This window comes from Phoca vitulina, unplaced genomic scaffold (assembly GCF_004348235.1).
Source record: "Phoca vitulina isolate PV1807 unplaced genomic scaffold, GSC_HSeal_1.0 scaffold17, whole genome shotgun sequence".
Taxonomy (NCBI): Eukaryota; Metazoa; Chordata; class Mammalia; order Carnivora; family Phocidae; genus Phoca; species Phoca vitulina.
This window is the reverse complement of record NW_022589720.1, coordinates 4462693-4534781: the sequence shown is the minus strand read 5'-3', so window position 1 is coordinate 4534781 and position 72089 is coordinate 4462693.

Sequence of the window (72089 nt, the reverse complement as noted above, 5' to 3'; positions counted from 1 at the left end):
GATTGGGCCCTGCATTGGGCTCCACGCTCAGCATGGAGTCCGCTTGGGACTCTCTCTCTCTCTCTGCCCCAGCCCACCCTCTACCCTCCATATCTATCAATCAATCAATGAATAAAATTTTTTAAAAAATGTCTCCAGTTATTGTCCCCTGTGGTAAAATCATGTCCAGTTGTCAAACAACACTTTAATTATATGTGTGGGTTAATGTTGGTGGTGGGATGAAGCCATAGAATACCCCTCTTCCTGCAAATGCCCCCTGTTTCCATGGGTCCAGCACTCCTGTCAATGGGATTTTAAAGGCAGCACTTAGATTTATTTTTGGTGATTTGAAAATATTTAACAGATTATTATGATTCCTTTATCAGAGCATTTTGGTTTTCTAAACTTTTTAGTTATTGCCCAAGCAAATTTCTTAGCCCAACTTGGGTCTGAGATGGTTGCCATGAGTGTGCTCACTGTATGGGTGGACAAACCAAGTCCTGCAAGGGTGGCGAGGTGCTCTTAGGCACTGGGGTGGCCACGGCGTTAGAAGGGCATGCAACCGTTCTGAAACCTAGTTTCCCAAAACCATTAGACTTGTTTGCTACTTTATTTCTTTAACATCTGCGTTATTTCATTAGAATCACCCGCCAGCGATTTAATTATTATTCCCTTGTTGCTTCTACAGATTGGTTACCTAATTAGTAGCCATGCTGAGGGAACACTGACCCTGACATGGGTGGACTGAATCCAGGCCGTGCTGCGGGTTTGGACAGAGTGTTTCTATCCCTGAACTGGTTCAACACTCCTGACTCTCACGATCAGCTTTTGCAGAGATGAGCCATTATCTTCAGGAGGGCTGCAGGTGCGGATGAGGTGGAGGTGGACCAGGCTGGGAGATGAGACTGTTAACAGAAGATCCCCTCAGAGATGTTATTGGTTTGCATAGATTCACAGCCAGCAGGGAACTAGGAAGTCTGGGGCCACCCGTGGGTCTCCTTTGGCAAAGTAATGATGTCCCTGCTCAGCCTGTGGTTTTATCTGCATCTGCTCGATGGCACGCGTGGGCATTGCAGGTACCAGGGCAGAAAGCAGTAACCCAGGCTGAGAAGCTAAGAGAACACACCCTAGAAGAGAGGGTGATGCCTGGACGTGAGAGCCACGAGGTTTGGGTGACAGCAAAGGGGCAGGGAGTGATTTGGAAACAGGATAATGGGATGGGTGACAGCGCACTAACATACACACAGAGCCCACACTCAGGAGTCTACAGAGGCAGGGTTCTGACCGCCCTGGTGTGGCTGCCACTAAAAAGCCCCCTCCCTCCTCCTGCACTGTGGGGATGCTGCCTCTGAGGGCACAATGGCCACGTGACGTGGCAGGCATGGAGGGCAGTAGCTCTTCCCACCTCCAGGAACAAAGGAGGCCACGGTGCCCATGATTTCCCAGGGATTGATAGCATGTGATATAGTTCATAAACACAGCGGTTCCCACTTGCCCTTAGGTTATGCTGCAATGTCCTTGCCCCAAATGGGCCAGACTGGGAAGCACAGCATGTCCCCTGGAGCATTTCCTCCAGAGGCCACCGTAACAAATAACCACGTAGGTGGTGACTTCAAGCAACAGATCTGTATTCTCTCACAGCTCTGGAGGTCCGTAGTACAAAACGCATGGGGCCCAGTCCCTTTTGCCCTACAACTGAGGCCCGAAGACAGGAGGGGGGATGAAGACGGATATGAACTGGTCTCGTGTGGAAGGCTCCGTGCTCTCTGTTGGTGGGCTTTCTGGTGTATGGAGGGGAGACGGGAGAATGGCTCACAGCAGTGCAGGGTTCAGTGAGGGGATGGCTGGCAATCCCAGCGCTGGCTCCTGGACTTGCACCTGCAAGGGCCCAGCCATTCCTCCAGCTCTTGAGTTTGACTTCCCATGACAGTTACTGAGTGTGTGTCCTGCAGAGAGTGTCCAGAGTGTCGTCTCTGCATGGTTACCCCTGGGTACTCTCAGGCCAGCTCTTCGGGGTCGGCTTCTCTAACTGCAATCCTCCTACATCCATTGCCCCACTTGACAGATGACAAAGTGGAGGTCCAGGGAGCTCAGGAAGTTTGCTCTGGGTCAGTTGCAGAGCCAATAAGTAGGTGAGCCAGGCTCCAACCCCAGGCGGCCAGCCCTTGAGCCCACACTCCTACCCTCTCCTCCCAAGACTGCAGGGGGATTAGGACAGAGCCTCATGCTTGCCTCTGCTGAATGAGTGTGCATCCATGTGTGTGTCTGTGAGTGTGTGCATCTGCGAGTGAGTGTGTATCTGTGAAGTGTGTCTGTGTGTGAGTGTGTCTGAGTGAGTGTGCATCTATGTGTGCACCTGTGAGTGTGTGTCTGTGAGTGGGTGTGAGTCTGTGACTGCGTGCGTTTGGGAGTGAGTGTGCATCAGTGAAATGTGTCTGTGAGTGGGTGTAAGTCTGTGAGTGTGTGCATCTGTGAGTACGTATCTGTGAAGTGTGTCTGTGTGTGAGTGTGTCTGAGTGAGTGTGCATCTATGTGTGCACCTATGAGTGTGTGTCTGTGAGTGGGTGTGAGTCTGTGACTGCGTGCGTTTGTGAGTGAGTGTGCATCGGTGAGGGTGCATGTGTGTGTGAGTATGCATCCATGTGTGAGTGTGTCTGTATGAGTATCTGTGTGTGTCTGTGAGTGGGTGTGCATCTGTGAGTGGGTGTGTTTCTGTGAAGTGTGTCTGTGTGTGAGTGTGTCTGTGAGTGAGTTTGCATCTGTGTGTGTGTCTCTGAGTGTGTGTTCTGAGAGTCTCTCCACTCCTTCTAAATTCTCCATACCTTCAATAGTAGGCCATATTTCACATAAAGAGTACACAGTGAATGCTGAATCAAAATTAATTCATTATTGTATGAAGAGGCTAGTTCTATAATTTATCACAGCCATAGATTTTCTATATTTTAAGTGAAGATAATAGCATTTTCTGCTTTAAGTATGAGATGAGAAATATAAATCTTGGAGTGGGTGAAATGCACTTGCTGAAGATCCCAGACGGGATGGGGAAAACCACCACTTGCTGTCCCAGTGTTCCACAGAATAATTTTGGGTCTGGATGAAAGTCCAGGAAGAAGATAACTTTGAACCTTCATATCTGGGTTACCTCCTCACTTCTCCCAGTGGCTTCAGCTCCTAGGGTAGTGTGGCATCAGACCATGGAGATGTCAACTCAGATCAAGCATGGAGCTCATTAGTGGGGCCACCAGTTCCACTGCAAACCCCCTACCCTGCGTGCCCTTTTATACTAAGTGTCTACCTGCTGCCTCATGAGAGAAATCTCTCTCCACTCACCGCCAACCTTATTTTCCTAAATAGGTTTCTGTGAAAGAACTTTCTATGTGGTATTGTTCACAACATAAAGAGTGATAAATTGGACTACTGCTTTGTCCTGGGGATTAGCCTTTACATGTTAGCATTTGGAACATCAAGGGAGAGGCAAAACTCATGAAGACTTAAGAGAACACAGATCCTAAATGGACTGAGGCTTTAAATGACCATGCAGCAGGGAGGTCCTTGGATGGGGAGGTCCATGGTGTGGGGTGGTCCATCAGTGGGGTGGTCCATGGAGTGGGATCACGCATGTAGTAGGGAGATCCATCGGTGGGGAGGTCCAAGGGGTGGGGGTGGTCCATAGGGTAGGAAGATTCATGGGGTGGGAATGATCCATGGTTGGGGAGGTCCATTTGGTGGGGGCTGTTCATAGAGTGGGGAGGTCCATGGGGTGGGAGTAATCCATGGTTGGGCAGGTCCATATGGTAGGGTTGTCCATAGAGCAGGGCGGTCCATGTGGTGGGGAGGTTTATATGATAGAGTCCATATGGTGGAATGGTCCATGGATGGAGTGGTTTATGTGGTAGGAAGGTCATGAGATGGGGTGGTCCTTTGCTGACACTCTCTCTAATTCTTGGTATTTTCTAAAGCTCCAGGCAAGGAGCCATAGAGAAAGAAAGAAGGTTTTAGCAGGTGCCTGCTAACATGTAGAAGGTGGGAGGGCAGAGTTGTGCTGTTTCCATTATCCTGGTCACTAGGGGACATATTTATTGACAGAGAAAGATGGTCAAGGAAAATGTGAGCAACCTTCTTGCCCACTTTCAATCCAAAATATAATTAATTAGGATTTATGATAAATTAAAAACCATAATAATATTTAAGATTAAATATTAATTTTTGGAAATCTGGGGGGGAAATACATTTAGCCAAAAGACAAAAACAAAAAAGAAAACAAAGAACAAACAAAAATCCACTGGGGTGGGGAGATAATTACTGTTGACAGTCTGAAGTTTATTTTCCAGATTCTTTAAAATGTGATAAAAAATAGATCAAATTCCACTTGCTGCCTTATTATTATTGTTATTATTATTACTGTCAGCTTCGGAAAAGTATATATCATAAAATTACCAGTGTCGAGTGTACAATTTGGTGAGTTTTGACGAAAGTATACAATTGTTCAGCTATTGCCACAATCATGGTATGGAAAACATGTTCTCCCCCCGAAATGTTTCTCAGCGCCCCTTAGTGATCAATCAATCCCTCCCCAACCTCCAACACGTGGCAAACAGTGATCTGGTTTTTATCTCTGTGGTTTTGCTTTTTCTAGATTTTCAGGTAAATGGTATCTTCTAGTATGTAGCCTTTTGTGCCTGTCTTTTTTCACTTAGCATACTACTTTGGAGATTCAAACATGTTGTAGCGCATCAGTAATGTGTTCATTATTACTGAGGACTATATCATTGTATGGATGGTCCATATGTTTATCCATTCACCGGTTGATGGACATTTGGATTCTTTTAAGGTTTTGACTATAATGAATGAAACTAGTAGGAAGATATACAAAGTTTTATGCAGACCTGTGCTTTTATATCTCTTGGGGAACTACCTTGGAGTGGAATTTCTATGTCTTATGGTAAGTGTATATTTAACTTGGTAAGATACTTCCAGACTGTTCACAAAAATGGCTATGCCATTTTCCATCCATCAGCAGCAGAAGAGAGTTCCAAATGTTCCAAGTCCTTGACACCACTTGGTATTGTCAGTGTTTTAAATTTTAACCATTCTGTGGTTTAATATACATTTCCTTAATGAATCAAAACGATAGGAATCTTTTCATGTTTGTAGTTGCTATTTGTATATTCTTTGTCAAAATGTCCAAATCTTTTACCCAATTAAAAAAGTTAGATTTTCCCCCTAATTTTTTGAAATTATGTGTGTGTGTGTGTGTGTGAGAGAGAGAGAGAGAGAGAGAGATCTGCATAGAAATACTTCACTGAATATATAAATAAAAAACATATAAAATATATGTATATTTTAGAGAGTGAGAGCACAGTGCATGCAAGCAAGAGGGAGGGGGAGAGAGACAGGGAGAGAGAGAATCCCAAGCAGGCTCCACGCCCATCACAGAGCCCAACATGGGGCTTGATCTCATGACCCTGAGATCATGACCCAACCCAAAATCAAGTTGGATGCTTAACCAACTGAACCACCCAGGCACCCCTGAATATATATTTTTCAAACATGTTCTCCTAGTCTGTGTCTTACCGTTTTGTTTTCTTAATGGTGTTTTTTGAAGTGCAAAAGTTGTTAATTTTTATAAAGTCTAACATATATCATTTTCCTTTACAGTTTGTTCTGTATTCTATTTAAAATCCTTGCCTTGGGGTGCCTGGGTGGCTCAGTTGTTAAGCGTCTGCCTTCGGCTCAGGTCATGATCCCAGGGTCCTGGGATCGAGCCCAGCATCGGGCTTCCTGCTCAGTGGGAAGCCTGCTTCTCCCTCTCCCTCTCCCCCTGTTTGTGTTCCCTCTCTCACTGTGTCTCTCTCTGTCAAATTAATAAATAAAATCTTAAAAAAAATAAATAAAATAAATAAAATCCTTGCCTTTCCCAAAGGTATAAAGATTTTTTTCCTGTGTTTTCTTCTACAGATTTCATAATTGTAGCTGTTATAATTAGGCCTATTATCCTTTTGACTTCATTTTTTATGAGTTAAGGACCAGGTTTATTTATTTATTTTATATGAATGTCCAAGTCTCTTAGCACCATTCTTTGAAAAGATTATGTTCTCTCTCATGGAATTGCCCTAGTATGTTGTTGAAAATTAAGTGGTCATATGTATATGTTCTATTTCTCAAGTTTATCTTCTGTTTCATTGTTCTATATGTCTATATTTATGCCAGTAACTGTCTTGACTACTGTCATTTTATAGTAAGTGTTTAAATCAAGCACTGTGGGAAATTCAATTGTGTTTTTTTCAAATTTGTTTTAGATCTTCTGGGCTATTTGCTTTTCCATATCAATTTTACAGTCAGCTTGTCAACTCTACAAAGCACCATGTTGTTTTTTGATTGGAGTTACATCGGATCTGTAGATCAACTTCTGGATAATTGAGTTGGTAACATTTCGAGCCTTCTGATCCATGAACATGGTATATAGCTCTATTTATTGAGGGCTTCTTTATTTCTCTCAGTGGTATTTTGTACTTTTCAGTTTAAAGATTTTATAAATATTTTATAAGATTTATCCTTATGCATTGCATATTTTGATGATCTTGTAATTGATATTATTATATTAATTTTGATATCCAAGTTTTCAGGGCTAGTATACCACATTCAATTGACTTATAAAGTATTTTCATTTTATCCTACAACCTTATTTGGTAGGTTAATTAAAATTTTTTAAATATGAGATCATTTTACATTGTTGGGTAATGATTTTTTGGTTTGGATGATGATGGTTTATTTGATAGTGTCTTGTCTTTTTCTTTACTAAGAACATCTTTGTTTCAGGATGCTAAACCTCAGTGTTCCTGGGAAGGGGTAGTGAGTTCTCTCCCTTCTATGGACATAGAAGGAATGGGGTTAATTAACATTCTGCTAACAAGCTTCAATAACTATTATTCATATCAGAGCAGTTTCTTGAAAGAGAAGTCTCTCCTTGCTTCCTCTGTTCCACACCCAGTCAGCATGAGGGGACTAGAACAGGGAAGTGAGGGCAGGGAGGTGACAGGCAGGACTAGCAAACAGAAGGACCCAACTCACATTCTGAGTCCATCCTGATTCTCAACAGTAGGAAGTTTTGTGTACCACCTGAGGCATTGCATGTGTGGCAGATAGCACTGTCCCGCCCTAGGCATGCATGCGGCACCCACCCCTCCAGTCTCGATCCCAGGACTCCTCTGGGGAGTGTGATTTGGGGTTCCACACAGTTGAGACCTGACTGCTATGGCGTAGAGCCAGTCATGGGGAAGGAGCAAATACCATCAGCTCAACTGGAGCAAAGCCTGTGGAATCCCAAATAATGGGCTGAATATTCTGATGTTAATAAAGAAGGGATTTAGAAAAAGGAATTTAGAAGTCAAACTTTATCATTTTTCATCAAGCTGGTGAAAGGAAGCCTACTGTTGATGTTAATGGATGTCTTGGTCACTTGAAACATGCACGGTGCTTGTGCCTGGAGCAGAATGAGCCTCTGGTCTGGGGCGGAGCTCCACAGAGACGACACACAACAATATGGCGGAGTATGTGAGGAAAACATTCATTTTAATATTTGTTTATAGTATATGTACCACATTAATGCACTAGTGCCAACACAAACACAGCACACACACACGCATTAGTGATACACAAACATGTCTTATCCATGTGGACTGTGATCCAGAAGTTTCTAGACATGCAGTCTGGAGAAGCCTTCAATTACATCATTAGATCTGTTTTCTGATCCTGTGCTTACCAGTTTACTTGGGATTTTACACGTGCCTTAATAGTGGGAAGACAAGCTGTCAAAGCTGAGGACCAACTTTGGGCTATAGTGATCTTCCTGGGGGACCTGTCCCTGAGAGGCTGGCCTGAGAGAACGAGAACCCTAACCTTCACAGAAACTGGTTCTGTAGCTATCTTATCTTTACTCATTGCTCACTAAATGTCTTTCTTAACTTCCTTCCCACAAGCAGAAAATTGTTTGCAGTTAGTAATTCCATGCTCTCATGGAGCATTCAGGGACGTTTCTTTTTCAGAGAATCCAGGAAAAAATACTTCATTGGGTACAAACTAGCAATCCACACTATTGTGGTCACCTGCTGCTGTTTTGATCATCTTGCTGTGTAATAAACTTTTAGTGCAAACACTAAAACCACAGCTATTTGATTATCTCTTGTGGTTCTACACATTGACTAGGGGCTGGTTCTGCTGTTGGTCTCACTTTGGTCTTTCACGTAGTTGCAGTTTGGTAGTGGCCAGGGCTGGAGTCATAGGGAGGCTCACCTCTGATGCTGGGACTGGTGGGCCTCTCCAGCTCTCCATGCAGCGCCAGGGTCCCTGCATGCAGCCCAGGGTCCCTGCGTACAGCCCCAGGGTGCCAGCATGAGCCTCACGGTCCCTCTTTGCAGCCCCAGGGTCCCTCCATGAAGCCGCAAGGTGTCACTGTGTAGCCCAGGGTTCCTCCATGCACCCCAGGGCCCCTCTACAGTGCCAGCCAGCTAGTCAAACTTCCTATATGACTTTCAGAACTCCTAAGAGCAGAAAAGCAGAAGCTACCAGGCCTCCCTAAGATTTAGGCACAGATTTGTGACATCACTTCCCAAACATTATTTTGGATGAAATGAATTATAGGCCAGCCCAGATTCTTTGGGGGAAGACTACACAAGGGTGCGCACGTCGGGAAACTGGTTGATCTGGGTTCATCTTTGGAGATCAGTTACCACAACTTGTAATCACTTGGATTCAGGGAAAATAGTGATGAATTAAGCCTTTGTGGAAGCCCAGGGTACATTTTATAGGAGGTAAAATGACAGGTATATCCATGCTATATATAATCATTGAATGGATGGCCTCTAGATGTAGCAGGATTATTTGTAACTAAATACCACATCTTTACGATCAAAATGAAAAACCAGTAGGAGAACTGAGAATGTCTTGGAATGTCTGCTGTCACTTCCGGAAGCTTGTCTTTTAGGTTACAAATGGAAGCCAGATCTTGTGAGGATCATCTGTGGCTGAGTTAATCTTTTTCTCCCACTGATTTGTGAAGGCTTTGAAATGTGCCCAGAGTGGTTTATTGTTGTTTTGTTGTTGTCATGGATTCATCCCATTTTTGACTTAAGTCCGATTACCACCTATGAGCTTTTAAGTCTGTCTGTGGATTGCAGATAAAGTTGAGATAGGGAACCACCAAATTCCATCTTATTTGTGTACATTATAGTCATCTGTGAGTAGATCTGGAAAACTATATAGTATTCTTCTCAGGGACCAGGTCTATGGAGACAGTAACTGAGCATAGAAGTGCTGAGGAAGGTTCTAGAAGCCCCAACCGTCCCCTTCTCCTGTCTACCTGAAGTACATACCATTTAAAAAATATATATATATTTATTTATTTTTGAGAGACCGCGTGCACACAAGCGGGGGAAGGGGCAGAGGGAGAATATCCAAGCAGACTCCCACTGAGCACGGAGCCCGACACGGGGCTCCATCTCACATGCCATGAGATCAGGACCTGAGCTGAACCCAAGAGTCAGATGCTCCCAGGCTCCCCTGAAGTACACACCATTTATACACACGTATCGGTGTGGTCAACGCATACAAGGCTGGCAATTCATGCACCAAGAGCGACCAGACTTACTGCTTAAGGAAGAGTTGGCATATTGTAGTTCTTTTAAATTTCTGCTGAAATGCTAGCTGGAATTAGCTCACTAATAACAGTGGTAATACCTTTCAGAAAGTTCCACTTGAATGAAGATCTGAAGTAATTGTCCAGTGTGTTGCATTTGCTTGTGCACTTTTTGCAGCTAGGAGACATTTGCTGTGAGCTAGCAGAGGTCAGGCAGACACTGGGCTAGGTATAGAAGGGGCAGCAGTGAAGCCCAGGGTTCAGAGGGAAGGCGGTTGTTAGGCCAGGCCTGAAGGAGAGCACATCTGGGTAGGCAGACAGGGCGAGAAGTCTTCTGAGCAGTACAGGGGCCTACAAGGTGTTGCCTAATTAGAGCGGGAATCAGCAGACTTTTTCTGCAAAGGGCCAGACAGTGAACAGTTGAGGCTTTGCAGACCCCACGGTGTTGCAACTACTCACCCTTCAGTTCTGACTCCTTGAACCCTGGTCCCTTCCCGTCTCTGTGTACACCACAGCCTCCCCTTATTGACTCCCTTGCCCAGGGCGGCTGACATGCCCTTGGACTGGTTATTAACCACGCCAGCTGGGTGCCAGGGGCTTCAGCAACAGTGGCCCTTCCCCACTGTGTTATGAACTTACTGATAGTCTCAGGAGCCAGAAAGAACACTCATTATGTAAGATAATAATAATTACAAGCACTCATGCAGAGCTCATAAAGGCCAGGCATTCCTAACGGGCTTACAGACCCATGTGCATACAACAGCCATCCGTGAATTAGATATGGGCACTCTCCCCATCTCACCGATGGGAACACCAGGGCATGGAGAAGTCACTGGCTACACAGAGTGGATATGGTTATGGAACCCATTTTGCCAATGTGGATCCCCAGGTGTGGACAGGTGAGTGGCCCGCACAAGGCCACACTGGTGCAGAATGACCCTGGATCTCAAGGTCAGGGTTTGCTGTCTTCCTTTATCTCTCCACCGCTCTGGCCCAGCCAGCTATGGGCAGAGTAGCTGGGGAGGCAGGTCTCCCCCAACTCGGCAGGGCATGCCCCGAGGTCGCTGGAGAAGGAGAGGAGAATGCCTGTCTCTCTCAGGCATGCAGCTCAGGGGGAGTCTGTGCTAACATGACAGGGTCAAGCAATGCAATAACAACTCCAGATCAGCTGCCTGGACAGGTCACCCTCCTTTGTGGGGACAAGTGAAGGGGACAGAGATGAAGGGACTTGTGAGTTCTCTCCTCTGTGGATGTGGAGAAATGGGGCTAATTAATATCAATCATTGAGGCTTCCCACCAGAGCCCAGTTTCTTGAGAGATGTGTCTCCTTGCTTCACTCCACACCCAGACGGAAAGAGGAGGGTAGAACAGAGTCAACAGCACCAGCCGATGGAATATTATCTAATGCCACATCACTTCCTGTGATGGGACAACTGTACTGTCGTTGCCAGAAGATGCCAGAAGATGTGCTGAGTCCCAGGCACGGAGGACAGATGGTCATTAGGGAAGGGCAGTTCCAAATTTTAGCTTCCGTTTATGCTTTCTGAATTTTGAGCTTGGCTACGCAGAGAGTATCCAACTATTTTCTCCTTATTTTATTTTCTTATAGACACGGCAGCCCATATTAAGGCTATGTACGCTCTGTCTTCGTTTAAATAGAGTATTTCTATTTCTATAGATACCGGGTTTTGTTAAAGTTAGACATGCTCCTCACATCAAACCCTGTATAAACCGGGCATCGGGGAACAGGATCAAGGCAAACAGGCTGCAGAGGTCATAGGCTGATGGTGGAAGAGTGGAGTCCATGTGGAAATGGGCTATGTTTGGAATTCTGCTCTATATTCAAGAGGCATGCTTGTGATTTAAAAGTACTCGTTTTAATCCTTTTGTAACGTCGCTCCAAAAAATCATGAAATAGAAACATGTGGCATTTAAAATGCTGTGTGAGATGCATTTATTAGGGTTCTTTCTATACAGTTTCTGAGGATTCCAAAAACAAAGGTGACACCTCCCCTGAGGCGTTGGGTTGCACGTAGATCGTGAGGGACAGCCCTGGACCAGAGCCCCTGGAGCCCCCCTGCAGGATGGGCCTCATCCAGCTGCCCTGCCCGTCACGCCGGACCTGGTGTGGGGGGGGGGGGGGTTCCTTGGGTACCTGCTGATCTGGCCCGTCCGCATCTCATTTCGGAGGGGGTGAACGGAACCCTCGCCCCATGAAGGTTCCCCCAGCCCCTGGGCTTTCTCACAGCAGAACACCTTGTCCTGGGCGGGCTTCCCAGTGGCCTTGCAAGTTCTTGCTTGGATCTCCAAAGGATTATCCTTTCTTTTCTTCAGGAACAGACATTCATTTTGTGAACTCCCCTGTTAATTCTTGGATTGTGTCTGAGTTGGATTTTTATTCTCCCTTACCTTCATGTACTGAGTTGTCTTTTTTTGTCCTGTGTCCTTTCTGCAACCATATCATTTGTTGCCACGTCCACCATGGTACAGAGGCCGAGTGTAAGCGCCCCCCCCCCAGATGTCTCTTTTATGAAGAACGAGGAGCGCACAGGACAAGGGAAGTGTGTGCTGTGCGTGCGCGTGTGTGTGCAAGTAAGTCAGGTGACAGAAAACAGGAAAGGTGTGCAGAGTGTGAAGGACTTGGACAAGGAGAGATTTTATAATTTTGCAATAAATAAGATTTGTAGCTAAAAATAACATATGGTAAAATGTTAATATAAATGGTTATAAATGAAATAACATAATACATTAAAATAATATACTTTTTTATCTAGTGTGATTCTAACAGCAAAGGCTTTTGGTCATCTTGGTGTGAGCAAAGGGTCCAGTGTGTCCATGGCCCACAGGGTTCAGCCCAGTCTGTATAAGCAGGTCTCGTTGTCCACGGCAAGATCACCAGGGTAAGCATTTGGATTATTTTATTTATTTCTATTTGCTTGCTTTGTTTTTTTTCACATGTGACACAGAAATTCTAAGTGTTTTGAGTCTTGTGTCCTATGTGGGAATTAGCTGGAGAAAGCGCAAACCAATGAGGTTTACCCAGAAAAATGAGAAAAGGACCTGGAGATCCATAGATAGTCAGGGGAGCATGGTGGCAATTATGGGGTGCACACCAGGCCAGCTGAGAGTGTCTGAGATCAGATGGTGGTGGGTGACTCTGACAGAAATCCAGGGGAGACTGGGGCTATGGTCAGCTCCAGAGAAGTGGCTGTCAGATGATGGGCTGGGGACCCCCACCACTGGGTGAGCGGTGAGACACAGAGCCCCAGCTGCTGAAGAGGAAACTGGAGAATGCTCGTGGACAGAACTGGAAATTCAGTCTCACGGAGCAGACGGAAGCCTGGGAACCAGTCTGACTCGAGGAGATGCTTGAGACTTGGGGCAGGCAGGAGCCCGTTTTCCAAGGGGGGATGCGAGATCACACACAGAAATCAGCAGAGCAAGCCCTGCTGGAGCCTCTCCATGTCCTGGCCCCATCAGGGACGGAGCTGGGCGTGGCAGGACCTCTGGTCCTGGCTGGGGTGTCCAGGGCAGAAGCAGGAACAGTGTTGCTGCCCATTCTCATCAGGCACCTCTCAGAGAACCAAACTGAGCGTGCATGCGCTCCTACCACCAGCCTGGACAGCCTGCCTCGGTAGAGGAGGTCTGCTCCCCAGGACCCACACTGCCTGCTGCTAGAAAAGTGCGTTAGGGACCTCGTGGTGTATGCTGTCTCACACAGTCCACAACATACAACCCCATTATCATGTTAGTTGGCATGATAGTCCTGCGAGATCATGGGATAGAGCAAACACACGGGCAGTGTGGAGAAAGGTTAAGGGACTTTTTGTTCATTGCAAGCCAACCAGTGGCCTCACTCTTTGATCAATCCATGAGCACAAAGCTGTGAAGATCCACATGCTGCCTTCCAATGACCTCCAGCCCAGGTGGAGAGATGACCACAAAGCACAAGTTGGCAATGCCGTGTCAGACACGTTACGGTGAATGTTGGCACAGCGTCGACTCGATGCAAGCATGGCCCGCCAGCCACCTTGGGTGGGGAAGGGGGGCACACGGGGTGTGAGCTGAGGAAGGTTGGCAAAGGGCATCCACGTTTCTAGGGGCATCATAGTCATTCTGTGCCTACAGTGATGGCAGACCCATGTTGTAAGAAGTCCATGTGGTCCAGATCTAAAGGGCAGGAAGGCGTCTGTCCATGGGGGCCCGAGAAGCTTCTTCTTGGGCTTTTTCTTTCTATGAGTGAGCCATCCTTTCTGCTTTTCCCATGACATTCACAGTTGGTGGCTGATCTCCTCTGGACTCCTTCTAACCTCCAGTGTGAGTTGTTGACCTTCCTGGGAGGCTGGTATCTGTGTGAGCTTATCAAAACCAAACACCCAGCAAGGCTCTGAACCAATGCAAAGTTCTCAGAATCATTTAGTTCAAGATTTGTCCTAAAAGTCCTCTGACTTCCTGATTTCTTTAAAAGAAAAAAAAAAAATCCCTTCCATTGGTTGGATGGAATGCCCATGTGGTGTGTTGACCATAAAGACCTCCATAAGGTATCAGCTGTGGGTTCTGCATTTGAATGTAACACCGCCCCCCAGCCCCTGGCCCCCTGCCTGTGGAGGGCAGGTGGTGTTCATCACCTGCCTGACTGTCAGGGCTCAGGGCTCCCTGGAAGTGGAGGTTCTGTCCATGGTTCTGGAGCTGTGGGTCTAAGGAAGGGAACTCTGATGTTCTCACTGATATGACCAGATCTGTAAGGGACACATTCCACCCCCACCCCGCACCCGCCACAGCTTGTAGAAAGAACTTTATCTTGGAAGGGTAGACCTATTAGTTTCTTTGAAGAAAAATTGTACAGATTTTAAATTTCAATGTGATTTTTTAAAAGGATGTATTTTCCCCCAATTCTTTTGATGGCACACATCACATGATCGATTATTCCACAATACCACCAATCTTGAAGACACTTGGGGAGAAAACTACAAAAAAGAAAAGTCTCCCAGAATATGAGCAAAATGATTTGTCAGCAGAACTTGACAGTTACTTTGTGGCATCTTTTGTTCAACAACAGGATATTGTGCTTTAGAAATCAGTTATGCCCTGGCTGTGTTTTCAGCATATATTATAGTAAATCAATGAAACCTCACTAGGGAGTGTTTTAATTGAACTTGGAAGCAAAGAAAATATAAAGTTCGTAAGATAGAGTAGGCAGTGTGTATCTTTCAGGGCACCAGGTGCTACTTGCAAAGATTTCTCTGCCTGGAGCTAAAAAGCACGTATGCAAATGTGGGTAATTTATCTAAGAGAATAGTGGGGCTAGAACAAGGCTGTCCATTTTGATGTAGCATGTGGGTCTGGGAGAAGACTTTGTGAAATGAATGCTAACCCACTTGCTGCTCCAAATTAGCCTCCTGCCTCTGCTCCAGAAGCTTTTCAATGGGCCGTACACAATCATGCAATTACAGCGGCCTGTCTTAACACAACAGCGTCATTGCCGGCTTTGGACGATGGCTTTTAATAGGAGTGGTGCAAGGAGCTGTTTTCACTCTTTTTGCAGGGCGTTCTTTATTTTTCACGCGTGCCCATTTATGAACGTCTATCATGGGGTTTCAAGCCATTTACCACTTACGCACTTGCTAATTGTTCCTTGGTCTTCTGTGGTTTGTAGCTTCAGACATTTCACATCCATCTGTTCTAACTAAAATCTCTCCCATCCAATTGAAAACCCCTCTGAATTACTTCCTAACAGTTCCCCCTAATTGTCACCATTTAGAAACCTGGCTATCCATTTGAGGTATCTTTTTATCTTGGCTGTCTGTCGGAGATATCTTTTTTCTGACATTACAGAAACGAGTTTTGGTGCTAATCACTGGGGAGCCAGCGTACCTCAGGCTGCAAACCAGAGCCAATCTCTCTCTCTCTCTCTCTCTCTCTCCCCCTCCCTCTCCCTCTCTCTCCCCCTCCTTCCTTGCCTCTCATCCCTTCCTTCTTTCTCTCTTTCTTTCTTCAAATATTGACTGAGGGTCTTCTATATCTCAGAACCTATTCTAAGTGCTGGGACCTTGGCAATGAACAAAACAAGGTTTCCTCATGGAGCTTGCATTTGGAAGGAGGGAGAAGATCAATGAACAAATATATGTGTATATATAGCGCACCTAATATACATGTGCAGGTACACATAGTATAATAAACGGACCTATATGTGTAGACATGTTATATATCTTATATAACATTGTCTAACAGTCGATCCTTGAACAACACCGGTTTGAACTGTGCAGATCCAGGACCATGAGGAATTTTTCCAGTCAATGCAGGACAGTGCTGTAAGTGTATGCCTCTTCCTTATAATTTTCTTAATAATTTTCTTTTCTCTAGCTTACTTTATTGTAAGAATGCAATACTTTTTTACTGTATTCTTTTTACCTTTTTACTTGACAGTACTTACTTTTGGGAAGCCAGAATTGCATGTGGATTTTTGACTGTGTTGGGGGTGGGGTTCAGTGCCGCTGTCCCCCATGTTGTTCAGGGCTCAACTGTGTAGTGGAGTAAATGTACATGCATGTGTGGGTCACACAGACAAAGACCTGGATGCACACACAGGTGTAGTTTTAAGCAGACATCGATGGCATTGCATGTCCCGTGGGGCTGAGTGCTGTGATCCGAGCAAGGCCAGGTGAGAGGGGCAGGAAGAGTCTGTCCCGTTTTGTTGCCAATAAGCCTGAGGGCAGAGAAGGAGGAGCCCTGGGGATAGCTGTGGGAGGGGCATTCCTGGCAGTGGACAGGGCTGGAGACGGAGTGTGCTCACCATCTCCAAAGATGGAGGCTGGTGGGATAGTCTCTGTACATTGCTCTGTGATGCTGTTACTGTACAAAGAGCAAGTTTCTAGGAGGCTCAGTGGAGTGTTTTCTGTGGACCCAAACTGCAGGGAGCGAGCCTGCGGTTGGGATTTGGGTTCACAGGACGGTCTGCAAAGACAGACCAGCAGCGTCCCCCTCTGAGGCACACAGGGGAAGCCCTGGCGGGCCGGACACCTGCCCAGTAAATCCCTTAGGTCCCCGGCTGTCAAAAGCTCTGTGGGTATAGAGCTTACACATGCTTACCATCAGAGCAGTAGGGGAGACATGGCTCTGAGAAAAGTACACAAAGTGATAAACAGTTAAAGAAAAAAAAAACATCTGGCTGACAGTAGGAAGTACCATGTAATCCGCTTTTTATTTTATTTTGTGTTGTTTTTGAAAAATAAAATACCGGTTTTCAGTTTTTAAACCTATCTTGAATCTAACCGTTCTCTGAATACATCTCACCTCCCTGGACCATCTGGGGTGGAATCAGACCAGTTGTCGGGCCGTCCTAGATTCCAGCCATCCCACTCCCTGCTTCTCTGAGTCTGCAAAGTAAGCAGGGCAGCAGGAGAAACTCCTCCACACAGAACTGGTCCCTGGCAGAGGGGGCAGCCGGGAGAACGAGAGAGGTCTGTGGAAGAAGGACTGAGGATCTGGGCACGGTGGGCAGAGAGGAGTAGCTCTCCAAGAGGGCCCGATGCAGGGGTGTGCACCTGAGCCAGGAGGGGAGTGGGAGTGACTGGAAATGCAGGGACAGGTCTTGAGGTGATGGAGGATGACCTTGGCGGAGGAGATAAGGTGAGGGAAGGAGCAGGAATAGAGAAGCTGGTGGGAGCAGGTGAGAGAGGATGGTGCTCAGCGGGCAGGAGGTTTACTGCGGGGCATGCACAGTCTGCACGTGTGGAAATGGCTTTATTTCACAGATAAGGTGCCTGGGGCTCAGTGAGGTGTGGGCCCCTGTGAGGGCTGCATGGGCAGCGGATGCCACGCCCCGTTGTTGAGCCCGGACTCATGGCTTTGAAGCCCACGTCCCTCCCCTGGGAAGCCCTTCAGGCTTCTCTAGGAAAGCCTGGCCCCATACACCCCCAGGGCTGCACACTGAGCCACCTCTCTGCCCCGGGGGCTGCTCTGTCTGTCCCGCTCTGCTGTGCGCTGGCCCCATAGAGCCCGGCCGGGCCCGAACAGACTGATTCCTAATAAACACAGTAAGTTAACAACATATGTTAAAGTGCTTATAACCTAATTAAGCCGTTTCTATAATTATTAGGTCATTATTAAAGTAGGTAATAAGTTTTAATCAAGCTGTGAAAGCATTGTAACCCACTTAAGAGCAAGGCTTTTAAAAACAAGGCTTAAATTCAATGCTTTACATATGATTTGCTGTATTTCTCATCTCCCCACTGTCTCTGGCCTCTGTCTGATTCCTTCTGGACTTCTTGCGCTTCCCAGCAGCCCTTGTAACTCCCTTTGAGCTTCTTAGGATCCGACTCCAGGCGTGTGTGCCAAGGCAGCCCAGCTGCCCTGCCGTTCCACGCTCCGGGACCCTCCGCTGGGGCGTTTCCCGCCTCGAGGGGTCTTTTCAGACACATCCATGGGGTTCATTCCCTCGTCCCTTAGGATCTGCCCAAATTCAGGTTTTAGAGATGCCTCCCCAGGGACTGCATTTAAAAATGTCACCCTCACCACCATTCCCCATCTGCCTTTCTAGCTTCGTTTTCCTCCATAGCCATACTGCCATCAGATAAACCAAATGTTTTCCATAGTTAAAAAATAACCTATCGTCATTCACCTAATAAAATCAACACTTTTACAACAAACAGTTCAGTGCACTCATAATGCTCAACCACCACCTCTGTGTCGTTTCAAAGCATTCCCATCACTCCCAAGTAAGACCCCTTCCCTGTAAGCAGGTTTCCCCCATTTCCTCCTCCTCTCCTGCTCTTGGTAGGCTCCAGGGTACACTCTGTCTCTATGAGGTTCTTTATTCTGGGTATTTCCTAGACATGGGACAATCCGTACATGGCTTTTGATTCTGGTTTCTTTCACATTTTAATATAATGATTTTGAGTTTCATCCACGTTCTAACGTGACCAGGACTTTATTCCTTCTTAAAGCTGAATAGCATTCCATTGTGTGGTGAGCCCAAAATTTGTTTATTCATTCATACATTGTTGGACATTTGGGTTGTTTCCATGTTTTGGCTTTTGTGAAAAGTGCTGTTATAAGTGTGCGTGTACACCTGCTTGGGGTTTCGTTTCTCTGGGGTGTGCATGTAGGAGTGGAATTGAGAGCTTCTGTCCATCAGCTCTCCACTTCTCCGGCTACCCTTGTTCCTTCCTTCAAAAAAGCAAAATGGTGCTCTTGTTCCAGAGCTCTGGCAGCTGAATGGTGGCTCATCCTTTTGTATGAACTGTACTTGTCGGGGCCATGTTTCGCTTTCAGAGGATCCTGGCTGAACTTATGAAGATCACAGAGATCGATGCACTTAGTCATCCATCAAACTTTCTCCTGGGACCACTTAGAGAAGTCGTTGATGGATAGACTCAAGCTCATTACCAGTGAGGTCCTTTTAAAATGAGCGTCTCACTTCCAAGTACAGGAAAGAATATTCAAATGATGTTAAGAAATAGAAAATTACAAGATTAAAATAAGGACACATGCCTGCAAATTGCAACTCAGTTGATTTATTTTATCCTATGTTTCAGGGCCAAAACTAGATATTGGGACTTCTAGGCAAGATTTCTCCTTCAGCTGTTAATAGGGACAGACTTTTCAGAAATAGTGGCCATTGGGAATTATTAAGAAAAAGTTGACCAATTCCTGAGTGTTTTGGGGAACCAACGCTGGGAAGTTACTTTGGTCTTAATATCTCACATGGAGTGTATAGTGGTAACACGTGCCGGGTCATGCCCAGGGATCACCATCTTGGCTGCACATTGAGGTCACCTAGGAAGCTTCCACCCGGCTGAAACCTGTGCCCCACCCGCAGGTATTCTACCTGAATTCATCTAGGAGGGTGGCCGGGGCATCTGTGCTTTCGGAAGTCTCTCCTCTCCTCCCAGCCCCCCTCCGGTGCCTGAACTGGCCAGCTAGCATTCCTGTGGTGTCCATACACCCAGGGTTTATTTGATGGTAGCTTTGCAGCACGAAAGCCAAATTTTATATGAACACATCTGGTAGTCCCTAAAAACATGTTTCAAAGGCCTATATCATAAATGCATTTTCCATTTTGTTTGGGCTAATTGGAGCATCTAGAGCCTGGATATTCAGCATGTGGACCAAACCTAACCGCATCACCATCACCTGGGAGTTCATCAGAAATAAAAAATCCTTTGATCATTTCGAATTTTCTCCCTTTGTCTACTATTGTAAATAATTCTATTAAAATGTTTCCTCGTACCAAAAAAAAAAAAAAAAAGAGACAAAGAAAATAAAAAAGGAATGCAGAATCTGAAGAGAATGGTGAACCCAGTGGGGCTGGCGAGGCCCACACATAGGCAACCCTGAAAGCCTCATTTGCAGGACAGCATGGCACACAGTAGATGGGGTGTGTTCAGGGGAACACTGAGCGGGTTCTGGACTTGGACTTTGTTGCCGTGGTGCTTCCAAGAATGCTGCAGAATACAGCAAACAAAGGGAGAGCATTACTGGTGTTTCCAAACATGTTTCAAAGTACAAGACTGGCCAGCTCAAACCCAACGCTTGTTCACTGTGGAAGAACCAAGCAAAAAGCCCAGATTTGGTTGGAGTTCCTCCTGACCTGCTCACCACACACTGGGCCACTTCTCCTCCTGCCTATGTCCCTTATTCCCTTGGATGGTAGCTCAAGATAACTGACAAAGTTAAAGAAACATACCTTGAATGCATCACCTTCTGAACTAAGAATTGTTGCTGTCCCAAGCTGGGCTGCTTTTTATGGAATAACTCATGTCCGTGTTGGAGTCACTGCCTGATGTGTGGAGAAGGGCCTACAGCATGGCCCAAATGCAGAGTGGAAGGCTTGGCAGAGAGTCCATGTCAAGTAAATCTAAAACACTCACATTTTGACTTTTCTTCATGTGGGATGATGCCACTGAGCTGTTTACTCTCAAAAAACTCAGGGAATTTTCCTCCACAGTGGGCAGAGTTCGAGGTTGAGGTGTGTGTACGAATGTCATGAAGACCTGCAAAGCCCTGGGATGCCTCGTGGGATGCTGTCTCCTTTTCTTTTGTCGAAGAGGAGAAACAAAATGCGGGAGGGGACTCATTAACTTGATACATGTACCTCGATCACACATTTGATAACACGGCCAAAGGGATCTCGGTAGAAGCTGATGCTCCGGGTAATTGAAAGCTCCTCAGAAGGACCCACACCCACCTCAGCACACGGGAGTTAGAGAATTTACTGGGAAGATCTCTTCACATATACAGTTATTAAACACCAGAATAAATTCTTAATTAAGGTTTCGGGACATCTTTAAAAGGAGAATAGATTTTAATTTGCTTGGAACATTTTATTGGGATTCTTCCCAAAGGCAATTTCATAGCTAAGCTCTTTTACATAAGTGCATACTTAACGTATCCTTTAGATGCTGGAATTTTCTTTATGAAACTGAGCTAGCAGGAAGGCTGTAGATGAATACATGGGAAATATAAAGGCATGGCAGGTGGGACAGCTCAGTAGCCCTGGGGCTTCGGTTGGGAGTGCAGGGCTTGTGGGAAGACACATAAAGGAGAACGCTGATTCTCTCTGATATTCCCAACAGTGAGTCTGTTCCAAACCTTTCTTTTCTGTGGAAAGAGGAAGAAAAGAGGGAAGGAAAAGGTAAGAAGGGAGAGGAAATGAATGTTGAAAGAAGGAAGACAAGAAAGAAAGACAGACAAATGGAAAGATAGGAACTAATGTTCACTGAGCATTTACTCTCTAGCAAGCATGTTGGCATTTGCTGTCTCTCCGTATCTCTCAGGGGATATGTATTTGGGTCTTTATCCCCATCAATGAGAGAAGCAAATAGAGATTCGTGCTCAAGTGCACATGGTAGGTGGTAGTAGGGCCAGCCATTGAAGCTGATGAGTTGGACCTCAGAGTCCGCTTTCTCTCTGTGGCGCCACGTGGCCAGCTTCACTCTCACACCTGACTCTGCGTCCAAGGATGCATCTTCTCTCTACTTCACAACGACTTCCTGCAGCGCCCCGTCACCATCTCCTCCCTCTCTTCTGTCCCCACTGTCCAGACTGTCTCAGTCTCCAGAGACCAGCCCAGGGATCAGTGTATCAAAAAGTTTCCTCATCTTGCCTTTTCTTAATAAGCTGAGTATCTTCCTTCATTCAAACAGTATGGTCTGGAAAAGTTTGAGCAGCAAATATTATAAAATAAAGTCATTTGGATTTCAGCAAATGTTTTGTTTATTTTAGATCAGTAATATAAAAAAAATGTCTAGAGAAAATAGTAAAAGTATCGCTGCCTATGAAATGTCATTTTTTTTTCTTTTCTTGAGAAAAGATATTTTATTTTAATATCCCCGAAGCAGTTCCTGTTTTCAAAGACCCTTGAGAATTGTATCTATATACTGACTTCCAGAAAAGATAAATAAGTAGAGGCATCCATGCAAAATGCATTTTACTAAAGGCCAGTGGTTATATTAGAAACTACACACAATTATCTTTCTTTCATAGATAAGAAATACTATTTTGAATTGATCCTTAAAAAATCCCCAAAGTATTTGATCTCATAAAATCGTTGTACTCTTATAATTTATAAAGCAAGGGAAATTCTTGTAAACTCAGCATCTGGAGCAAGAATATTTTGCAATGCAAATTTTTGTACATTTTACATTTATGCCTGTGAATCAGTTCAACACACAGATCCCCATGCTATTTGCACATGCAAATCAGAGAGAGGAATGTTCCTACAGCGATCCTGTGTTTGGGGCCCCTGATCTCAGTGTAAGTTGCCTGCCTCTCTGTAGAGCAATCTGACTTGATAATGTAAGACAAAAATTACCAGGTAGGCTTAAGAGCAAAGCTCCCTCTCTTATTCCTGAATGCCCAGCATCTTCTCTCAATACCTCTTTGGGTCTGATCTACGGTAGATGCTGGGGAAGGGTTTTTCTCAAGCACACTTAAGATGGAAGTTCTGAGAATTTATAGTCATGGCTCATGTACTAGGTTTTAGGGTTACCATAACAAAGCACTACAAACCGGGTCCCTCAACAACAGAAATTTATTGTCTCACAGCTCTGGAGGCTAGAAGGCCAAGGTCAAGGTGTCGGCAGGTCTGGTTCCTTCTGAGGCTGGGAGACACAGTCAGCTCCAGGTCAGTTTCCTGGCTTCCAGGGATCTGCTGGCCATCCTTGGCTTTCCTTGGCTTGTGGAAGCATCACCCAATCTCTGCCTTCATCTTCATCCTTCATTCTCCCTGTGTATCTGTGTTCAAATTTCCCCTTTTTATAAGGATGCCAGTCATTGGATCAGAGGCCCATCTACTCCATTCCAATCGTATCTCAACTAATTACATCTGCAGCAACACCATGTCTAAATAAGGTCACATTCTGAAGCCCTGGGTATTAAAATTTCTACATATTTGTCGGGGTGGGGGGCACAATTCAACTCATAATACCTATGAAGAACAACCACTTCCTTAGGCCAAACTGACTGCTGTCAGCAGAACCTAGTTTCCACACAAGACATGTTTTAGAAATGAGGTTCTCAACATTGACTGCATGTTATATTTGCCTGATGGGCTTTAAAAAGTCCTGATTCTCAGGTTGCATCTTAAACCAATTAAATGATGACCATGCAAGGTGGTTTTTCTTGAACTATTAAAGTTTCTCAAATGTATAGTGAAGGCTGATGGCCAATAGTTTAGACTAATCCTGTCAACCAGAGATCTTCCCAGCCTCATCCCTGTGGGGCATGTTCATTATGAAAAAGTTATCAAAGGGATCTCTGATGTCCCTAAATCAGCTCTCCAAGCCCTGAGTCCTCACTCAGATTCTGATGAAGTCTTACTCAGTATGCCATTCTTAATATGCAGCTTGGTGTGGAATCCTGGCTCAGAGCAGACCAGAAGCAATAAAGCAGTGGAAATCATGAGGTATGAGGACAGGCAGGGAAGGGGTAAGTGACCACCCAGCCTGAGGAGCAGAGACCAAGGACCCCAGCAGCAAGCATGGTGCTGCTTGAACACTTTCATCAGCAGGACTTGGAGCGTTAGGGGATTAAAGCCAGGTCAACAGCTTCTGCCTAAGAAGGCAGGAAAATACACACTACGTTTCTGGAGAGAAATATCAAAAAGAGATGAAAGGGAAGATTAGTCCTGGAAGGGGGTGCCCTTCAGTTAACTGAAGAATTGATTCCCAGGAAATCTTTCATTTCCTGATAATACTGGACGAATACGGTATTTTTATGGAATAAATCTTCTATTTTATTTGCAAAATAGGATAAAACTCATTTACGCAATTAGCAGAACACACTAAATTTCTTGTCTTTGGTCTCAGGTTGGTGAGATTGTCTTTGACAATTTCCTGACCCCAGTGGTTAGACATTCATCCTACTTCCAACTTCACGATGTAAGGGTGCCAAGGAGGGTCATCCTCAGGTGGACGGCTTATAGGACCGCAAGGCTGAAGACACTTGACTTGGACAGAGATGGCAGCTCTGCAGCATGCTTGGCTCCTGCTGTGCATGGCTCCTTCCTTCCAAAATTCTAGGGTCTTTCCTGGGAGGATCTGATGGGATTCATGATCAGCTGATCTCGGGGTTGGGTTCATGAAGGTCATTCATTCATTCAGAAAACCCTGCATATGGTTACCGGTGCAGTCAGGTGTTACCCTCGGGCAATCAACAGGCAAAGCTGCTGCTGAGGGAGTGTGCACACGGCAGGTGCACTCGCTTTATGTATCCAAGTCATACAGATACTGTGCCGGTCTTTGATACGGTGTATACATCTTCTACATAGTGTTCACAGCCTGCATATGTGTGTGCACATCTTGCTTAGAATGTACGTGACCTATATGCATATGTCTTCCATATATATATAGGTATCTATACCTGACATACATGTACCAGTCAGATCGGGCCAGAAGGGCTTTAGTAAAACATATCATCAGTGTTGGATTATTCCAACACATAAGCCCAGGTTGCTGGGATTGCATTATTTGCAAACCCTCTAGAGAAATACATCAATACAATATAAAGGTATTGAACAATGGTGACTTAATGAACGTGAAGAACCCATAAGATAGAAATAAATGCAGCTTGACGTTTTCAGCTATGAGGAGATCTTCACATTTTTGGTAGTGATTGTCAGCATTATGCAGAATTCTAAAATATTTTAGTGAAACCTTCTTTCTCTTCCTGTATATCTGAGGAACACCACACCTGTGATAAACACTATAGGGCAAGAACTTGCAGTAAAGGAGGAACATTTCTGTTCTTTCTTTTCCTAAGACACCTGGCCATAGGAGAAGGGCTTGTTGGTATCATAAAAGCCACTCCAGAATAATTGGTTAATGCAAACATTAACAAACCAAAACACATAGGTACAAACAAATAAGCTGAAACTGCAAAAGCACAGTTAGGAAAAAGAGCAAGGGACTTACACAATCATCAAGAATCCAGGGGACCATATCCATCCTCAAGCTGAACACAGTCCCGAGCCTCTTTCACCGAAGTCTGAGTCCCAAACCAGAGGAAGAACTCACTGTGCTTCCCTCCACACGACTTGCTCCTATCTGGACCCTCGGGTCTGAGATGTCAGACACTCTGCCAAGAGAATTAAGGAAGAATGACTGTTGATCTGAACCTCATGCTCTCAGCTCTTGGAAGTGTGGTAGAAATAAAGTGCAAGACTTTTTAGTAACTAAGGATTTTGTTGTAGAATAATCTCGTTCCGGATTTCTTGGAGGTAAGGCTCAAAGTCAAGTACGCGGGTAATACTGCCACCGCTGCCCACTCTGCCACCAGGCTCATGTCTGGGAGGCACAGTCAAAAGCACTGCTAGGGAGGCTGGAGGAAAGACAAGGGGTGTGAGATAGAGACAGAAGCAGAGCCAGTGCGGGCAGCCGCTCAGTCTCCAGGGCGGATTTTTCCCCATATAATACCGCCGCATCGCCAGGGCTCCCAACCTGGAGGAGGGGGATTTCAGCTGTGCATCTCACATCTCAAAGTCTCTCCCCTTGGGAATTTTAGTTCACGTTTGGCAGGGGCCTCGATGTCTCTAGGGAAATTCTGGGGTTGGAAGAGGGGCAAGGGCTGTGTGTAAAGGAAGTGGGGTCAGGAGGCTAAAGAAAGGGGTCTCCAGATTGCACTTGCGAGTCTAGAAGGAGACAAGGTAGCTTCAGTCCTTGCAAGGCTGGCTGGAAGTGGCCAAGGCCATGGAGCCAGGAGGCACTAGGAGGGAACAAGAGCCATGTGTTCCACCTACATGGAAGCACAGTTATGTCAATATCTCTATGTTCACTTCACTGTGTTGAGTGATGACCCACACATGTCTTGTGCCAACGCATATGAAGCCAATCCCAGGCTGCAGAAACCACCAGCCTGAGGAGCTAACACCCACAGAGAACGTTATGAGTGGTCTGTGCCCCCGGGTGGGATGTTGGGAGCAGAGGTCTTGAACTTTGCCCAGTGGCCCAGGGTCATTTCTTCTGTCTGCACTATATCCACTCCCCCTCCAATTTGTCTCAATCCTCGTGCTGAGGAAGGATTTCTGTAATGCACACAATCGCCAGGATGCTCCTGATAGGCCAAGGAGTGTGAGCGAGCTGAAGCAGGTCCAAGTCTTCTTTGGAGCAGGGCCACCCTCCCCACCCTAACAACAGGGGAAAAGGGCCTGGAGCCTCAAAGTCCCGGCTTCCTAGAACTCCCCGAGTAGGATGATTCTGTGGCCCATGCGCTTTTGTAGGAGCAGTCAGAGGAAGTTGGGAGTAGGGACTGCATAGAGGGAACTAGGAAAGCATAGAGTGTCTCCAAAAGCTGTGTGTATGGGTGGGACCCACAGACACCCCAGGATAGCCTCATGGGCATCTGTGTTGTGAAGAAGGAAGCTGGTCTGGAATGCCACCTTTGAACCAGGTAACCTCCAAAATGGCAGAGTTATTAAAACTCTGAGGTTTGTGCGGGAGCAGGATGCTGCCTTTCCAAGGCTCTGCCCCTGGTGTGGTCGTGGCTGTGTTCCAGTTCCCCTGTCCTGGGAGGAAGCGCACGGGGACGTTCTTAACAATGAAATGCTAAGATCTTTCTGTTCGCGAGAGGATGCGCAGACCTCACAGGGAAGACACGCGAGCAGGAAGGTTCCCCCAGGAGAACATAGTGTCTCTGCAATCAGGTATTCAGAGACAGACAAGGAGACGAGACGTGCGCCCAACGGCACGGACAGGGCGCACGCATGCGCACACGGGCTTGCCCAGTTGAAAGCATCATGCATCACTTGCTGGGCGAAGCTTCGTGTGTGGTCCTTCACTTTCCTCATTTAAATACTCTGAAGAGTAGGTTCTGTGACACTGGGTGCTTATACTGTGATGGAGCTGTTCTACTCTTATGGTTCAGTCAGCCCTTTGGCTTCGGGTATTTGCTTGGATGAATGCATTTAGCTGGTTGCTCTTGCAGCGCCCCCTGCAGGGGAGGCTTGCACTGCCATTCTTCCTCTTTAGCAGAAGAGGGTCCAGAGGGGTCAGCTCACTTCCTCCATCACACGCTGCATCAGGCACTCGAGACTCCGGTCATCCCTTTGCATGCTGCCCTGAGTGGCCTTTCTGGCTGAGCTGGAGAGGGCGTGGGAGACGCTTAATTCAGCAGCCCGTCTGGATGAAATGAACTAAATGAGGAGGCAGCGCAGAACTGCATCCTCGGGCCTCTGTCTCCTCAGGCTGGAAACTGCTGCCGCATTGCAGAGCTGTACAGTGTCTGTACTAAAGGTTGTCCCCAAGAAGAAACAGATATTTGGAAGCCAAGGCAGAGGGACAAGGTGGCCAGCCCAGGATCAAAGCTGTGAAAGTTAACCTCAGACAGAAATCAGTCCCTTTAACGGCCACCCAGAGTAGCCTGGCAAAGTGGAGGCGCCATGCCATGTGGGGCAGGAGGGCCAGGAGGGAATGTGTGTTGCATGCCCGTGCACCTGTGCATGCATGTGCATGTGTGTGCGCATGTGCACAGGTGAGGGGAACAGGCTGGAGATGGAGGAGTGCAGGGAAACAGGAGGCTAGAGGGTAAGTCAGGAAAGGAAACAAAGAAGGACTTATTTGGAGTCTATTTTCAATGTTTGATGGCCAGCAGTCTGGCTAGTTTGTAACATAAGGGTCTCATTTCGTCAGAAAACAAAAGTATTATGAACCTCAAAATTTTTCCTTTGTAGTTCAGATTGACACATTACACCCTGGAAAAATAACTTAATGACCCAACACTTACAACATTCAGACTAAAATGAAGAACTCAAATTAGCAAATCAAAGCCAGGAGATGCAGAACACAAGGAAGTCTTTTTCATCTGGGAATCCTTCCCTGCTATTGTCTTTGGGGCCCTTTCTGAGCAGCAGAGACCAGAGTGACAGTGAGTGTGGGACCCTGCCTGCTCAAGTGTAGATGAGAGCAGAGGGCTGGACACCATACTTTCCACCTGCTCTCTAGGCTTCCAGCTCCCTTCCCTCTCACTCTCTCATTTCTCCTCCTCCTCTTTTTCTTGCTCACCTACAGCCTAGGACCAGGGCACTAGGTCCTAGTGAACCCCCACTAGTGTAATAAAGAGAGCTCTCTACCGCGACCCTGGACAGCAGGAGCAGAGACATGGAATGAGACGCTGGTCGTTCATTGCGGCAGACTATCAAGTTTCAGTATTTGGTGTCTGGAGCTTCATTTCTGGGTGGATGGTAGCCTTCAAAAACACGGTATTAATTGCTGTGGGTAATGAATTCAGATTTTGTCTTAAAGTTTTATCTCACATAGGCTCTATTAGACCCTTTGAATTCACACTGCTGCTTAGGGATAGTCAATGTAGTATCCACTTTACAGGGTCAGATCCTGCTCCCAGGAATCCTTGCCAGAACCCAGCCTCTAGCCTTTCATGAATATGTGCCCATCTGTGTGGCACACTGCATCTGCTGTCACACCTTCCAGATATTTTTTCTGGGGTCACTTCCGAACACGTTCCATGGACAAACCATTTCAACTCAGACATAATGACCCATACAGTAACAAGAGACACACAATCCATTTCCAGACAACATCAACACTCATTATAAAGGAGAGCCACTGCATTTCTAATGAAGCACAGGAGAAAGGGAGGGTCCCCAAAAACAGATGTTACAAAAATAGCCTATGTCATTAAGGCAGAAAAACAATATGAAAATGGGATGCACTTGAGACCAGCACATATTTCCATAATTTATGGAAATGGCTTTTTCTTGCATTTAATGGCCATCAGGAGCTCCATTAACAACATGCCCCTCTCCTTCTTCCTCTATACCCTCAAATTAGAAATCACTATATCATTCTGTGCGTGTTTGTGTTTTGTTTTTTGTTTTTTGCTTTAATCCCATTTAATTTATTGAACTATATAATCTGTTGTTTCCCTTGATTTGAGTTTGAAAGATACCCCAGGATATAGCGAGCTCAGCAAAGCCTAGGCCCAAAATAAGTATCAGAAGTTGTTGTTAACTTGTGGTGTTCATGATATGCATCCCGCAGGATGCCTTCATCCATGGGCTCTTTCACAAAGAGTTCTCCTTTTCTCCCTGGGAGGGGTAACTGCTTGGCAGAACCCACAAGTCCAGGGTCTTTTCCAGTTGTTTCTTTGGCAATCCCCACCCTGATTCAGCAGCCCTAGTATTTGCCACAAACAACAGCTTTAATCTTTTCCTCAAATGACAATTTTGAAAGGAAGACAAATATTGTGGGCACAAAGAAAGGCAGCCCTTCACACCCCATTTTCGATGTGAATAAAATGAGTGAGAGGTGATAAGAAGCCTGGTCTGAGGGTCAGCCTGGAGGGTGAGTGCAGACCAGTTGTTTTGTAGAGTGTCCTAGAGTTTGGGTTTGCTTAATATTTCTGCATCATTACATTTAGCTTATTATTTATGTGTTTGCAGCAACATTACAGAAGTGATGTTGTATCCTTCTCTGTGCCTCATATCATGAGCCACAGGATGTCCCTTTGTCTCTTTGCTCATAAAATTATCTTTGATTATTTCGTTGTTACCAGGTTTTTCCATCATAAAGTGATTATTTTTCCACTTGTAATTAAGCCCTTTGTGGAGAGAGGCTTTGGGACCATGAACAGGTCCTGTTCTTTGTCACTTTCATCCAGTGATATTAGCAACCAGTGATGTGGAGAGTGAGAACAGAAAACAGGAAACAGGAAAGCTGCTGAAGCAATATTAATATCAGACAGGACAGAATTCAATATGGAAAACTCTAAACAATATAGAGGGATATTACACCTATATCAAGAGTTCAAACTTATGAACAAAATGCATCAGTAATAAAGCTTAATACACTAAACAAGGTAACATTCAACCTGTAGAGATAGAGGCACAAACATAATGGTATGACAAAAGACTTTTATAAACATCACTCGATCAGACATTTTCCCTAGAACAAAACAAGAACATAGGCTGATTTTAAAAGGTAATTAAAAATTTGCAAATGTGTAAATAAATAATACGTGTGTAGAGAAATGTACATTTTTTAAGAGGATGTTTTGTATGTGGATTATTTACAAAAATTGGTATGTACTTAGCTACAAAAGCTAAACTCATTTTTAAAGGTAGAGTTTCAGGTTTTTTTGTTTGTTTTGTTTTGTTTTGTTTTTTTGTCATTCACAATCTCTGATTATGAGCTAATAAAATTTAGCAATAAGTGATAAGAGATAACAAAAGTCTTTGACTCTTCAGTTACTGAGAAGCACTCTCTGAGATAACTCATGGATTCTATCAAAAGCTGTGGAGCAAAATAAAGTCTGTATATCAAGACTGCTACATCATTCAAGAAGAGAAACTATACATAGAGAATATTTGTATTCATTTGAATACATCAAGAGAAAAAGGAAAAAAAACAAAATTAAGGAAAGATAAATTTAAAAGATGTTAAAAATAATTCAGTACGAAACAATAAAAACAACTGAAATGAGAAAATAAATCCAAATCTGTTTTTAAAAAAATCAACGCTATAGATAAACATTTCATAAGCTTCATTAAACACATTACTGAATCATAAGCATGAGCCCATTGGGGGAAAACGTCCATTACACAAAATGAATGAGCAAGAAGGTTGGCAGCTAAGTGTATGAAATCTTAGAACATCTCTCTACTCTCAAAATGACCTAAGAAACTAACTGGATACTTTTTAGATGATCTGACTGCAAATATGTTTTAATCACACGACAGGTTAGAAGAGATCACTGTTTCAAAAGCAGTGTTGGGGCATTTGTACATTGTGGAACAAATAAGTTCCCTTCGTCTACTTTTAGTTTGAAAAGATACAGTTTCAACCTCTGTTCTCCTCGTACCTCCTCAGCACACCTCACACATTCCCACACCCCCTCCTTCCCTTTCTTGGCCAATGTCTTGCAGCCATGCCAGGTGGGATGGACCCAGATGGAACACATTTATGCTTTAGTGAATCCACACTGAAATTCTGAGCCTTGGTGTGAGGGCTACTTGAAAGAATTCAGATGTGATATTTCCATGACATTATCATGTAGGGAAGTTCTTTTTGTACCTCATGAACTGATATCATGCTTTCACTTAACACAGGTATTTATTTTTGTCATGTTCTCAGAGTTGAAATGTGATATATGCAAATCATAAAGCTGTACAAAAACACAGTCTTCTCGTTTCCGATCACATCAGGCTGGATCCTGAAGACATGGTCAGGGAAGAGGCCAGCATGGAGATGGACACTGGCAGAGGGCAGGTGTGGGTGCAGCACTTTGGGGTGCCCGGGGGTCCAGCCCTGAGTCTTCCTGAGCCAGTGTCTCTGGAACTCAAGAGGTAGAAATGTTCAATCATTAAAGCATGGACTCCAGGGCCAGAATCTTTGGGTTTGAACCCTGGCCTCATTACTCATGAGTTATATAGCTTTAGTCAAATTAATTTCCATCTCTGTGCCTCAGTTCCTCATCTGTAAAAAGGTCATAATAATGTTTTTCTCATATGGTTTCTTTATATGGGGACCGAGTGTGTTATGATGTCTAGTACTTAGAACATTGACTGACAACAAGTTCTACATTTAGCTATAATTATTTCAAGCTAGACCATTCCTTGGTGGAGAATCATTTCAATTTATTACACATTTGTTACTTAATTTTCTTGATAGGAAGATAAGATATAGAAAACACTGAGTCTCAATAATCAGGGTTTTTTCTCATGATGATTATTACGAAGTGTGGGTTTTGGGAACTAAGCTTCCAGTAATAATGGTGTGAAGAGGGTGGGAAATTTCCTCTGCAGAAAAAAGAACAAAACTGGGCAAAATATTAAAAAAAAACAATTTCAGGGTACTGAGAAATGACTGAAAGTAGAGAACAATGAGGAGCATTTTAGATATGAAAGATAGAACAAAATATTCCAGAAAAAATACATAAACAGGCAAAGCTGAAATAAATGTGATTTTTTTCTTAATTTTTTTTTTTTTAAAAATGTATGGCTGCTTAAAGTAAACTCATAACATTGTATTTTTGGAATTATAATATAGATACATGAAATATGTATGACAAGGATGAGAGGGTGTATGGAGTTGTAATGTTGCTAAGTTTCTATATTTAACCAGAAGTTAACATGAACTTGAGTAGATTTTGCAAAGGTAAAGATTTATATTGTAATACCTAGAACAACCACTAAAAAAATATATAGCAATATAGGTAAAAAGTAAAAAGAAAAATTAAAATGGTGCTAAAATATTTGTTTAAATAGAGACAGATGAATCAAAGGAGATAAGAAAACATGACCAGAATGGCAGATATAAATTCAACCATGTCAAGAATTACACTAAATGTGAATGGAATAAACAATTGAATCAAAGAAACTAATACATCTCTATTTTCTTCATTTCTGATAGCAGTTTTGCAGATTTTAGTAAAGAGATTTTGCAAATCTTTTGGTATATTTATTCTTAGGTTTTTTGATGTTACTGTAAATACAATTATTTTTATTAATTTTAATTTTACATTTTTTGGCTACTAGTACAGATAATAGAATTAATTTTATATATCAGCCTCGTACCTGGAGTCTTATTAAACTTACTTATTTGTTTTAGTAGTTTTTTAGTAGTTTTAGTAGTTTTTTTTCCCCTTAGGACTTTTTAGGTACAGAATCATGGTACCTGCCAACAGAGGTACTTATTCCTTTCCATTTGCATGCCTGCCATGGTTTTCTTGCCATACTGCACATTCTACACAACGTTAGACAGAAATGGTGAAAACAGACAGGCCTGCCTTATGTGTACTGTAAGAATAAAGCACTAGTCTTTCTCCACTAAATATGCTGTGAGCTGGAGGCTCGCCGTTGATACCCTCTCTCCGGTTGAGGAAGTTCCTGTCATTCCTTATTTCCTGAGAGTCTTTATCATGAATGGTAGAAATTCTGTGAAGTGTTTTTCTGTAGAAGCACCTGAGGGAACTTGAGGGATAATGTGACTGCTGGAAAGCATGGCTTTGTGGTGGTTGCACAACTATGCACTTCTTTTTTTTTTTTTTTAAGTAGGCTCCACGCTGGGCTCCCCCAGTGTGGGACTTGAACTCACAGCTGTGAGATGGAGACCTGAGCTGAGATCAAGGGTCCGGTGCTTAACTGACTGAGCCGCCCAGGCTTCCCTGTACACTTTTATTATAATTTATCTCACTATGCACTTACACGGGCTTGACTTCATTTCATATAAAACACACTCCAATAAAGCTGTGCAAAGGTATCCATGATGAGGGACAGATGAGGGACAGCTTTAGACACAGTCACGATGACAGATTGTTAATCATCACAGGCGTTCAGCAGTCCCTGCAGATGCTGACTTCCATTTAACAATAGCACCATAGGAGGGGACATGTGAGCCGGCCCGGGGGTGCCTTGTGAAGCACTGGGAGGACCTGTGTACTCTAGAATGGAGGAAAGACATCTGCTGCCCTTAAATTCTTGGCATGTATGTGTTATTTCATGAAAAATTATTTTAATAATCATTTATTTACTCCCCATTAGCCTATGTGAGATTGATGAACACATTTGTATCTTCACAAAGGTGGTTTTTAGTACTTATCCCAATGCCCTGGGCATCCTTAGTATGCAACAAAAATCTGTTTAACAAACGAATGAGGGCTTTCTTTAAAATTAACAAGTCAGGAAACAACAAATGTTGGCAAGGATGTGGAGAAAGGGGAACCCTCCTACACTGTAGGTGGGAATGCAAGCTGGTGCAGCCACTCTGGAAAACAGTATAGAGGTTCCCCGAGATGTTAAAAATAGAGCTACCTTATGACCCAGCAATTGCACTACTAGGTGTTTATCCCAAAGATACAAATGTAGTGATCCAAAGGGGTACATGCACCCTAATGTTCATAGCAGCAATGTCCACAATAGCTAAACTGTGGAAAGAGCCCAGATGTCCATCAACAGATGAATGGATAAAGAAGATGTGGTATATATATACAATGGGATATTACTCAGCCAACAACAACAAAAAAGAAATCTTGCCATTTGCAAAGACATGGATGGAACTAGAGGGTAATATGCTGAACAAAATAAGTCAATCAGAGAAAGACAATTATCATGTGGTTTCACTGATACGTGGAATATAAGAAACAGTGCAGAGGATCATAAGGGAAGGGAAGGAAAACTGAATGGGAAGTCATCAGAGAGGGAGACAAACCATGAGAGACTCTTTTTTTTTTTTTTTTTAAGATTTTATTTATTTATTTGACAGAGAGAGACACAGCGAGACAGGGAACACAAGCAGGGGGAGTGGGAGAGGGAGAATTAGGCTTCCCGCTGAGCAGAGAGCCCCATGCAGGACTTGATCCCAGGACCCTGGGATCATGACCTGAGCTGAGGCAGACGCTTAACGACTGAGACACTCAGGCACCCCAAGAAAGACTCTTAACTCTAGGAAAAAATTGAAGGTTGCTGGAGGGGAGGTGGGTGGGGGGATGGGGTAAGTGGGAGATGGGCATTAAGGAGGGCACGTGATGTGATGAGTCCTGGGTATTATACACAACTAATGGATTATTGAACTCTACATCTGAAACTAAGGATGTATGATATGTTGGCTAATTGAATTTAAATTAAAAAATTACAATAAAAAATGAATAAAATCTCATGATTTTGCCAAAACAAGAGCAAAAAAAATGGGCATGACTTACCATCTTCTACTTCTAAGATACTGAGCCCGTACACTGGAGTTGTGTTGTGAGCTTTTAGCATGACTCCTTGAACTGCGGGCAAAGCCCACATCCGGGAGATCTCCCCTCCATTGGGCCAATGTTCCATCCACAAATTTTAAACAGTCTGTACTATGTCAGAGTTGGTAAAATGCAGCGGGGCCACACCAAATCATAGCTTCACCATTGTGTGCTTCTGAACGAAATGGCTTGACTTTTGTCTGAGTTCATCACTCGCACAATGGGAGTCACAGTCACTTGTAAGAATACACAATGGTAGCACAGGGCACCGGGGACAGCACCTGGTTCCGGGTTCTGCCCTGTGTTTGCATGTGCACACGGTTGCAGTACTTACCAACTCCTCCCTCACTTAAATACACAAGCTTCCTGGGTGGCAGAGCCTTCATGCTTACGGGATTCGTGCTCTAAAAGGTCAGGTAGAGGGGCGCCTGGGGGGGCTCAGATGGTTAAGTGTCTGCCTTCGGCTCAGGTCATGATTCCAGGGTCCTGGGATCGAGCCCCATGCCTGGCTCCTGGCTCAGCGGGGAACCTGTTTCTCCCTCCCTCTGCCTCTCCCCCTACTCAAGCTCTCTCTCTCTCTCTCTCTCTCTGTAGCTCTGTGTCTCTAATGAATAGATAAAATCTTTAAAACAATAAAATAAAAGGTCAGGTAGAGTTGTATCTACCTGACAAACACACAGTAAAGTAAAAAAAGGTATCAATAGTTCCTGTGTCATTTAGACCAAATATCCAAAATACCCACTTTTACTTTTATCTGCATAAGCATTCTGAGCAGAAAGCAAATATTTGAATATACCTGTTACTCCAAGCCTGAACTAAATCTCTCTCTACTTTCACTTCTGGAGCTACTGATAGTGATCTTTAGAAGAAAATCGTTTTCCCACATGTCTGACGAGCTGCCTCTACTGTGTGTTTGTGGAAGGAAGGTTTCCCGGCTCAGGACTGCTTTGGGGACAAAGTGGATGGTATTGCCAGCTCATCAAGGGCTGTTCTTTCTCCTTTTTGACTTACTATTTTATGTCTTTGCAGCTTGAATTTCATAAGAAAACTCTCCCTTTGATTGAATCTTTTATAATATTTCTTCAGGCGATAAAAAAAAAATCTGTGAGGGGTGTATTTGCAGGTTTCCCATCGTTCAGACAGGTGACAGCCTCTTTTAAACAATTATTCCAGGTGTTTTCCCCTATGTCTGTCCTGGAAGGGAGGCGAGTTGTGTTTGTCTTGCTTTTCTGGGACAGGTCGACTTCCGACTGTGATGTTGCCCGCTGTCTGCACGTCACTGGGGGCAGTTAATCTGTGGGCAACTCACCTTCTGCCTCTTTTAACTAAAAACAGTTTTGTGTGTTTTTCTCAAGTCTAATAGAGATTACATTTGAGCTATGGGATCAAGAGGAGTAAGTTTTATTTTCTTCTCCTTCTCCCAAAACTTCTATAATAAACATGTTTCACTTCTATAAAGAGAAAAAAAAATTTTTTTTTTAAGATAACTTTTATGAGGTTATGGACCTTGATGACTGATGCATAAGTTGAAGAATAAGAATGTGTTAAAATTATACTGAGTTGGACAGATTAATTAAAGGCATGTTAGGGCCAATTTTGATTTCTAAGAAACTCAAAAAATAAGCAAAATACACAAAACAGTAATTTTATGACATTTCATAAAATTAGTAAAGTCAGGGATAAGGGAGGTAGGTGTTCCTTTTATAAATAAATAGCAGGGCTTTAAGTTTATATCACTTTTATTTGCAAATCAATTTGAGTTTGAATATAATATGGAAATTGAAAATACAGGTAGTGCACAGAGATTATATCCTTGCGTTTTTATCACATAATAAATCACTTCTAAGTCCTCCCTAATGAATGGACGCCTTGTACTCGTACTACCTTTGAATGCATTAGCACGGAAGTTTTATTTGGAGCTTCCTGTGTGCTTACCATGGTGTGGAGCTGGGGCGGGGGACGGAAGGGGCTGGGGAACTGAGGGGAGCTGCTGTGACCAGGACCTGCGGCTTCATTTGCCTTTGGAGCCTCTTGCGAAAATAATTCCAGAGGGCAGAACAGCAGATGGAAATCAGGGCCTCTCCAGGTGCAGGGTTTGAGCAGGCCTTCTGAACCCCCAAGCCTCTCCCTCCTGCTGCCAGCCAACACCTGTTCTCACTGGGGAAGCCAGAGGCAGGTGGGAGAAGGGGTGCACGTGCCCCGGGAGTAAGACGGGGATGAGGCTGCAGGCACGTGGTAGGGGGCAGCCCCCTTCTGCTCGGGTGTCCCCAGAAGTGAGCACTGGCAGCAGGCCGCCCAGTCCCCCCAGAGCCAGGGTGAGCAGGCCACCGTCTCCCCTTGTCACTTTCTGCCAGAGAGCGAGCTGCACCGCTCCCAAGTCTGGGACGACCACAGTGTCCCGCGGCCGACCGTGTCTACAGGGGCTGTAAAGAGCCCACCAGCACCAGAGGCGCCTTCTCCTCTCGTCTTCATAGCTCCCTTTCCTGCGTCAGGCTCTGCGTGTGCCTTCAGTCCTGAGCCCACATTTCAGATGCCGTGATGGTGTGAAGCACACAGTATGGAGTGTGAACACAGGGGTGTGATTCTGAGTGTGTGAGAGGCACATCCATGTTGATAAATGGAAAATAAAAGCCAGTATCAGCCCCGGTTTGCACTTGATGAGACCCCAGGTGGGGGCTTCTGTTCATGATGACAGGTGCGTGCAGGGCCGCCAGGAAGCGCCTCTGGGTCCTGTTAACGAGCAACGCTGGGCTGGTGGGGCTGCAGAGACCCCTGCAAGCCTCCAGCTCAGCAGCCCGCTTGCTGGGAAACAGAGTCTACTAGGAGCTCAGCAAGGGGAGGTGAGGAAGGAGAAGGGAGAGCTTTTGTGCCAAGTGCATTGTTTCCCCCGGAGTGGGCTGCATAGGGATGGCGCACTTGAGGGGACCTGGCACGCGGGAGGGCTTCAATATTAATGCGCATGGTGGTTTTTCATTTCCAAATTGTGTGGTTGGCTTCATCAATAAGCCAGGTTTCTTTATTTCTTTTTTAATAACTGGGAATTATTAATTCCAAATTCAATTTGCATAGGTAGAATTGTAACAGGAAGGATTTGCCTGGTGTTGCACATTTTCCCAATTTTTTTTTTTTTTTAAAGATTTTTTATTTATTTATTTGAGAGAGAATGAGAGAGAGCACATGAGAGGGGCGAGGGTCAGAGGGAGAAGCAGACTCCCTGCCGAGCAGGGAGCCCGATGCGGGACTCGATCCAGGGACTCCAGGATCATGACCTGAGCCGAAGGCAGTCGCTTAACCAACTGAGCCACCCAGGCGCCCCATTTTCCCAATTTTAAATGCTTTTTTTTTTTTTGCAAGGAAGTCATCCATCATTTCAGGCAAGGCCCTTGTAAGCCCTTCCCTTGTGGACCTGATGGGGTTCCTGTGGTCCAGGGTGCGTCTGTTTTTACATTAATATCAACACGAAGCAAAATGTAAGAAAACCCACTGCGTTCCCCTGGCCAGGCAGATCATCGTAGCATGGTTTCATGGGGGACTCTCTTCTCCCTTTCTTCCTGTGCTGTCTCCCTGGCCAGGCTAAGGGCTGAGAGGTCCTCTGCAGCAGAGCGGACCATACCCTCCCCTGCTCTGAACCAGGTGCAGATGGGTTTTTGGCCTCGGCAAGTAACATAACCTCACAGAGGTTCGCTGTCTTATTGTGTAAGCTGGAAGCGAGCCATGCTACACCCTGGCCTGTGATAGATTTGGGGTGTGTAGACCACCGAGAACAGTGAGTTAGGTTGAGTTGAAGGCAGTTAGGACAAAAAGTGTGTGTCTAACTCCAACCTCACCCCCCCCCCCACCCCAGGTGGAAGCTTCATTCACCTGCCAACTTGGAAAGTCTTCCTGAAGGTTTCAAAACAGATCAAATGGAATATGCCCGCACAGTCCTTGGCCCTCACCCACCTGCTCCTCTCTTGCCCTCATTAACTCCATGCTTGTCAGCTGGTCTCCGATCACAAAATACCACGCTCTGTGAGGCTTAACCACACCACCTTTATCTCTCACAGTCCTGGAGGCTGCAAGTTCGAGATTAGGGCCCAGTGTGAGCCCTCTTGCTGGCTTGCTGTGCCCTCATGGAGCCTTTCCGGGGAGCCAGCTCTCCAGTCCCTTCTTTCAAGGACACCAATCCCGCCACAGCACCCCCACCCTCATGAGCTCATCTAACCCTAATAGCTCCTAAAGGCCCTGCTTCCTGATGCCATCACATGGGGGGCTGGGGGTTCAGCACATGAATGGGGTGCGGCAGACATTCAGTCCATAACATGCAGCACACGGACATGGTCTCCAGGCGAAGCAGAAGACCCCAAGGCTCACGGCCCTCCACGCTCGCCCGTGCCCCCCCAGGTCCCAGCCTCCATCTGGGGACAGTGCCACCTCCCGCCCTGCTGGCCCTGTGCTGTAGCTCCTTTTTTCTCCTGCCAAGGACGCTGCCAGCCTCCTCGCCAGACCTTGGCCTTGGCCGCTACCACCTGGCTGGCCCACTGCCACAGGTTGCCGAGTCAGCCTCGTCCAGGTGCCCGGAGCCCCCACAGCCCCTTACACCTCAGCTCACCGGCACCCACCCCTCTGAGGCCACGGACCTCCGTGAAGGCCCCTGTCCACATGGGGCGACCACTTCCGTGCCAGCTCCTCTAGGGTAAGGCCCCGCCTCTGCAAGCCCACCACCACGTCGGTGCCTGATCCGGCCCCGTGCCGACTGCACCTCAATACCAGCGCACAGAGGCAGCATCTCATGTATAAAGATGAGCAGCACATCTCCACACCTCAGAGTCAGAAATGGGCATCTCAAAGCTTCCCGACCCATTTAGGAGGTCCGACTTGGATTTGGAATTCACACTGCCGAGGACGGGGGATTGTTTCCTGTGGTTTCCTGTCTCGGGAGCACTGGAGCGTTGGCAGCGTTGGAAACAGGACCAGCGCAGAGAGCATGCCGGCTGGCAGCAGGGACGGGGAGATTTTATCTCAAACCCTAATAAAAAGGAGAGTCCACTGAGATGAGAATCCAGACGGTCCAGAGCAATATGATGACGTGCACTTTTCTGCACATAGAGAATTGCATCCTTTTGTAAATGTTTGTGTCTTAGCCCCCCAGGACTGTAGAAAATAAATATAATGAAGAAAGGAGGAAAAAAGACCTTTTTCCAAGGAACATGTGAAAACTCCAAAGTTGATAATATTTGAAATTTTAGCCTTTCGGGTATGACATTTATGAAATCCCAGTGTACCCCCAGTCACCTGCACGTGGAGGTGGTCTTGCCAGGAGGCTCTAGGGGGCACAGCATCACGGCTGTTCGCAGGTCAGCTTGCTGCCGAGGTCACGGTGGCTGGGAGGCTGGGGCTGGGGGCCATGAGCATCTCCAGGCAAAGCACACCCCTGAGAGAAGAGCCATGTCAGGTCATGGGTTGGGGGGGCTGAGACATAGCCCTTCAGAGGTGTTGGGGGCAAATGATGGGGCTCCTAAGTGTCAGCCCTGCCCACCATGGTTATTTTTTCCAGAAGGACATTGTAAGGATATAAGCCATGTATCTTTTTATGCCCATTTTCTTACCCTTCTCCTTTCAAACTCAGCTCCAGGTAGCGTGGTAAACAAGCAGGAAACTGTTAACTCAAAATCTCATATGCCTTTAGGATGGAGATGGATACATAAACATGATGTTTTTTTCAACCTTTGCAGGTAAACTTGTTACTGGCTAAGATTTTTAAGTACAGGGTAAAAAATGACAAGCTATAGATTTTTGCATGTTGTAACTATGAAACAGTTTTCAAATGAGAACTTCCTTTTGACGTTTTGATTCAAGGGGCTGGGGGGAGGGTGGCTGCAGGGCCACTAAATCCCCAATTCCCCTTAGGGGTGAGCCCTAGCCTCCAGGGATGGCTGGGGAGGCAGTTCTGGGGCGCTGGGGCAGGGATGTCCCGTAGGCAGAATGCAGGACCTTGATCAGCGTGGTGTGGATTGCACATCTAAATTCTACACTTCGATTTGAAGCAACTGAAATTCACTTGATGTGAGGTGGCAGGACAGCAGAAGGGAGGCAGGGGGGTTCAGGAGAGGTGAGCCTGGAAGTGTCAGAAGCCAGGACAGGCCACCTGTGCTCCGCTACCCACAGCGACGTGAATCAGCAAAGGCAATGGAGAGAGGGAGTAGCAATCCAACATTCTCTTCTCTATCCCCCCATGTAACTGGCCTCCACCTCCATTCAAATCCTCACACACCAGTTTCCAGAATTTTCCATGAAGAAATGTCTCTGTGGCCGAGCCCACTGTTTCCTATCACTCTCCATGTGTCTTGTCCAATGTCTATTCGGGATGGGGACAATGGCAGACAGCCTCTCGGCAGGAGCCCAGCTTGCCATACTGCAGAGCAGTGAAAGTGAGATTAGAGACATGTGTCTAGACAGCATATTTAAACAACCAGAAAGGAAACACAGATGCCCCGGGCCCCCAATATCAGTTCTAAGTGGTTCTGTGCTCTCTGCTGCATTTTCCTTCTTGATTTCCCCAACGAGAGCCACGATGCCCTGAGTGAGGGCTTGGAGGCTCTTGCTTTCTGGGCTTATCAGAGCTGGCTCTCATCAGTACACTCCCTTGTCCGAACCAGCCCTCCTCCCGGGGTTTAAAGGCTGTCTTCCTGTCAACCAGGTTTTTCCAAACATGTGCAAAAATCTCTTCCTCTGGACGTCCCTTACCAAGGATGACTTCTTTCTCTCGCCTCTTGACAGCCCATCTCTAAAACACTGCACTATAGACCAAGACCCACAGAGAGGGACAAGCACTGAAGAATGAGCAGTGATCCCAAGGACAAGCCGACTTGGAGCTAGCTGGGTCCCTGCAGAGGCACGAGTGCGGGCGGTTGTTGGCCCAGCAACGAGATGAGTCAGGGTCCTGCAGACAGGGCCATGTTCACCTCCTTCTTGGGTATTTTTATTCATAGAGAACAAGTTTTCTCTAAGAAAAGCCCTGAGGACAAACATAAAACCCACAAATGGATACACCCACACACGGTCTCCAGTCTGACAAGCATCGCCCCCTCGGCCACACGCTGCCTCCCATCTGTCCCTTCGCCTCCCTCCCCACCCCAGGCAGTGGGACACATCCTCACGCCTCAGCAGGCACCAAACCCTGGCTTCTTAACTTTGAGAAGGAACCCATCCAATTTGGCTGAAGCTTTTCAGTGGCTGAGGAGAGAGAACAGGGCCAGAAATAGAAGTCTCAAGAACTTTGGGGAATAATAAGAAGGAGGGCTACAGATGGTGAGATATTTTTTAATCCTGTGATTAATTCTTAATGAATCTTTACATTCCCGCAAACAAAACCGAATTAACTCGTATTCCTTCACAGAAGAAAGACAAGACTTCAAAGGAAAATACTCAGTTGCTTTTGGCTCACAGAACAAAACAGAGCAACAAATCAGAACAAATGTTAATATAACCAGTTCTAACTCAGAGAGTGATTGAATTCCAAAAGCTCATTTTAAGCCATTTATGAGGAATTTGGACCACTTATTCTCAAACCGAACAAATCTATACATCATGGCTGAGTCAGGTGGAATAATGGTCCATATCTTGTTCTGTCATGGTGTTTGAAATGCTCTGTGCACCGGCGCAGGAATTCACTCACATTCTCAACATGGTTTTGTGGGGGAACCGTATGTTTGAGTTCCAGTGGCCATGAACTCATTTTCCAATCCAAGGAAACGCTGTGCAGAGTGGTGCTAGGATGGAGTATTGGGCTGGCTGTCCCAGTGAACACAATTCTCTCCCTGAAGGTATTCCGAATTGGGACATGGGACCAGGCAGGAGGTTTTAGACTGGGTTTTCCTGATGCCTGTTGAAAAGATATTGGGGTTCATTGACCAAATACTGGTAAGGCAAGGACTACCATTAGGGCAGAGTGCAGTAGTAGGTGGTTCGGGACAATCTCTGCTCCGGCCTACGTTTTTCTCCATTGTAATCACACCTAAAACCATAGCCTATTCTATCCACCTACTCATTGGTGTTGGGTTTTGCATCCCTTTAGAAGCTTAGATTTGCCATTTCCATACTCACATTGCTCCTTTTCCCTTTCTTGTACACAACAACTCAGGTATTCTGAGAAGGGAGTACTGTGGGAGGCATGCCTAGCGTCTTATGGTACAAAAAATGAGGTTATTAAGAGACAGTCATTGTAACTGGGGATAAGGATACCTGGTTTGAATACAAGTGGGAAAAGCAAGGAACTCGGGGTTGTAGAGGCTGGGATTTGCATCCTTGATCCTCACCAAGGCTCTGGGAGGTATCTGCATGTCCACTTTCTTTATTTGACAGATGGAGGTGATAATACCTATCTCTTGGGGCTTGGGTAGCACCAGGGCATTATAAGAAATGTATGTACATAATTAGCCAGTGTAAAAACTTTTATCAAGAAGAATTATTTAAAACACAATTGAAATAGCACCTATTATATTAAAATTGCATTGAAGGGGGCTTGTGTTTCTGACAATCTGACCTTCTAAACCCAAACGTGTAACAATTTTAATGATTGCTGCCACTTACAGAGAGCCTAAAATAGAGATAGCTCTAAATGATTTACATAAGCTAATTTACTCAGTTCTTACACTTCAAATGAGAAAGGGAATGCCATAATCCCAGTTTACAAATGATGTAACTGACACAGAGAATTTATAAAACATTTGAAGCTTTCTACATCTGCTTAGGGGTGAGATTGGGAGTGGAACCAAGGTTCTAAGTCTTCAGAGTTCATCCTGTTAGCTGCGATGTTATATTGTCTTGCTAATCAACTAGGAAACAGGTAGAAATGCTGGGTACATTATAGTGGTAGGTGTTGGAATATATAGATAAAGTATCAGAAAAGCAACAGAAAATTCCAGCAATGCTGAGGTGTGGGGCCTGAGAAGAAAGGTACAAGGAGAAACTGTTGATAAAGCCTTCTGGAAGGGATGAGATATGGGGAGACCAGGTTGTGGGTGGGACTGGCGAATCTGTGTAAGAAAAGCCGTGGGTCTCCACAAGGTCTATGACATCATATTAGGAACCTCACAGAATCACATATTCAATAAAAGGTGGAGGAGGAAATGTGTCCTGATTAGTTCAGAAAGCAAAGTAAACTTGCTTGCCTTGACCTGCAGAGGCTTTGAGAGGAATAAAAGTGCTTCCGAAGAATATGGGATGTGGGCCAGCCTACCAGTTGAAATTTATACTACCTCTATCTAAAAGGTCATGAATTGGAATATAAGTGGTACATAGGCAGAATACCCTTGTGACAACCAAAAGGAAGCAGTAAACCACGTTATAGGGACCTATCTCCAACCCAGACTACCAAGGATTCCCAGCTACAACAGCCACCCAAGATGAATCCACAGACCGGCACAAAAAAGGAAAACCTGCCATGACAGGAGTCGAAAGACACAGTCAATCAAGTAAGATGTCCAAGAACGTCAGGTGGAAGAAAGCAGGGGAGAGCCTAGGAGACAAGAACATGGAAAATAGTCCAAGGCATGAGGAGAAGGACTGAACCTGTGAGGAAGGTACGAGATAAAACCGAACACCAGGCAGACATGAAAATCACCCAATAGTTGAAATAGAAAATTGAGAAAGGGGAGGGGGGTGGGGGGATGGGTTAGCGTGGTGATAGGTATTAAAGAGGGCACGTTCTGCATGGAGCACTGGGCGTTATACGCAAGCAATGAATCATGGAACACTACATCAAAAACTAATGATATAATGTATGGTGATTAACATAACATAATAAAATAAAATTAAGAAAAAGAAAATTGAGGAAACAAGGAAGTTATACAAAGCAGGAGACAGATTTAATGAACTGCAGGATTGCTCTAGGGATTTACTCAACATTATCTCAAGGCTTGTTTTAGAGACCAAATGAAATGGTATTTACAAAATGCCTTGAAAATTATAAACAGTGAATAACTCTTTTTAAATTATATATAATTATATATGTACAATAATAACTGTATATAATAAACATATGATATATTAATTATATAAAAATATATAAATTATATATAACTATATATAATGTAACTATATATAATTATATATTTTTTATTACTATATTATATTATAAATATATAATATATAAAACATATATATTATATATTTATATAAAATATAAATATATAAAATATATATTATATGTATGACATATATTTATATATATTTATTATTAATTATATATATTATATAATATAATTATATATAATAACCATATATATAATTTCCAAAAGGAAACATAAAGATTTCTTAGCAGAAATGAGGGACCAAATTATTCTTATATATTATAAAAGGATTCCTAAAGGAGAAAAAAGAGAGCATGAGAGAGAAGAAAGAGTCAAAGTATAATGGCTGGAAATTTCTCAGAAATAAGAAAAAACCTGAATTCTCCTAAGCAGAAATGTCAATGAATCCAATTGAATAAATAAACGATGTATACACCTAGACACATCATAAAGGGGCTACAAACTCCAAAAAGAAAAAAAAAAAAAACTCTTAAATGTGTCCAAGAACAACAAAAAAACAAAATTATTTACATAGTGAAAATTTGCCTGACAAAAGACTTCTCAATATTAACAGTGGAAATCATGTGATAATGAAATAATCTATAAAGTATTAAAAGAAAATAACCTTCTGCTTAGAATTCTATATCCAGCTAAAGTATTAGTATTATTTAATAATGAGTGTTAGATAATATTATTTTCAGACAAAGATTGAGGAATTTCACCACTATAAAGCTCTATAAAAGTGTAAGATAAAAACACTTTAGAACGAAGAAAACTGAAGCTAGAATAAGCTACAGGGAGAATAGTTAGTTGTTCAATCTAAATGAGCATCGTCTTTCTAATGCAATAAAAATAATAATGAGTAGAGTTTTCATACACTATGATGAAGAACATTTAAGACAAGAGGGCAGCGGTCCAAAGTATTGTTAGATCACTGATGAGGAAGAACATAGAGATCATGATTAACTTTACATTTTTGGTTAAGTCAATTATATGTAATGAAATCTTGAGTGTGATCACAAAACTTAAAATGATTAAAGGAATCAAGTGGAGTAATGAATATTTGACTAGTACAATAAGAAGAAAAGGAGAATAGAGAACAAACTCACAGAAATAGTGGGAGATATTAACATTCTTCTCAATTTTAAGGATACAGTAATTATATACACTGTAATTGGCTAGTTTAATTGAATGAAATATACATCAAATCCTGTCCTCATTTATAATTGTTTTTTTTTTTTTAAGATTTTATTTATTTATTCATGAGAGACAGAGAGAGAGAGGCAGAGGGTAAGCAGGCTCCCAAGGAGCAGGGAGCCCAATGATCATGGGATCATGACCTGAGCCGAAGGAAGATGCCCAACCATCTGAGCCACCCAGGTGCCCTATTTATAATTGTTTTGAACACATATAGAACCATAGTAAAAATTGAGCTCCTATTGATGAGTGAATCTCATCAAATCCTAAAGAATGTCTATCATAAAGAAGACATATAAAGATAATAGACATTTTAGAATAACAAGTCTAAGGAGAAAATTTTTGAAAATATTGAGAGACACAGAGAGAGACAGATTCAGTTGGTGAGACTCAGGTCACTTACAAGGAGTGACATTAGATCAGCACCAAACTTTCATACACAAGGATGATGCTAGAGTAACTGAGGAGTAAGATCCTCAAAGGTTTCCAAGTCCTTGGAAAAAATTACTTAAATCTCAGAATCCTACGTCCTGCTAAAATCACACTCCAGGGTAAGAGCTAAACACTTCTGAGGGTAAGGCAAACCAACAGAAACTTCACAAACCTCGCAACCTCTCTGGAGGAGTCTCTCAAAATTTACTGTAGCAAAATACAAAATGAATACAATACAATGAGAGAATGTCCTACAATGATGTGCATGTGGCTGAATAAAGCAAGACAATTAATACATATCTGGCAAGAAGTTCACAGAGGATTACGTGGGAAAGACAATAGGAGCAGAGAAGAAACAGCAGTATGAGCTGGCTCTTCCCTTGTTAGAGGGAGGGGTGAAAGCCAGACATGGATAAAATGCATTTATGGAACCGACATTTAAGGGTAATCCAGAAAAATGTAAATAGGATTTGTAAGTTCAACACTACTTGAATAAAAATTGGAAGAAACTCTGCTCTCCAAATGCACTCAAAATGGAAATAAAATTAACCACACAGAGTCAGTTCTCCGTGAGTCAGAATAGACAGACATAGCAAATGGCAGAGTTATACCCTCAAGAACTTCATCTTCAGAAAGAGATTATAAAATATAAAATGTTTAAATTTATTGATATTTTTAAAAAGTATAGAGTTCATGATGTAAGTTCAGGCCAAGAAGGGAAAAAAAGAGGATTTTTTTTTTTTTTTAAAGATTTTATTTATTTGACAGAGAGAGACACAGTGAGAGATGGAATATTAGCAGGAGGGGTGGGAGAGGGAGAAGCAGGCCTCCCGCCGAGCAGGGAGCCCGATGTGGGACTCGATCCCAGGACTCTGAGATCGTGACCTGAGCCGAAGGCAGACGCTTAACGACTGAGCCACCCAGGCGCCCAAAAAGAGGATTTTTAAAAAGGAAATAAACAACACTTCTAGAAATGAAAAATACGACCATCCAAGAGAGTGAAGAACATATTAAACAGCATGTTTGATACACGTGAAGAGAGGAATTAATTGGACAATAGATATGTGGAAATCAGCCTGAATAGACACAGAGGGAGGGAAAGATGGATATTTATGAAAACAACTCAAGTTAACTTAATGGGAGAAGGAGGTTTAACACATTACTAATAGAATTTGGGGTCCAAGTCAGTTTTCCAAGAAGTAGTAGCTAAGAATTTTTCAGACCTGAACAGGGGCAGGTTGAGGAACAATACCAAATCCCAAGCAGAATAAATGAATCAAACACACACATAAACATATCGCTTTGTGATTTCTTAACATCAGATACCAGGAAAAAAGCCTACAGGAGACGGGGTGCCTGGGTGGCTCAGTTGGTTGAGCGACTGCCTTCGGCTCAGGTCATGATCCCGGAGTCCCTGGATCAAGTCCCGCATCGGGCTCCCTGCTCGGCAGGGAGTCTGCTTCTCCCTCTGACCCTCCCCCCTCTCATGTGCTCTCTCTCATTCTCTCTCTCTCAAATAAATAAATAAAATCTTTAAAAAAAAAAAAAAGCCTACAGGAGAAACAGAGAGAAAGGGAGAGAGATACATATACAGCCCTATAGTAACAAAGGGCTGAGGGCATAGAACTGCCAAATTAGGAACCAGAAAACTCAAGACACAGAGAAATGATCACTAACAGACTCTCACAGAATGGCTTTTAGTAATTGAAGGAAATCAGTGATGAGGAAATTGAATTCAGAATGAGGGAGCTGGCTGCTAGAAACAACCATGAGCAATGAAACTGGCTGGGGATGTTAGTTCGGCTGAACAGGTATTGACTGAGTGGAAAACCAGGGCAATTCAATACATCGACGTTTTCTGGTGTGAAAATGATCACGCAGAATCAAACCCACCATGCCCAGCAGAGCCTGGTCCATGGCCACCTCCTAGTCATCACCTCCCACCTACTCCTCTCATTTGCATTGTTCCGGCCACACAGGTGTGTGTCCCACTAATTAGCTGTGGCACTTTGTGCATGTTGTTTACTACATTCTCTGAGTTTCATTTCCCTCAGCTATAACGTGGGTATAGGAGCCCTTACAAAGCACCAAGTGGATGTTCGTTTGCATCTGACATTTCTAATTCCTTGCAACTGCCAATATCTGGCTCCCAGGAGATGTGACCTCGCACAGTGCGGCCACCCCTGGCCGGCAGGGACTAGGTGCTGTCCAGCACACGGGAAGCCATGGCTTTGTACCAGCAGGAAGAGAGCCCAGCCCAGAAAACAGCACAAAAGTCTCACTTTAAGAAAACCTGTCATCTGACAGCAATCTGGTTGGAGTAATCTCCGTATTAAAACGTTACCTGCAGGGCTGCTTTGGACCCCACCCTCCTAATGCATGGTATAAAATTCACATGCCCAGATGGTTTCTATACAAAGTTCATTCAGTAAAACGAGCCACACCTCCAAACCCAAGTATCTGGAGGCTGATACCAGCACCGAGTGCAAAGGGCCCTAGAAGAAGCTAAACCCGGGCCCATCTCCTTTCTCTTGATTATTCTGCATCTTCCTCTGCCCCTGGTGTCAACAGTAGGGGTGGGGGGTGGGGGTAATTTCCAGCACACGGATGACTCCCTGGCGCCGATTTACCTGGGCTCCTTGCACCAAATACTGTTCCCTTCCCAGCTCCCGTGCTGACCAGGAGCTCCCCCAGTCGGGGAATGCAAATATCTTCATGAAACAATGTCATGCTAACCTTGCTTTCTGAGGCTCAAATGAAACAATGTATTCAGTGCAGCCTTCCCACTTTCAAAAGAATCCTAAACACTTCATGCCTACCAGGAATAATTGTAGATGCTGATTAACATTTATTAAAAAGGAAAATTTTGACATGAACTAGAAAGTTAGAAAATGATAGAGGGAAGGAAAGAGATGATGAATATAGGAGTTGGCGAGGGAATGTGTAGGCAGGTGTTGACTTCTCTTCATCCTCTTTTGTGTTTATATTGAATTTTTATGCCATAGAGAGGTTTAGGTTCTGGTGCATGCACGGGTGCACGCGAGTGCATGCGCACACACACTTTACTTGTGCTGAGAAAAAGATAATGCATTCATATGATGAAATTTTAACTTCCTCACAAATGCAGTAACATCTTGGCCATTGTATGCTAATTTATAATCTTTGATTATTCAACAGGATTAATTGAAGCACTGCCAGGGAAGAAAGACATTACTAACAAAATAACTATGCATATAAATTTGCCGGCTTAAGATAGCAATTTTTTTTCAGACTCTCTCAAGCATATTCAAATTACCCAATTGCTTGTCAACAATTGATATATGCTAATTAAAAAATAAATCAAAGCTCTTTGTTAAAGTATCAACCAGTGTAATTTACATTTCTTTAAAACATTCAATAGTTCAAGCTCTCCATTAATTTCTTCAATGAGATCTCGCTGACTCTAGCTGACTTACACAAATGTACACATCCTTACACCTACACACTGGTGTGCAATCCACCAGCAGGGTGACTTCTTAAACCTCTAACTTTTGGGACTTACGGGTCTCAACTTGAACAATTATATTATTATTTCTTTTCACTTTTTAAAATTCTTCTGCTTTTTTGCTTTAGGTAGAATGACCCGTAGCTATTGTTTGGTTATAGGATACAAGTGCTCTTTAATTTTGACTTTTTTGACATACCAGGGGTGAATCTCTGTTTTATTCTATACCTCAATGCAGTTAGAGATTTGGATTTGACATTGTGATAGAATTCAGGAATACTATTTGAAAAAATACCAGTGAAAGAATCCTTGGAACAGGTGCATCACTGGAAGGTTCAGTGGTTTCCAACTGATGTAGGTAAGCCGTCCTTAGGACAAGTGCGTCACTTAAATACAATGTAGCCAGAAGGCAACCATATAGCTTTACAAAGGCAAGTTTGCCTCCTGCTTAGTCCTCCTTCTCAATTTGATGGGAAAACAATTTCTTGAAGTTCAAGCAGATTGTAGAGGACTCTTTCTACAGCTTGAGATGACCATCCTGGCTTTGCCCATTTGCCCTTTTATAGCAGTTAAGTGGTTTGGGACCATTTTCAAGGTTAAGGCAGACCCTTGACTCATGACTTTCACAGAAAGGAACAAGCCAGGAGCTTCCTATTAGGTAAACAGAAGACTGAGCTTTAGGAGACACTTACTAGTTATTTGAAGACTAACTAGCTGTGACCCAGATGCTTGAGGTTAAGGTCCAACAAACGTTGAAAAGCTAAGAATGCACACACCAGACAGAAAGAGCAGAAACAGCTGCTGATGGGGCCACAGAGAAGCAAACGCTCTAAAAAGGAGAAATTTTTCACAACTAAATGTGCCCCAGAGGATAGCGCAGGCACTTTTCCTGGCTACTTAAAAAAAGGGATGGACACCAGTGAGCCCGAGTGGTACAAAGTGGAGGAAAGAATGTGTGGGAAAGGGTGAGCCCAGTAAGATCGGTGTTTTCTGGCATTTCTCAATAGTATGTCACAGCTGTGGTGAGGTTTTCTGCAAGACCATATCACGTTTTAGTTTGTAAAGCATTGTATACACCACTCCTCTCCATCGTGGTAGTCAAGAGCCCAGCTGAGGGGGCCTTCCGAGGCTTTATTCTTTTTTTTTTTTTTTTAAGGTTTTATTTATTTATTTGACAGAGAGAGAGAGAGAGAGAGCACAAGTAGGCAGAGAGGCAGGCAGAGGGAGAGGGAGAAGCAGGCTCTGCACTGAGCAGGGAGCCCAACGTGGGGCTGGATCCCAGGACCCTGGGATCATGACCTGAGCCAAAGGCAGACGCTTAACCAGCTGAGCCACCCAGGCGCCCCTCCGAGGCTTTATTCTGAAGTCAAAGGAGGACCCACAGCAGGATTGGAGGAGGGAAGTTAAGGTGCCCTCAACGTCAGAAAGTCAAGGTTTTCCCACCTCGTTTGCCACTTACTGGCTGAATGGCTTAACTACGAACTCAATTCAATAGTTATTTACTGAGCACACCATGTGTTCAACCACCAATGTGGAATTTGGAATGCTCAGGAAGGCTGTAGTTTTGCTGGGGCCTTGGGAAAATCCCATAGCCTCTCCGGACCTCAGTCTCTTCATCTGAGAAATGGACATTAAATTACTGAATTCTCCAGGTAGCCAAAACTGGAATAAACTGCAGAGAGGCTAAAAGAATAATTCTGGTGGGTAATGAGAAATTATTCTATGCCAGAAACTGTGCTAAATGCCTTATTAATTCTATCATATTTAATATGGAGATGAGCTTTGCCGGGTTGCCTGGCGAGGAGTGAGCTGCCCACAGCGGGATTTTCGGTGCCTGCACTCACTCCACTTCCCGGGGCACCTGCGCCCTTGTCCTGTAAGACGGGGGCCATCAGTGCAGTTCCCGCCTGCGGCACAGCCTTCTGGTGCCTTCTGATGTCCCCCAGCCCCAGCAGGCTCCTGGGATGCGCGGAGAATGCAGGAACCATGCCCCCACGTCGTGCTGGCTCCCAGGCTTCACCAAGACCGGCAGCTGCAGTTTGCCCTGAGCCTTCTCCTGGCAGAGCACACAAGGTAGACTCTATCACCATGCCCGCTTCCAGGGGGGACACTGAGGCATGAGAGCTAGAGCGATCTGTCCCAGGTCAGCAGTGGGCTGGTGGCAGAGTGAGGGGTCCCCTCCTATCTGTGTTTGACCTTGTCCTCTAATGCTTTGGCTGCTTCAGAGGTTCATCATACCTGAGGGGGTGAGGCCACCCCTTCCTCCCATTACTTACACACAGTCTCCCTTCACCTTCTCCCTTAAAGACAACACAGCTACACACACACACTCACACACACCACGCAGCCCCCCACATACAAAAACACACAAGCACACAGATCCTCACACTCAGACACACAAACACACACTGCACTCACACACATACACATGCACACAAATACACACACTCAGATACTCTCAGACACACAGACACACGGGGACACACACAAACATGCACAAGCACACAAATACACACCACACACACTAAGGCACATTCACACACACACACACATCATGCACACACATGCACACCACACACACATTCAGATACACATACACGCATCACACACAAACACATATACACACAAACACACAAATATGCACCATACACACTCATACACATACACACAGAAACACGCACTACACACACATACAGACACACACACACAAACACACACTATAGAAAGAGACAAGACATCACACTGTCCTGAGCCCTGGGGCTGAGCACAGCTCCTCTGCTCCCTGGTGCCCTGGGCCCAAGCCGCATGGTCACTGTGGCATGTCATCTGCAGCCCAAGCCCCCGGCCCCCGACACAGAAGGAGGGACAGCTGGGGCAGCCGACCCAGAGGTAGTACCCAGGCTGCAGGGTTGGAGGGCCTGGAGCGCGCACCTCTCTGCTGTCCTTCCCCTGCCTGCTAGGATGCTATCCTGCGCTGTAATCTCTCCTCTCTCTCCTCTGCCTTTAATGATGACTTTGTATGGGGTACATCTTCATCCTTTCCTGAAACTTATTTTAATCTGAAATTAGGTTTCCTGAAATTTCAGAAGGAAACACGATTCAGGAATGATGTAACTTCACAGAAGGAACGTGGTTTTGGATCGAGGCATCCTGGCTCTTTCCCCAACCCGATATTCAGCAGTCATTGCTTTCTTTTTCTTTTTCTTTCTTTTTCTGTCTGATCTAGTCCCACTCACTGTTGTTTATTCCTACAGTTGCTGCTTCTCGGTGTGGGACCCTGCCCCGCGGGAGCCCTGGTGTGTCGCATTAGGCCATCATGGATCTGTTCAGGGGCCCTTGGGCAATTGTTTCATCCCGGCCCTCACTGCCATGCTTCTTCATCTTGTGTGGTCTCCAGCCAACTTCTTGTGGACACAACCCAGGAGCCCCATGCCACATATCTCATCTGCCTCCTGCCTCAGCATTTTCTGGGATGTTCTGGGTGCCCACACATGTCCAATCTGAATGTACAGTGGTAAGTAATGCTTTCTGGAGAGAATTTGTCACCAGTGAGGGAGCAAGCTAGAGGATGCATTATCTTTCTTTTCTTCCCCAGAAAGACTGTTCTGAGAATAAGTCATTTATATAGCCTCTGGAAAGATGGACCCACAGTTTGAGTAAATGTCTGTATTTAATAAAAATGGCAGTCAGTTGGATGACACATCTTCGTATTGCCCCTCTCCTGCTTCCTGTCACTTATGATAGTAGTAACACAGAGGCCCTCTGTTTCAGGCTCTGCTGTCCGAGACCAAGACTCTGTGCATCCTTTTCAAAATATGATGTTAGATGGAGATACAAAGACAAAACAACTAAAGGACACTGGGAAGAAAGAGGAGAAGATGGTTACTTCTCACTGGGAAGATTAGAAAGACTTCATAGAAAAGGATCAGAAGCCAAGTGTAGATGTGCAAGTAAATGTCAGCACCCATGAAGTCAAGTCAAGCAGGATGGGAGCCTGAGAGTGGTGTCCGCCATGTCCAAGCTGGGCCTGCATGGACATCAGGGATGGGTGTTTTCACCCTCTTTATGTGGCCATGAAAGGACTGGCCTCAGGTTGACTGCTGAGAAGCAGAGCTGATCTTTCTGTCTCTCACAGGGCCAGCATGTTTCCTGATGCACAGGGATTATGTGGCTTCATCCCCAACACCAGCCTGTGAATGTTTGCAAGGACACCCCAGTCACATAATGGCAAACACTCTATCTATCCATGGGGTTTTATAATCCTCATGATGGCTAGAATCTTCCAGATTGGCTTTACCACTTGTTAATACTTGTACATTCTTGAGCTTGGATCCAAGCAATAGCTTGTGGGTAGCAAGCAAGAGAGGTGAACATGGACACACGTGTTTGTGTTCGTGCACATTGCCTCCCTGGAGGAAGGTGGGTTGGACATGATGTTTCAACGCAGGCTATTCTGTCCTAAAGCCCAGTTAAACTCTCCTTGTAAGAGTTGGTGGGGAGAGTGACGACTGCCAAGCATCTATTGAGAGATCAAAGATTTTCTCACTGGGATTGCGCCCAAGAGGCCAGGCCGCCCTCCTCAGAAGAGAGACAAGAACAGAGAGCTTGGTGACCACAGTCATGAAGAGGTGGTGTGAGCAGTGTGGACGGTGGTCACCCACTGTGACTTCCTCTCAGTTGGACTCCAGGTTAGAATCATCCCTACATAAAAGAGCGACCCAGGAGGTTCTTAAAACTACTGCTCGGTCCTTTCATTTCTGAGACTGCTGTAGGTAGGGATGTTATAGCTTCGGGCCATGTGGAAACAGAACTGAAATCAAAGACAGGACCTCTGGCCTTGGGGAGTTTCTGGGTGAGGCGGCAGCTACTCTTTTGTTTCAAGGATGAAGGTCCCTTTTCTTCTCTAGTCTCTGCTATCGATTTATAAATAATGGGCATTGCTGGGGCACACTGAATTTCAGATCTGGAGCAGGCATTTTTTTTCCCCCGAGGGGCCATATGTCCCTGAAAATTGTATGGAAAATAGTTTATATTCCCCACCCTACTCCCATCCATAGGAGAGTTTCCATAACTTTCTCAGATTCTCGGAGGGGTCTGTGATCTGTATAGGATGAGGAACTGTTGATTTAGAAAAAAATGACATTTCTTGGGGTGCCTGGGTGGCTCAGTCGTTGGGCGTCTGCCTTCGGCTCAGGTCATGATCCCAGAGTCCTGGGATCGAGCCCCACATCAGGCTCCCTGCTCCGCGGGAAGCCTGCTTCTCCCTCTCCCACCCCCCTGCTTGTGTTCCCTCTCTGGCTGTCTTTCTCTCTGTCGAATAAATAAAACCTTTAAAAAAAAAAAAAAAGAAAAAAGAAAAAAATGACATTTCTTTATCTGACATGTCCTCAATTTTCCCCCTAATCTGGAATTCAGAAGGAAATGTGATGGCCCTATTCAACTGTTAGTGTGCCTCTGTGTGTGTGTGTGTGTGTGTGCATATATTTTTTATCAAAACTGATTTTATGCAAACCGAGAAGACAAGGTATCCCTTAGGCTTGGGTCGGCCAATCACTGACATCAAAAGAAAATTATTTTCCTTGTTTAGATATAAAACAAAGATTTAAACTTACTCCCACAGTCGGCTAACTTATTGAAATATTGAAATCAACAAAACCAGGAAGAAAAAGGAAGGTCCTTGATTCCAGTATATTTTTTCCCCTTGATTAGTAGAAAATGCACGGGCAGATAGCACAGGCTCTTTGCAGTCAAAGTGCAGCCGGTCCCACGCATAGGCATGCTGTTCTTTCAGTTTTCCTCTCTCTCGAGGTGATGTGCGGCTCAGTGCCTTGGCTGCCGCAGGCTGTAAATGATGTATGAAATTAAAGACAAAAATCCCCTGCCAGGGCACTCAGCCAGACTGTGTTCATGGCTATTTTTGCTGTTGCGGCTCAGGGGTGGCTGGGAAAGCAGAGCCTACACGGAGAGAGACCCACTGGGACACTCAGTGATGCTTTTAAAAAATCAATGTTGCTCTTCCTCCTTCCTTTTCCCTTCCCCTCTCGTAGGAAGACTGTCAAACAAAATATTTCAACAGAAACAAACATGTTAAAATAAATCAGCTCATTCTTTAAGCCAGGTTTCAAAACCAACATTTGAGAGAGTCAATCTCTCTCTCCTTGAACTGGGAAGATGGTTCATCACATGCTCCCTGCTCCCACGCGTGGCCTTGACCGGGACCACCAGTCTACACACGTCTATGATCGCATATCACTTCAACCAAGTGTTTCTGTTTTTTTTTTTTTTTAATTTTTATTTATTTATTTGACAGAGAGAGACACAGCGAAAGAGGGAACACAAGCAGGGGGAGAGGGAGAGGGAGAAGCAGACTCCCAGCTGAGCAGGGAGCCCGATGCGGGGCTCGATCCCAGGACCCTGGGATCGTGACCTGAGCTGAAGGCAGATGCTTAATGACTGAGCCACCAGGCGCCCCAACCAAGTGTTTCTTAATGTGTGCCATGCGGAGGTATATCCATGAACTTAGGGTTTATAATCCATTGCACCATCATCAATCTCAAGGCAGTATATAGACTTCGAGCAAGGTCATTAATTAACAAGAATGGAAATAAATCCACCTTCAGAACAGACTTCTTAATAAATTCAAACGTTTTGGTCAACTTCGCAGCTGTGTATGTGATTAGGTTATTTCATTCAAGGAATGATTATTTAATGATTGTCTGTCTTCTCTCACTATAAGGTAGATTCTATAAGGGTGGAGAACTTTGTCTGTGTCACAAATTGTCCATAACTAAGAGGTGTGTAGATGTGAAGGAATGGGGTGTCCTTCTACTTAGTTGTTCAAGGGAAGGTTTGAATAAGAGGGTGATATGTGTGTCTAGTCTCAGGAGCCATGAGAGACAGAACTACATAGACAGGCAGCTGAGAGGGTTTTAGGTGGAGAGAAAATAGCGTATAAGATTTTTACAGAAGATCTCACTTGACAAAAATCTTACTTTAAGAGTAAGCATCAGTGCTGCTCGTTGTTCCTGTTTACTTATGTGCTCACTTCTTTGGGGGAACTACCTAGGGGTGCAATGCTGAATCGGGGAGGTGTAAGTTTAACTTATTAAGAGACTTCACTGTGTTTCCCAAGGTGGCTTTATGCCCCGGTGGTGTGGGAAGTTTCAGGGCCCCCACGCAATCCCCAGCACTTGTTATGGTCAGCTTTTAAAAAGATGAGCACTAAATAGTGGCATCTCATTGTGAGTTTAATTTGCATTACCCGCATAAACAGTGATGCTGAGCATCTTTAAAGCGCCTACTGGCCATCAGTATTTCTTTTTTAGTCAAGTATTGACCAAATGGATGTTCTACTCTTTTGCCAATTTTTAAGTTGGTTTGCTTATATGTTTATCATTATGATCTGAATGTTTGTGTCTCCCCAAAATTCATAACCCTCAAAGGTGGTGGTATTAGTAGATGGGGACTTCTGTGGTTTATAAGCCATGCCATCTGTGCTATTTGTTGTAGCAGCCGGAACAGACTAAGACACTTATCATTAGTTTTGACTGCTCTTTATGAATCCTGGATATATGTCCTTTTTCAGGTATGTGATTTGACAAAATTTTCTCCCAGACTGGGTCTTGTCTCTTTCTTCTCTAAACAGTTTTTCCAAAAGCAGACATTTTTCATTTTGAGAAGCCCAACTTAGCAAGAGTTTCCTCTATGGATTGTACTCTTGATGTTGTATTAAAATATCCTTGTGTAACTCAAGGTTGCAAAAATTTACTCTTCCATTGTCTTCCAGAAGTTTTTGAGTTTTCAGTTTTACACTTAGGACTATAGTCCATTTCTATACAGAGTTCATTTCTATATGTCATGAAAGGTATAGGTTTAATTTCTTTTTTTTTAACATATGGATATTCAGATGTTTCAGCACTATTTGCAGAAAGACTATTCTTTATCCATTAATTGCATCTGTACCATTTTCAAATCAATTGTACATATACGTGTGTGGGTCTTCTATTTTTTTCCATTGACCAATTTGTCTATTTCTACAATCTCTTGGTTATGACAGCTTTATAAGGAGGCAAGAAATCAAGTAGTATTGATCATCTAGATCTGTTCTTTCATAAAGTTATTTTGTCCACTTCTAGCCATTTGCATTTCCATATGAGTTTTATTTTATTTTTTAAAGATTTTATTTATGTATTTGAGATAGAGAGAGAGAAAGCATGCATGCATGAGCACGAGGTGGGGGAAAGGCAGAGGGAGATAGAGAGAGGGAGACATAGGCTCTCTATTGAGCATGGAGCTTGATGTGGGGCTTGATCCCAGGACCCTGGGATCATGACCTAAGCAGAAGGCAGATGCTTAACCAATTGTGCCACCCACGGGCCCCTTCCATACAAGTTTTAGAATCAATTTGTCTATAACCAAAAAAACAAAACTAAACAAAACAAAAAAACAGCTGGTATTTTGATTAGGATTGCTTTGATTTAATTTCAAGCAAATCAACATCTTAATAATATTGAGTTTTCTGAACCTTGTACATAATACAGCTCTCCATTTACTTAGTTCTTCTTTAATTTCTGTAAGCAATGTTTTGTTATTTTCAGTATGCCAGACTTTCGTATCTTTGGACAGATTTATTCTTAATTATTCAATTGTTTTGGTGCTATTTCCAATGTTTTTGATGGTTTAATTTCAATTCCCAATTATTTATTGCAAACAGATAAAAATACATTTGACTTTAATGTATTGATTTGTATGCTGTAGACTTGTTAAACTACTTATTGGTTCTAGTAAGTTTTTTTTGTTTTAAGAATTTTTTGGATTTTCTACAAAAATGATCACTTCATTTGTGATGGAGAATTTTTTCTTTTCTTCCCTTACATGGTTGTAGTGGTGAGAAACTCCAATATAAAGTTTAACAGAAGTGGTGAGAGTGATCTCCTCATCTCATTCCTGATCTTTGGGGGGAAGCATTCAACCTTCTACCTTTAAGTATGATGTTAACCATAGTTTTTCATGGGTGACCTTTATCAGTCGAAGGAGTTTCCTTTTATTCCCAGTGTGTTGAGAGTTTTTATTAGAAGTTTGCTGGATTTCATCCTGTTTTCCTGTGTCTGTTTAGAAAATCAAATGACTTTTTAAAAAATATTTTATTTATTTATTTATTTGAGAGAGAGTGAAAGAGAGAGAGCATGAACAGGGGGACAGGCAGGGAAAGTGAGAAAAGCAGACTCCCTGCTGATCAGGGAACCCAGTGGGGCTCAGTCCCAGGGCCCTGGGATCATGACCTGAGCCAAAGGCAAACATTTAATTGACTGAACCACTCAGGCACCCCAAAATGACTTTCTTTGTTTTTTAGGTTGTTAATATGGCTAAGTGACATTGACTGGTTTTGGAATGTCAATCCAACCTAACCTTCTTAAGAAAACCCCAACTTAGTCATGATGAATGTTTAATATGTACTTTGGATTCTTTTTGCTATAATTCTGTTTAGAATTATGCATCTACGTTCATGAGGGAGTATTGGTCTATAATTTTCTTTTTTGTAATGTCTTTGTCTGGTTTCAGTGTCAGGGTAATGCTGGCCTCATAAAATGGTTTGGGAACACTCCCCTTATTTTCAATTTCCATGAGTTTACATGGAACTAGTACTATTTCATTCTTACATTTTTGATGAAATTTACCAATGAAACTATCCAGGCCTAGAATTTTCTTTATGGGAAAGTTTATGAGAAAAAAATTTAAAGATATTTATTTATTTATTTATTTATTTATTTATTTATTTATTTATTTTAGAGAGAATAACAGAGGGAGAGCACGAGTAGGGGTAGGAGCAGAGGGAGAGAGACAAACAGATTCCATGCTGAGTGTGCAGCCTGATGCAGGGCTTAATCCCAGAACCCTGAGATCATGACCTGAGCCGAAACCAAGAGTGGGACACCCAACCAACTGAGTCACCCAGGTGCCCCAAGTTTATGAGAAATTTTAAAAAATAATGGACACAGCTCTATTCAGATGATTTATTTCTTCTTGAGTGAACATTGACCATTTATGTTTTTCAAGGAATTTGTCCATTTCATCTAAGTTTACAAACTCATTGCCTGTATATTCTTGTTATCCTTTCAAAAGCCATAGCACCAGCAGTGAGGCTGCCTCTTTAATTCCTGATATGGGTAAAACCTACCTTCTCTCATTCTTTAATCAGTCTGCCTCCAGATTCATCAGTTTTGCTGATACTCTCAAATAACTAGCTATTGATTTCATTGATTTTCTCTTTCTTTTAAGTTTTCTACTTCCATGATTTTTCCTCTTTATTGTTTATTTTTTTTTCAGGTATCAACATGTAGAACTAAATATGTCCTCCTCCAACTGGCAGCATTCCACAAATTTTTATCATAGAGTGTTTTTATTTTTATCCAGTTCAAAATGTTCTCCAGCTTTCCTTTTGATTTTTTCTCTGATGCATTCATATTACACACTTTCCAGATGTCCAGGGATTTTCCAGAGAGCCATCTATTTTGATTTCTAATTTAGTTAACTGTGGTCAGACAACATACTTTGTAGGACTTTAATTCTTTTAAATTTAGTGAGATTTGTTTTATGGCATTAAATATAGTCTATGTTGGTAAAAATTTTGTGGGCACTTGGAAAAAGCATGTATTCTGCACTTTATTGGGTGGGTTTTTCTATAAATACCAATGAGGTCAAGTTGGTTGATAGTGCTACTTAAATCTTTTATATCTTTACTGATTTTCTGTCCACTTTATCAATTATTGAGAGAGATAATGCAATACTTGAGTATAATGGTAGATTTATCTTCTTCTCTTATTTTTCAGGAAGGTGGTATTTTCCTGATTCATTGCATGCCTGATAATCTTTTCCTGAATGACTGGCATTTTGAATTCTACCTTGTTGGTCCTTGTATATTTTTGCATTTCCAGAAGTGTTCTTGAGCTTTGTCCTGAGGCATAGTTAAGCCACTTACAAACGGTTTCATCCCTTTGGGTCTTGCTTTTAGTGTTTGTTAGGCAGGACAGGAGCAGTTGTTAGTTCAGGGATTATCCTGTCTATAGAGGCAAGAGCCGCCTGAGTACTCTGCCCAGCATCTCATGAACCATGTGGGTTTCCGGTCTGGATGGTGGGAACAGGCACTGTCCCAGCCCCGTGTGAGCACTGAGCACTGTTTTCTAATCCTGTTGGTGGTCGATAGTTTCCTCAGACAGATGTGTGAATTGATTGGTACACAGCCCAGTATTTGAGGGAGGTTCCTCTATGGATCTCTGGGGCTGTCTCTCTACACAGCTCTATCCTGTCCCTTTCTCTGCCACGCAAACTCTCATGACCTCATCCCGACTCTGGCTCCGTCTTTCACTTGAGACTGTTGACTGTGCTCCAGCTATTTCTCTTTCAAGGTAATAAGCTGTGGTTGCTGCAGGGCTTACTTCACTTTTTTCCTGCCTACCAAGGATCACTGTCCTTCAGCGCCTGACTTCCAGTGTCTTGAAAATCATCATTTCCTAAATTTTGCCCATTTTTTTCCTTTCAAGGGAAAGGGCATGTTCAGTCCCTGTGATTGATTCCACATTGGCCAGAAAGCGGAAGTCAAGAATCTGTGTCCTTAGGTGGTGTTGATGTAAGTGTGGGATCCTGTTTGCCCCCTGGCCTCTGCTAGTGAGGGACCGGACAGGACTCCTCTTTCCTCCAGACTGATAACCACTGAGACCCAACTGTTATTTCTGTGTATGTATTCTTGAAGCCAGCTTCCTATTTTGTAAAATATAGCTATGTAAAATTAGCTAACACAATTTTTAAATCTACTTATTTTGGCCCATTTAAGCTGCAAAGCATGGCAATCAAGTGAGGTGCCACTGTCCGTGGTTTGGTGGTGGCTTCTCTAGGATGCACCTGTCCATCCGCAGTCACGCACACAGACCAAGGGCTTGAGTAGAGTGTTAACGAACGTTAGGAGTGCCTACTCCCTTTCCAACTACAATTTAATACAAACGGGAGCTCTTAAATATCCTTCTCATGGCCCTGTGGCTCATCTTGCTCCCCGAACCTGCCTCAGGGCCTCATGTCTGACCCTGAAAGCATTTCTGTGGATGAACCCTGACTGCGGTCTTTATCTGCTATTGGTGCCCCAATCACATCCCCTGAACTTATTAATATATCATTGATAAAACCATCAGAAATGAAATAGGACTCATAGGGACGACTGGCACTTCTTCAGTTTTCCAGTCGTTATGATATCCGTGTTCATATGTTCTGAGATACAGTGTTCTGTTTCTAATTCTGACTGTAGGAGAAGGAGAGAGGGCATTTTCTCAGCTTCCCCCTGGAGCAGGACACACAACATTTCTAAATTTTACTAGGCAAAGGGATGATCTCCCTCTATATAAAACACTTCCTTAGTTATTCCTAATTTTCAAAGATCAGGATGACAGACTATAGGATTCATTTTCATTCAGGATTTCGCTTTGACTCAGGATTGAATATTAACTCCCCACAAAAGCACCACTACACAAATAAGATTTTACTTTTTTCTCTATCAGAACTGAATTTCAGGGCCTTGAATGCAAATACTGATTGTGTTAATATAGTCATTCTTCTACCAAAATTATTTCTTACAACTTGTCAGAAGCAGTGTTGGCTAGGTAATAAGTCCAATGCCTGTGCTAATTTCCTTTTAATAAATTCATGTGGGACTATTAGTAGCAAGAGTGCCCAACTCAATCTTCATCTCCTAGAATTTTTAATGCTTGAGTTCCTATCTTCAGACCCCATTTTTCACCAAGTAGTTAGCTCTACTTGTTGGCATCTTCTGCCCCAAAATTGGATTGATGAAAACTCCATGGTGGAAAATGACCTTCAATAAATATGGTTTCTCATTTCCCATCATCTTATACTTTAATGGAAAGTGCTTCCTGCACCTCCTGCCCGATGTTATTAAATGTGCTGGTCGGACAGACAGAACAAAAGTATGTTAGAAGATGGGCACAGTACAGGTAACATTTTTTTTTTTAAGTGAGATATGATTAGTACACACTAAATTACTCAGATATCAAGGGTCCAGTTTGGTGAATTTTGACAACTGTATCCACCTAAGTATACCCGAAATAGATACACAATGTCTCCACCCTTCCAGAAAATTCCACCTCACTCCTTTCCAGTTGACCTCCCTGTCAATTGGGCCCTAGAACCACAGTCTTATTTTAATCACCATATTTTAGTTTTAACTGAATTTGTATCTCATGTATGTGAAATTATGCAGTAAGTAAATCTCTTTTGTGAGATTTGTCAGTCATTGCACATATATTATTACTGCATCTCCATTTTATGGGTATAGCACAATTGGTTATCTGCTTTTCTGTCAATGGACATATGGGTTTTTTTTCCAGTTTTTTTAGCTATTTCTTTATATAAATCTTTTGTTGACATAGGCTTTCATTTTTTTTTTTTTCAAGTAAATGCATTGGAGTGGAATTATCAGTCTTATTATGCTCACAAATCTCTAATTTGGACCTGGTTCAGTATGGAAGCTCAGCTCTTCCCCATACAGTGTAACTGGGGCATCCTGAAACCTGGATTGCCTTGTGTCTCAGGGATGAAACTATCGGAAGGCTCATTCCTTTCTTATCTGGTAGTTGACGTTGGCTGGTATCCAGCACCTTAGCTGGAGCTGACATCCAGAACACCTACCTGTGGTCTCTCCTTGAGGACGTGTCCGCACAACATGCTGGCTAGTTCTAATAGCAAACATTCAGGAGGACAAGGTACAAGTGCATGATATTTTTATGACCTATTCGGAAGTGACATAGGATCATTTCTGTCATATGCTATTGGTTGAGACAGTCACAAATTTTCACCCAGGTTCAAAGGTAGGAGGGCTAGGACTTGGATTCTACACTCAATGGGAATATTGTCAAAATCATGGTGTAGGAATAATGTGTGAGATGCAGTGTATTTTTTTGATCATCTTTGGAAAATATAATCTGCCATAAAGGCTCAAGAGATACTCTTTTTCTATAAGGCAATATGTACCTCCAAACTCAAAAATATTTATCTATATCCTTTCTCTCAATCATCTCACTTGGATATTATCCTAAGGGAATTAAGACCAAAACACTCATAGATTTATGTACAAAGATATTTGTAACAACATTATTAACAATGGAAACAGTTAGAAATCAATTAGAAAACATGTAAATGTTTTTTTAAGTGAGATATGTAAATGAAAATATAGAAAGAATTATTTTATGTTGTAGCTTAAGTGTTCCTACTCCTCTTTGATGCTTTTCCTTATAAGAGATGGAAACTTATGCCCCTTCCTTTGAGTGTGTCATGGCCTAATGAGTCATTTATACTCAGTATAACAAACAGTATGTCACCTGCATGACTTTGGAAACTGTAACATGGAAGCTGAGACTTACTTCTTGTTTACTCTTTGCTTTCTCTACTTTAGATCTCACACTTTGTGGGAAGTTGCCTGCCATAGTAGGATGAGAGGGCCACATGGTGAGCCATGTGAAGGAGCTCTTAGAAATGGATTCTCCAGCCTCAGTCAAGCTTTCAGATGACCACCACCCCCACCTGCTATCTTGACTGCACTGTGACTGTAATACTTCATCTCCTATGTATAGACTTTGAGCTAGAACCACTCAGCTAAGCTGCTCCCAGATTCCTAATTCTCAGAAACTGTGTTAGATAATAAATGTTCATTTTAAGCTTTAATTTTTTTAGAATAATTTGTGATACACCAATAAATAACTGCTAAATTTTACAACATTCCACTCAACAGAATGCCATGAGGCTACTGAAAACAACATTTCATAAGATTAGTCTATGATATGGAGAGTTATTCACAATATTTCTAACAACAAAAACCAACCAATTCAATATATGTAGTGTAATCTCAATTTCTTTTTAAAATATAAATCTAGGCTAAAAATCTAGGCTAAAGAAAAAAGAAGATAGCAGGAGGGGAAGAATGAAGGGGGGGAATCAGAGAGCGAGAGGAACCATGAGAGACTATGGACTCTGAGAAACAAATTGAGGGTTCTAGAGGGGATGGGGGTGAGGGGATGGGTTAGCCTGGTGATGGGTATTAAAGAGGGCACGTTCTGCATGGAGCAGTGGGTGTTATATGCAAACAATGAATCATGGAACACTACATCAAAAACTAATGATGTAATGTATGGTGATTAACATAACATAATAATAAAAAAAGAAAGTAAAAAAATAAAATAAAATATAAATCTATACAATGAAATAAAGATGAAAGGAAAAGAACAATTAGAAATTGAGATTATTACAATGGTTAAACAAATTATCCTTTATTACTTGGTCTGAGACAGAATCCAATTTACTACTTGTGCAATCATATCATGGTTGTATAAATAATTGTTAAGTTTCTAATCCTTGTTTTACTTATCTGTATAATGTAACTAATATAATATTACCTAATTCATGAAGCTTGGGAAGAAACAAATTTGAAATGTATAAAAACTACTTAGTTTCCAGATTGTGATAAGTATTTAACGAATGTTAGATAATTTTCACTATTACCACAGGTAGTAAATAATTATTTCTGTAACTCCCATTTTCTAAAATATATTTGCGTTACCTTTATGGCCATTAAAAGTGCTCTTTAAGAATGTTTCCTAGAATGCTAATTTCTATAACCTTGTGTTCAAGATACTCTAGGTCCTTCATCCCTTTGCTCCCAGAGTTGGAACATCTGAAGCACGGCAGAAGCTCCGACTAGCAGCCCTGGAGGGTCCTGGCTGTGCTGTGACCCAAGTCCTCAATGTGCCAGTGAGCTGGAGAGTCAGTGGCATCGTGAGCTTGCGAGCAGCCGCAGCCTTGGAGAAGAGTCAGCCTGTGCACAGCACGGTCCCATCTGTGTACTTGGATAACAAGACCCAGCAGCTATTTCTGGAAAGCGAGGACAGCCCAGTCAATGAAGCCTCTTGCTGTAAATCTCCTGGGCTGGTGGGGACATTTTTACATAAGCAAGGCATCCCCCTTCATGGATTGCATCAGCTCTAGCAGACTGTGTATAAATACTCTTATAAACGTACATCAGTCTTTATTCTGACTTTTTTCTTTATTCTTCCATGTGTAAGGGGACCACGTCCATCAATATAGTTGTATAAAAAGGACATAGTGGGGACGCCTGGGTGGCTCAGTTGGTTAAACATCTGCCTTTGGCTCAGGTCATGATCCCAGAGTATGGGATTGAGCCCTGCATCAGGCTTTCTGCTCAGCAGGGAGCCTGCTTCTCCTTTTCCCTCTGCCTGCTGCTCTGCCTACTTGTGTGCTCTTCTCTGTCAAATAAATAAAATATTTTTTAAAAAAAAGGACATAGTGTTAACACTTCCTGTTTTTCTTTTAACCAGAACTTAGAGATCATGAAGGTGGGGATCACACCCTCCAACTCTATAAATCCAACTTTTCATAATTATTTTTATTTTTATTTTTTTATTATTTTTTAATTTAATTTAATTTAATTATGTTACGTTAGTCACCATACAATACAAATGACACCAGAGATAAAGGGCCGGTATCCAAGATCTCTAAAGAACTTCTCAAACTCAACACCCAAAAAACAAATAATCAAGTCAAAAAATGGGCAGAAGACATGAACAGACACTTCTCAAAAGAAGACTTACAAATGGCTAACAGACACATGCAAAAATGTTCATCATCATTAGCCATCAGGGAAATCCAAATCAAAACCACACTGAGATACCACCTTACACCAGTTAGAATGGCAAAAATGGACAGGGAAAGAAACAACAAATGTTGGAGAGGTTGTGGAGAAAGGGGAACCCTCTTACACTGTTGGTGGGAATGCAAGTTGTTACAGCCACTTTGGAAAACAGTGTGGAGGTTCCTCAAAAATTTAAAAATAGAGCTACCCTATGACCCAGCAATTGCACTCCTGGGTATTTACCCCAAAGACACAGATGTAGTGAAAAGAAGGGCCATATGCACCCCAATGTTCATAGCAACAATGTCCGCAATAGCCAAACTGTGGAAAGAGCCAAGATGCCCTTCGAAAGATGAATGGATAAAGAAGATGTGGTCCATATATACAATGGAATATTACTCAGCCATCAGAAAGGATGAATACCCACCATTTGCATTGACATGGATGGAACTGGAGGAGATTATGCAAAGTGAAATAAGTCAAGCAGAGAAAGTCAATTATCATATGGTTTCACTTATTTGTGGAACATAAGGAATACCATAGAGGACATTAGGAGAAGGAAGAGAAAAATGAAGGGGGGAGAATCAGAGGGGGCGATGAACCATGAGAGACTATGGACTCAGAAGCAAACTGAGGGTTTCAGAGGGGAAGGGGTTGGGGGGATGGGTTAGCCCAGTGATGGATATTAAGGAGGGCACGTACTGCATGGAGCACTGGGTGTTATACGAAAACTACATCATAATTATTTTTAAAAATAAAAATTGAAAACAAACAAAAATAAGCCTCATGTTATAGATATGGAGATACTCTACTTAGATTTCCTTGGAAAATATAATTGCAGAAATTCAATTATAAAAACAAAAATAAATGAACAAGGAGTGTACTTGCTGTTTATTTTTTTATTTAAATTCAATTTAATTAACATATAGTGTATTATTAGTTTCAGAGGTAGAATTTAGTGATTCATCAGTTGCATATAACACTCAGTGCTCATTCCATCAAGTGCCCTCCTTAACGCCCGTCACCCAGTTACCCCATCCCCCCACCCACCTGCCCTCCACCAACCCTCAGTTTGTTTCCTTGAATTAAGAGTCTCTTATGGTTTCTCTCCTTCTCTGTTTATATCTTATTTTTCCTTCCCTTCCCCTATGTTCATCTGTTTTGTTTCTTAAATTCCACATTTGAGTGAAATCATATGATATTTGTCTTTTTTGATTGACTTATTTCACTTAGCATAATACCCTCTAGTTCCATACATGTTGTTGCAAAAGGCAAGATTTCATTCTTTTTGATGGCTGAGTAGTATTTCATTGTGCACATGCACCCATCTTCTTTTTTTTAATTTAATTTTATTATGTTATGTTAGTCACCATACAATACATCATTAGATTTTGATGCCACTGCACCCATCTTCTTTATCCATTCATCTGTTGATCGACATCTGGGCTCTTTCCATAGTTTGACTATTGTGGATGTTGCTGCTATAAACACTGGGGTGCATGTGCCCCATTGAATCACTATGTTTGTATCATTTGGATTAATACTTAGTAGTGCAATTTCTATGTTGTAGGGTAACTCTATTTTTAACTTTTTGAGGAACCTCCATACTATCTTCCAGTGTGGCTGTACCTGCTTGCATTCTCAGCAACAGTGTAGGAGGGTTCCCCTTTATTCACATCCTCACCAACATCTGTTATTTCTTGAGTTGTTAAATTTAGCCATTCTGACCAGTGTGAGGTGATATCTCATTGTGGTTTTGATTTGTATTTCCCTGATGCTGAATGATGTTGAGCATCTTTTCATGTGTCTGTTGGCCATTTGTATGTCTTCTTTGGAGAAATGTCTGTTCATGCCTTCTGCCCATTTCTTGACTGGATTTTTTTGGTTTTGGGGGATGTTGAGTTTAACAAGTTCTTTATAGATTTTGGATACTAGCCCTTTATCTGATAAGACATTTGCAAATATCTTCTTCCATTCCATCTCAAAAATATAAGCTAACCTTACACCTAAAGGAGCTGGAGAAAAGAACAGCAAATAAAACCTAAACACAGCAGAAGAGAGAAGAAGAGAGATACTCGCTGTTTATTGATGATCACTTTTCCCTCCAAAAGCGACTATTATACAGCACATTTACATCTTCCTTGTGTACTCTTGAGTTCTCCTGAGCACTTTGGGATGGCATTCTGTGCTTCAGCAATAATGAGGATGTGATGGAATTGCTTCTTGTCCACCAGAGACTAGCACAGAGTTCCAAACAGAGCATCCCCAGGTGCACGTGGATTTAAATTTATTCCTGCTTCATCCTTTTGTTTATCCACTGAGTTTAAAATGCCTTGCTGAAGTCAAGACACTCTGTGGAGACAACTTTCTCAGGATATTCCATTCCAGCAAGTCTGTCAAAAACCAAAAAAAACAAAAAGTCAACATGTGAGTTTGTTCCTCTGAGTTTTAATGACTATTAGTTACTAAAACTAGTGACTACTAGTGTCACTAGTACTAGTGATTACTCCTTATTGCTGTGATCTGACCTTGTCCCCACTTACTTACTGGTTCTTCTAGAACTCTTCAGGGGACCAGTTATAATTTAAAAATCTCTTATGCTAACAATTTAACTTTTCTTCATAAAAGATACTTAGTAATATTTCAGTGATTACTTAATGTGCTCTGCATCATATTATAAATTTATTTCCATGGACCAGACTGCAGCTAATCTCCCCGAGGCATCAAGTGTTATCTTAGTATGTGCTCCTCTATTTTCAAGGCCCCTCTAGTGATGTTTATTCTTCCTTTCCTATTGGCGGTGAAAGACATGAATGTGGATTTCACTAAGTGTGGTTTTCTTCTTTCAAGAGTCACATCCCCTCTGGTTATGCCAACTTGTAGTCACTTCCCAGGGCCTTCAAAAGTTGTCTATCACGACTTGTGTGTCTAACGCACAAAGTTTATCATGGTTCTTGGCTGGAAAGTTAGTCCAACACAAGGAATTCCTCTAGGAAGGAGCTCTAAGAAGGAAGGACTTGAGAAAGAACATCTTTTTTTTTTTTTAAAGATATTTATTTATTTATTTATTTATCTATTTATCTATTTATTTATTTATCTATTTATTTATCTATTTAGAGAGCTTATGTAAGTGGAGAGGGAGGCAGAGGGAGAGGGAGAGAGAGAATCCCAAGCAGGCCTATGCCCAACGTGAGCTGCAACCAAGAATTGGACACTTAACACACTGATCCACCCAGATGCCCTGAGAAGGCACCTCTTCTTAATATAGTTTCTATCATAGTTCTGTTTTAAAAATGTAGCAATTGTATTAATATGAAAAATACAGTCAATTTTCATTATTCTCAATAGTTATGTTCTGTAAAGTGGCCATAATTACTGAATTACTGAATACGGAACATTGTTTCCTTGGCACATAGAGAGTTAGGTTCCTGTCAGCCCACATTTTCAGCAATCAATCAACACACAATCTTTTTGTGTTTCTATAAAGACATCTTATTTGATATACAATGTTGATTCTTTAACATTAAAGTCATGGCCAATAGCACTACAACTCATGCCTGAATGAAGCTGACCTCATGTATGTATTGTCTCCATCGGGCACATCACAGCCTCCTCATGCTTAAGAGCACAGACAGCACTTCTTCATTATGCTCGGGGTAATGGTAAACAGCAAAATCACCAACAAAAAGCCCCAAAACACAACCGTGACACAAAATATATTATAAAGGGGCGCCTGGGTGGCTCAGTCGTTAAGCATCTGCCTTCGGCTGAGGTCATGATCCCAGGGTCCTGGGATCGAGCCCCGCGTCGGGCTCTCTGCTCGGCGGAAAGCCTGCTTCTCCCTCTCCCACTCCCCCTGCTTGTGTTCCCTCTCTCGCTGTGTCTCTCTCTGTCAAATAAATAAATAAAATCTTTAAAAAATATATATATATTATAAAAAGCACACTTGTTGTCAGTAGGAAAGCTAAAACTGAAAGGCAGATGTTGTCTTGTTAGGCCACGAGAGTGCTGGGAGTAATGATTTGGAAGTTATCAATAAATTTTAGTAAGTTCAGTTTTTTCCAGACTTTATTTTGCCTTATGCTTCATTTTGTATAGTTGTTATTTCTATGTTCAAAATCATTGATTTTTTACAGTATTTATTTATTTTTGTTAATATTACCAGTGAAATTTTCCTAATACTCAAAGTAGAGAATTTTTGAATACATGGGGCTTTTCATGAGTATGACTTGTTTTTGTCTCTGCAAGTTATGTGTAGTTCTTCTTTATATCCTCAATTGTTCTTCTCTTTGTATTCATGTATTCTGAGCATAATATAAATACTGTTTTAAAGTCTTTTTGTGCTAATTTATAATCTCTCTTGTTTCTGAGTCTGTTTTTAGGGGCTTCTTTTTCTCCTAGTAATTGGTGGGACGGTTACATGCTTATTGTCTTATCTAATAATTTTTGGTTGGATTCAATGTGAATTTATAAATTTGAGTTCTGAATATTGTTTTATTGCTTGAAAACGTGTTGCACTTCAGTGGGCATATAACCAGGCACTTTACAATTTATGGACCAGCTTGAACCTTTTGAAGCTTGGTTTTAGGAATTTATTTGGATACGTCTAGGGTAGCTTTTACTCTAGGGTTATTTTATCCCTACTTCTCTTTGGGTGACTTCTGTGTGCTTACTGATTTCCTGGGATCTCTACAAAATGCCCAGTGTATTCAAAAAGAGAATTTCATACTGCCTGATAAGGAATATAAATAATTCTTGCCTTTGCATGGGGACTTTTACACTTTCCTGGTAACTGTTCAGAACCTGGAACTAGTTCTCCCAGTCTCATGGAGTTCCTTCTCTTGCTTGAGCAGATGAGATTCAGCCAAAGACTCAAGGGGACGCTCTCTCCCTCCACTCTGTTACCTGCCCTGCATATTCCACCCACCTTTGCCTCCTTCAAGTGCTGTCTCTTTCTCTTGAACTCAGTAAGACTATGATTTTCTGCTTGGGTCCCTCTCGCCAGACAGAAGCCTAGAATTTTCCTGCAGGCAGAAATTGATGTCAGGAATCTCTTGGTTCTTTCTTTCTGAGTTCAGAGTTCTGTGCTGCTTATTGTCCCATACCTTGGATGTATTTTGTCCAGTTTTTATTTCTACTTGTTTATGGTGGGTGGGCACATCCGACACCATTTATCTTTACACAGGTGTAAGCCTGCACTCCTTTGCAAATTTTTAGTTTTATTTCTCATCTTTAGATTTTTTTTTTATCCCACTTAGCACTGGTCTTTGTATAAGGTATAATCTAGTATTTAAATTTTATACGTACTTTTTCTTTTTTTGGATAACTACTTTTCCTCATGCTTTTTACTAAAAATGCCGACATTTCTCCACTAACTTGCAAAGCTGCCTTTGCCATATACCAGTTTCCTATACGTGT